The sequence below is a fragment of the Ranitomeya imitator genome, chromosome 1 (genome assembly GCF_032444005.1).
Source record: "Ranitomeya imitator isolate aRanImi1 chromosome 1, aRanImi1.pri, whole genome shotgun sequence".
NCBI lineage: Eukaryota > Metazoa > Chordata > Amphibia > Anura > Dendrobatidae > Ranitomeya > Ranitomeya imitator.
The window spans coordinates 276,749,478-276,821,566 of record NC_091282.1 but is presented as its reverse complement, the minus strand read 5'-3'; positions in this window follow the sequence as shown (position 1 = coordinate 276,821,566).

The window sequence follows — 72,089 nt, the reverse complement described above, 5'->3', positions numbered from 1 at the left end:
ATCTATTTTAATCTTATTTAGCCGGTTTCGCACCTCTTCTTGGGTTAGATTTCTGACCCTTAATATAGGGTTTTCATTGTTTCTTGGGATTTCACCTAGCATTTCATTTTCCACCGTGAATACCGTGGAGAAGAAGGTGTTTAATATGTTAGCTTTTTCCTCGTCATCTACAACCATTCTTTCCTCACTATTTTTTAAGGGGCTTACATTTTCAGTTTTAATTCTTTTACTATTGATATAGTTGAAGAACAGTTTGGGATTAGTTTTACTCTCCTTAGCAATGTGCTTCTCTGTTTCCTTTTTGGCAGCTTTAATTAGTTTTTTAGATAAAGTATTTTTCTCCCTATAGTTTTTTAGAGCTTCAATGGTGCCATCCTGCTTTAGTAGTGCAAATGCTTTCTTTTTACTGTTAATTGCCTGTCTTACTTCTTTGTTTAGCCACATTGGGTTTTTCCTATTTCTAGTCCTTTTATTCCCACAAGGTATAAACCGCTTACACTGCCTATTTAGGATGTTCTTAAACATTTCCCATTTATTATCTGTATTCTTATTTCTGAGGATATTGTCCCAGTCTACCAGATTAAGGGCATCTCTAAGCTGGTCAAACTTTGCCTTCCTAAAGTTCAGTGTTTTTGTGACTCCCTGACAAGTCCCCCTAGTGAAAGACAGGTGAAACTGCACAATATTGTGGTCGCTATTTCCTAGATGCCCAACCACCTGCAGATTTGTTATTCTGTCAGGTCTATTAGATAGTATTAGGTCTAAAAGTGCTGCTCCTCTGGTTGGATTCTGCACCAATTGTGAAAGATAATTTTTCTTGGTTATTAGCAGAAACCTGTTGCCTTTATGGGTTTCACAGGTTTCTGTTTCCCAGTTAATATCCGGGTAGTTAAAGTCCCCCATAACCAGGACCTCATTATGGGTTGCAGCTTCATCTATCTGCTTTAGAAGCAGACTTTCCATGGTTTCTGTTATATTTGGGGGTTTGTAACAGACCCCAATGAGAATTTTGTTACCATTTTTCCCTCCATGAATTTCGACCCATATGGACTCGACATCCTCATTTCCTTCGCTAATATCTTCCCTTAAAGTGGACTTTAGACAAGACTTTACATAGAGACAAACCCCTCCTCCTCTCCGATTTTTACGATCCTTTCTAAACAGACTGTAACCCTGTAAGTTAACTGCCCAGTCATAGCTTTCATCTAACCATGTCTCGGTTATTCCCACTATGTCAAAGTTACCTGTAGATATTTCTGCTTCTAGTTCTTCCATCTTGTTTGTCAGGCTTCTGGCGTTTGCGAGCATGCAGTTTAGAGGATTTTGTTTTGTTCCAATCTCCTCGCTGTGGATTGTTTTAGAAATGTTCTTACCTCCCATCTGAGTATGTTTTCCTGGGTCTTCTTTGTTCAAGTCTAATGTTTTTCTTCCCGTCCCCTCTTCTTCTAGTTTAATGCCCTCCGGCGTCCCCAGCAGCCTTTCCCGCTCCTGGCAATGATACGGTCCCAGTAATGCTTTGTGGCAATGACCCCAGATGACATAGCGGTCTAGCGAGACCGCATGTCATCACAGGTCATTCTCGCAATGCATTACTGGGAACGGGAGCATCGTGAGAAGCGAGAACGCTGCGAGGGACACCGGAAGGTGAGAATATCATGGTTTATTATTTTAATTCTTTTTTTTAACAATTATAAGGTTCCCAGGGCCTGGAGGGGAGTCTCCTCTCCTCCACCATGGGTACCAACCGCACATGATCTGCTTACTTTCCGCATGGTGGGCATAGCCACATATGGAAAGTAAGTGGATCAATGTATTCCTATGTGTGCGGAATCCCCGCGTTTTTTTCTGGAATGTGATTTCGCCACGGAAAAAAACATAGCATGTGCCCAAAAAATGCGGATTGCATTCCAATAAATAGGATGCTTATTGTATGTGTTTTTTTTCGCGGTTTTACAGCGAAAAAATGCGAAAATTGCTGAACGTTGCACATAGCCTTAATTGGAATTTTGTTAATTGATTCCTAATGGCCCTAATGGTCTAAATGACCATAATAGCTTTGTACTTTTTCTTCTCACTTAAAGCTCCGCTTTATGACCACTGTGAGGGGTGGACCTTTCTTTTACGATTCACTGTTGTTTAATGGGCTGTTTTTATCATTCTTTTTAATTTTTATTACTATGTTTCAGATTTTTTTCTTTGCTGGTGTAGTCAAGTACATTTTTTTCTTTGTTATGTAGATGTTTCTTGGTCTAGGATCCAGTCTAATGGATATTCCTTTTGTGACACTGACCTTACTATTTGTGTGTGCCCTTTGACTCTCTCAACGAGCTGTATGTGATCATTTGAACCTTTAACCACCAGTGCACACACACACATATATATATATATATATATATATATATATATATATATATGTATATATATACATATATATATATATATATATATATGTATATATACAGTACAGACCAAAAGTTTGGACACATCTTCTCATTTAAAGATTTTTCTGCATTTTCATGACTATGAAAATTGTACATTCACACTGAAGGCATCAAAACTATGAATTAACTCATGTGGAATTATACACAAAAAAGTGTGAAACAACTGAAAATATATGTCTTATATTCTAGGTTCTTCAAAGTAGCCACCTTTTGCTTTGATGACTGCTTTGCACACTCTTGGCATTCTCTTGATGAGCTTCAAGAGGTAGTCACCGTGAATAGTCTTCCAACAATCTTGAAGGAGTTCCCAGAGATGATTAGCACTTGTTGGCCCTTTTGCCTTCACTCTGCAGTCCAGCTCACCCCAAACCATCTCGATTGGGTTCAGGTCTGGTGACTGTGGAGGCCAGGTCATCTGGTGTAGCACCCCATCACTCTCCTTCTTGGTCAAATAGCCTTTACACAGCCTGGAGGTGTGTTTGGGGTCATTGCCCAGTTGAAAAATAAATGACGGTCCAACTAAATGCAAAATGGATGGAATAGCATGCCGCTTGAAGATGCTGTGGTAGCCATGCTGATTCAGTATGCCTTCAATTTTGGATAAATCCCCAACAGTGTCACAAGCAAAGCATCTCCACAGCATCACACCTCCTCTTCCATGCTTCACGGTGGGAATCAGGCATGTAGAGTCCATCCGTTCACCTTTTCTGCGTCGCACAAAGACACGGTGGTTGGAACCAAAGATCTCAAATTTGGACTCATCAGACCAAACCACAGATTTCCACTGGTCTAATGTCCATTCCTTGTGTTCTTTAGCCCAAACAAGTCTCTTCTGCTTGTTGCCTGTCCTTACCAGTGGTTTCCTAGCAGCTATTTTACCATGAAGGCCTGCTGCACAAAGTCTCCTCTTAACAGTTCTTGTAGAGATGTGTCTGCTGCTAGAACTCTGTGTGGCATTGACCTGGTCTCTAATCTGAGGTGTTGTTAACCTGCGATTTCTGAGGCTGGTTACTCGGATAAACTTATCCTCAGGAGCAGAGGTGACTCTTGGTCTTCCTTTTTTGGGGCAGTCCTCATGTGAGCCAGTTTTTTGTAGCGCTTGATGGTTCTTGCCACTGCACTTGGGGACACTTTCAATGTTTTCCCAATTTTTCGGAATGACTGACCTTCATTTCTGAAAGTAATGATGGCCACTCATTTTTCTTTACTCAGCTGCTTTTTTTCTTGCCATAGTACAAATTCCAACAGTCTATTCAGTAGGACTATCAGCTGTGTATCCACCAGACTTTTGCACAACACAACTGATGGTCCCAACCCCATTTATAAGGCAAGAAATTCCACTTATTAAACCTGACAGGGCACATGTGGGGGGCTGCTATTTCTGTGGGGTGTTTCTCTGGAGGCAAGTGAGGTCTGTGTTTCTTCTTATAGGGGAAGTTAATCCTTTGGCTGGCGCGAGACGTCTAGGAATCATCGTAGGCACGTTCCCCGGCTGCTGCTAGTTGTGTGTTTAGGTTCAGGATCGCGGTCAGCTCAGGTTCCATCACCCTAGAGCTTGTTTTGTTTTTGTGCTTGTCCTTTTGTGATCCCCTGCCATTGGGATCATGACATAGACCCATTCAAGTGAATGGGCCTGTGCACATGTCAGTGTGTTTCCACGGACCATGTATCCATGTGACAAACACGCTGACACATCCGTTTTTTACCTACAGTACGGGCCGCAAAATATGATGTGTCATCAGTGTGACACATCCCAAAGCCTGAGAACCAGTGGTACATTAACACTGTTCCTCGTCACCGGGTGCTGAAGACCGCTCTTATCATTCTCCCTTGCTCACACTGATCACCAGCAGAGCAGGGGAGAATGATGACAGTTATATTCAAGTGATAACAAAGAAACCAGGCAGCATCTGATGAGACTATTATTCCCATCAGCCTACACCTGCTGGCACAAATAAGTGTGTGCAGGTGGTGGCTAATGAGAGTATTAATCACCTGCCGCCTGTGCTATAAATTAATAAAAAATCTGGTACGGGTTCCCCTTGATTTTCTATAACCAGCCAGGCAAAACTGACTGCTGGGGGCTGCAACCCTCAGCTGTCAGCGTTAGCAGGGTTGGTTATGGAGAATAGATTGGTTCCAAGGTTTTTTTTAATTATTGAAATAAATAATTATAAAACCAGCATGGGGTCTCCCCATTTTTGACAACCAGCCTTGCTAAAGCAGATAGCTGGGGGATGGTATTCTCAGATTGGTAAGCCAGCCTAAAAATAGCAGCCATCCAAAAAAAGCACATCTATTAGATGCGCCAATTCTGGTGCTTTACCCGGCTCTTTCCACTTGCCCTGTAGCAGTGGGAAGTTGTGTAGTATTTATGGTGTTAATGTCACCTTTGCATTGTCAGGTGACATCAAGCCCATGGTTTAGTAATGGAGAGGTGTCTATATTACTTACACCGCTACATTACTGATCATATAGTTATATGGTAAATAAAGACAAAGCAAGTATAATACACTTTTCTATTTTTATTTAAAAGTAACAAACACAGTTTTATTTACCATATGCCTAATTCCACTGAATTCCTGATGCCCTGTAATAAAACAAAAATAAAACCACAATATACCTCACCTGCCCATTATTCTGTTCAATGTTGTAATCCGTGTATGAAGGGATAAATAGTTTTCAAACTGGAAGGTGCCATGATGTGACCATCCTGCCTGAGAACCACTGGTAAATGAGCTGCGAGTGCAGTATCACTGACCAGCTGTGACAAAATCAAGGTTAACACCAGTCAATGAGGTTGAACTGTGGTGACCTCAGCATCATGTGAGAAAGTCAGTGATGAGGTCACCGCAGTTCAAGGTTCAAGCTCAGTGACTTCACCGAGATGAGAAATTCTCATGGTAATCTGCTGTGAACACAGTGAGTTGAACTGCAGTGACCTCATCACTGACTTTTTCCCACGGTGCTAAGGTCACTACAGTTCAGCTCAGCTACCGAATTCAACATTCATAAAGTTAAGGGGCAAAAGACAAAAAAAGGGTGTACCATTCCTGTAAACTTTTCACACACTCCTCTAACCTCTCCATTGCATCCATCCACCTCTCGTGTCTCCCCTTTTCCTCATAGTTTGTAAGCTTGCGAGCAGGGCCCTTATTCCTCCTGGTATCTGTTTTGAACTGTATTTCTGTTATGCTATAATGTCTATTGTCTGTACAAGTCCCCTCTATAATTTGTAAAGCGCTGCGGAATATGTTGGCGCTATATAAATAAAAATTATTATATTATTATTATTGCATATTTTACTTCCTACATATCCTATGGAGACACCCATAGCAGGTAATTTAACCCTTTTTATTTGTTTCCTTTTTGCCTTTTCTTCCTTGTCTTTATCCATTTTTTATACTTATTTCTCATTTTTAATTTTAAATTTATTTTTTTATTATTAAGCATTTATTTTTTTTTCCTTTTTTTATTTCATTTTTTATTTTCATTTTGGCATTTACCATTTCCATTTTTATTTTGCTTTCTACATCTTTATTTTTTCATTTTGGATTTCCTCATTGCATGATTTCCTCTTTTTGGTCAGATATTTTTATTTTAATTTTTAGTTCTCATTTTTTCTTTCTCATTTTCCTTGTTAACTTTTATTAATTTTATTATTTACCATCTATATTAGATCTGCATGTATTTATTATTATTATTATTATTTATTGTTATAGCGCCATTTATTACATGGCGCTTTACATGTGAGGAGGGGTATACATAATAAAAACAAGTACAATAATCTTAAACAATACAAGTCATAACTGGTACAGGAGGAGAGAGGACCCTGCCCGCGAAGGCTCACAATCTACAAGGGATGGGTGAGAATACAGTAGGCAAGGATAGAGCTGGTCATGCAGCGGTTTGGTCGATCGGTGGTTACTGCAGGTTGTAGGCTTGTCGGAAGAGGTGGGTCTTCAGGCTCTTTTTGAAGGTTTCGGTGGTAGGTGAGAGTCTGATGTGTTCTGGTAGAGGGTGTATTTGCCCTTCATTTTATAGGGATCTTACCTTAACACCATTATGAGTTAGTCAACTGTATTTTTTTGTCAATGCTTAGGAATTCTTCTAGTATTCTCAAACTCAAGCTTATATTTTCTAATATTTCACCTATACTTGGATTTGACATCCATGCAGTGTGTGTTAGGGGTCGAGTTCCCGCTTCTGCACAGGGGGAATCTCGAGCCATCTCCGCTGCGGTCTCCCATTCTTGTCCAGCCGCAGTGGAGTCTGCTCAGCAAAGACGTCGGTCCCAGCGTCTTGCTCATTCTCACTCTGTTCTGAGAGTTACTGCTGTTTCTCCAGTCTCTGCCATTAAAGCCAGTACTGGTCAGCAGCGAGCGGACTTCTCTGGGACTAAGTCCTTGTCTGCGCATACTGAGCATGCCCAGGGTAAGATCTCCCGTTGGAGATCGAGGGTCATGTGCTCAGGCTCTGCGGCACATTCCATTGGTCCTCTTGACAGGTCTTGGAAGGGCAAAAGTCCTGTGGCCACTTCCTGTGCTGCAACTATATAAACTGCGCATGACCGCACGGCCATGCGCTAGTATTGTCTTGTAAATATGTGTGTGTGTTGTGAGTGAAAGTCGCTCTTTAAAATACCCTCCCTATTGAATGTCTGTTCGCGGAAGGTGTATGTTTGCTATCTAGCGCCCGACTTGTCCAACAGCACGAAACACACATTGCAGCGTCCTCTTGCTGTGTCCGCCTGTACGGCGCCGTGCGCTTGCCTTGCGCTTTCCATACCCAAGCCAGTGTGGTTGGTGGCGTCCGTCAGTGCGGCATTGCTCGCACTCCTGTGCATTTATATATTTATTCTTAGTTTCCTTACACACCCAGTTGTGGTGTAGTGCCAGCGAGGGTCTAATCGGACTTCAATCCCAGTTGGGGTTAAGTACGCTGACTGCTCGCTCGCGCTTTAGGTGCGGTGCCGCGATCCTGTGACGCAGCAGGATTGCTCCCTTCACGCTGGGTGAGGTTGAACCCACGTGTATATACTATAGTGTACCGCCATATAGTCTGCTATTTACTAGCAGCAGGGTTTCTCCTGCACGGTGGACCCCGGACTGCGAACGCATCTTTCTTGGTGCGTTCCGCCAGTCCTAACAGAATACTAGCGCCAGGGTCTGGCTAGTAAATGGCGGACGACCAGCGTTTACAGAGGTACATCCAGCAGCTGGAGGGAAGGTTGGCAGCTCTTGAGCGTACAACCTCAGCTGTGGATGTCACTGCTGTAGCTGTTCAGGCTGCTAGTGTAGCCGCAGCCAGTTTGTCCGCTGCCACCCCTGCTCCGACTTTATCCCGTCTCCCGCTTCCTGACAAGTTTGCTGGCGACAGTAAACAATGTCGCGGATTCGTGAGCCAGTGCTCCATACATCTTGAGCTCCTGGCGTCACGCTTCCCTACGGAACGGGCGAGAGTGGGATTTATTCTATCTCTCTTGTCGGGCAGGGCGTTGGAGTGGGCAACGCCACTTTGGGAGCGAGATGATCGTGTGGTACAGAGTGCTCCTCTCTTCTTGGACACTCTGAAGCAGGTCTTTTTAGGACCTCGTGTTACCCACGATACCGCGCTCCAGTTGTTGACTATTATTCAGGGCACGTCCGTGGTCAGCCAGTTTGCCATCCAGTTCCGGACTCTAGCTTCTGAGTTAGAGTGGCCAGACAAAGTTCTTATTCCGGTGTTCTGGAGGGGACTGGCAGACCATGTGAAGGACGCCTTGGCCACCAGGGAGATACCCGCCACACTGGAAGAACTTATCTCAGTATCTACCCGCATCGACCTCCGTTTTCACGAGCGGAGGTTGGAGCGGACCCAGTGTAGGCAGAGGTTTCGGCTGGCTCCTACCTTCGCCAGACCTCTTGAATCTCCTGTCTTGGCGTCAGACATCTGTCATCAACTTGGACATTACGCCAATAAATGTCCGCGGCGGTCGGGAAGACGATCGCGTCTAGTAACCATTGGGGGAGGTTCACTAGACACAGCAGCATTTTCCTCCAAACTGTCCTTTAAAGGGACAATCCTGTTAGGCTCCTCCACTCTAACAGTCGAGCTTTGTGTGGATTCAGGAGCAGAGGGAAACTTCATGTCCTCTGCTTTTGCTCTACGCCATGCTATACCACTAGTCACGCTCGCCAAACCAGTTACAGTTAGAGTTGTGAATGGGGCGACACTTCCACTGCAGATCACACACCAGACAGTTCCGTTCACGCTGTCCATGTCCCCGTCCCACCAGGAGATTATTTCCCTTCTTGTTCTTCCCGAGGGAATGGATGAGATTTTGCTGGGAATACCCTGGCTCCGTTTCCACTCTCCACATATTGAGTGGTCCTCAGGGAGAATATTGGGTTGGAGTAAGTCTTGTATGGGCAGGTGTGTGAGTGAGTGTCTACAGGTTTCTACTACTGAGGTACCCGCAGACCTTTCATCTCTTCCTAGGTGCTATTGGTGCTATGCAGATGTATTCTCTAAGAAGGCTGCTGAGACCCTACCGCCTCATCGCCCCTACGACTGTCCTATAGACCTCTTGCCTGGAGCTGAACCTCCTCGGGGAAGAGTATATCCCCTCTCCCTCCCAGAGACGGAGGCTATGTCTCAATACATTCAGGAGAATTTGGCAAGAGGGTTTATAAGGAAGTCGGTGTCTCCGGCAGGGGCGGGATTCTTCTTCGTACAGAAGAAGAACGGGGAGTTACGTCCTTGCATCGATTACAGGGGTCTCAATGCTATCACCATTAAAAATAAATACCCGTTGCCCCTGATATCGGAGCTCTTTGACAGGCTAAGGGGAGCTAAGATATTCACCAAATTAGATCTGCGGGGTGCCTATAATCTGATTCGTATCCGTGAGGGGGACGAATGGAAAACGGCTTTCAATACCAGGGATGGGCACTATGAGTACCTGGTGATGCCCTTCGGGCTCTGTAATGCCCCAGCCGTTTTTCAGGACTTTGTCAACGATATCTTCCGGGATATGCTTTCCACCTCGGTTGTAGTCTATCTGGATGATATTCTCATCTTCTCTCCAGATATTGACTCCCACCGGAGAGATGTTGGCAGAGTCTTCGAACTCCTACGGGCGAATTCCTTATATGCAAAGTTGGAGAAGTGTGTGTTTGAGCAGGAGTCCTTACCTTTCCTGGGCTATATCATCTCGGCCCAGGGATTGGCTATGGATCCTGCCAAACTACAGGCAGTGATGGACTGGCAGGAACCCCATTCTCTTAAAGCGGTGCAGCGCTTTATGGGGTTCATAAATTACTATCGCCAGTTCATCCCCCACTTCTCAACTTTGGTAGCTCCCTTGGTATCCCTCACCAAGAAGGGAGCAAATCCCAAATTGTGGTCCGAAGGGGTCTCCAAGGCCTTCGCTTCTATAAAGTCCCATTTTGCTAGCGCTCCCATCTTACATCGTCCCGATGTAGATAAGCCATTCCTTATGGAGGTGGATGCCTCATCCGTTGGTGCTGGAGCAGTCCTCTATCAAAAGGATGCTCAAGGTCGGAAGCACCCATGCTTCTTCTTCTCAAAGACCTTCACACCAGCGGAGAGAAATTACTCCATCGGGGATAGGGAGTTGCTGGCAATGAAGTTGGCCTTTTCGGAGTGGAGACACCTCTTGGAGGGTGCTCGGTTCCCATTCCAAGTCTTCACGGACCACAAGAATTTGGTCTATTTGCAGACAGCCCAGCGGCTGAATTCTCGTCAGGCCAGATGGTCCTTGTTTTTCTCCCGGTTCCACTTTACTCTACATTATCTCGCCGGAGAGAAGAACATTCGTGCTGACGCTCTCTCTCGCTCCCTTGTGTCAACTGAGGAGGAGGAGGACGAGCCTCGGCTCATTGTCCCTTCGGAGAGTCTGAGAACCGTAGCTCCGGTTTCGCTTGAGTCTGTGCCTCCGGGCAAGACTTTTGTTCCCATCAATTTGCGACCGGAGGTTCTCTCCTGGGCTCATTCGTCCAGAGTGGGTGGACACTTTGGGGCAAAGAGGACATCAGAGTTGCTGGCGAGAATGTACTGGTGGCCACATATGGTTCGTGACGTCGGAGACTACGTTCGGGCATGTGTCTCTTGTGCCAAGAATAAGTCTCTCCGTCAACGGCCAGCTGGGTTGTTATACCCTCTGCCGGTGGCAGACAGGCCCTGGGAGATGGTCGGGATGGACTTTGTGGTGGGTCTGCCCAAGTCTCGTGGCTGTACCATTATTTGGGTAATCACCGACCATTTTTCTAAAATGGTGCATTTGGTGCCGCTTCCTCGGCTACCTTCTGCACGGGCCTTGGCAGCGTTGTTTATTAAACACATCTTCCGTCTTCACGGTATGCCAGACAAAATTGTCAGTGATCGGGGTCCCCAGTTTGCGTCTCGGTTCTGGAGAGAGCTTTGTCATCTTCTCACTATTGAGTTAAATCTCTCTTCGGCATATCATCCCGAGACGAATGGGTTGGTGGAGAGAGCCAACCAGACCTTAGTCACATATCTGCGACATTTTGTCTCTGCTAAGCAAGATGACTGGGCATCTTTGCTACCGTGGGCGGAGTTTGCTCTTAACAATGCTGTAGCTGACTCCACTGGACAGACCCCATTCCTCCTTAACTATGGTCAGCATCCGCGGGTACCTGTGCCCATGCCCGTGTCTTCCGCCGATTCCAGGGTGGCAGACTGGGCTGTGGAGGCACGGGACATTTGGGATCGCACTCAGGATGCCATTCGGGCTTCCAAGGAGAGAATGAGGTCCTCCGCCGACGCACATCGGCGCCCCGCTCCAACCTTTGCTCCTGGCGATTTGGTGTGGCTCTCCGCCCGTAACATCAGGCTGCGAGTTGAGTCTACCAAGTTTGCACCTCGCTACTTAGGTCCTTTTAAGGTCCTCGAACAGGTTAATCCTGTGGTTTACCGCCTGGCCCTTCCTCCACGCCTTGGTATCACCGACACCTTTCATGTGTCCCTCCTTAAGCCCGTCTACATGTCCCGGTTTTCTGAGTCTTCTACTGGGACGTCGGGTTCGTCTACGGACGATTACGAGGTGAACGCTATCTTGGGGTTCAAGGTGGTTCGTGGCAAAAAATTTTATTTGGTGGACTGGAGGGGTTACGGTCCTGAGGATAGATCCTGGGAGCCTGCTGAGCACATCCGGGCTCCGCAGCTCATTGCTGCCTTCGAACGTAGCGAGGCCCAAGGAGGGGGGGCCCTAGGAGGGGGGGTAATGTTAGGGGTCGAGTTCCCGCTTCTGCACAGGGGGAATCTCGAGCCATCTCCGCTGCGGTCTCCCATTCTTGTCCAGCCGCAGTGGAGTCTGCTCAGCAAAGACGTCGGTCCCAGCGTCTTGCTCATTCTCACTCTGTTCTGAGAGTTACTGCTGTTTCTCCAGTCTCTGCCATTAAAGCCAGTACTGGTCAGCAGCGAGCGGACTTCTCTGGGACTAAGTCCTTGTCTGCGCATACTGAGCATGCCCAGGGTAAGATCTCCCGTTGGAGATCGAGGGTCATGTGCTCAGGCTCTGCGGCACATTCCATTGGTCCTCTTGACAGGTCTTGGAAGGGCAAAAGTCCTGTGGCCACTTCCTGTGCTGCAACTATATAAACTGCGCATGACCGCACGGCCATGCGCTAGTATTGTCTTGTAAATATGTGTGTGTGTTGTGAGTGAAAGTCGCTCTTTAAAATACCCTCCCTATTGAATGTCTGTTCGCGGAAGGTGTATGTTTGCTATCTAGCGCCCGACTTGTCCAACAGCACGAAACACACATTGCAGCGTCCTCTTGCTGTGTCCGCCTGTACGGCGCCGTGCGCTTGCCTTGCGCTTTCCATACCCAAGCCAGTGTGGTTGGTGGCGTCCGTCAGTGCGGCATTGCTCGCACTCCTGTGCATTTATATATTTATTCTTAGTTTCCTTACACACCCAGTTGTGGTGTAGTGCCAGCGAGGGTCTAATCGGACTTCAATCCCAGTTGGGGTTAAGTACGCTGACTGCTCGCTCGCGCTTTAGGTGCGGTGCCGCGATCCTGTGACGCAGCAGGATTGCTCCCTTCACGCTGGGTGAGGTTGAACCCACGTGTATATACTATAGTGTACCGCCATATAGTCTGCTATTTACTAGCAGCAGGGTTTCTCCTGCACGGTGGACCCCGGACTGCGAACGCATCTTTCTTGGTGCGTTCCGCCAGTCCTAACAGTGTGTGCCTCCAACTTGGAGCCCTCTGATTGAATTTGAGAATTACCCTATGTATCGACCTACGTAGATATGCATCTTTATTATTTACTAGCTGAAGAGCCCGGCGTTGCCTGGGCATAGTAAATATCTGTGGTTAGTTATAGCTCCTCACTTCTCTTATTTTCCCATCACGCCTCTCATTTTCCCCCTCACATCTCTCATTTTCTCCCTCACACCTCTCATTTTCTCCCTCACTCCTCTCATTCCCCCCTAACACTTGTCATTTCAACCTCACATCTGTCATTTTCTGATCACTCCACTATTTTTCCTCACTCCTCTCATTTTGCACTCACACCTTTTCATTTTCATCTCACACCTCTCATTTTCACCTCATCACCTCAGTATATACATGTTTGTCATCTCCCTTATATATAGTATACATCTGTATGTCATCTCCTGTATATAGTATATACCTGTATGTCATCTCCCCTGTATATAGTATATACCTGCTGTGTGTCATCTCCCCTATATATAGTATATACCTGAATGTCATCTCCTTCTATATATAGTATATACCTGTATGTCATCTCCTCCTGTATATAGTATATACCTGTGTGTCATCTCCCCTGTATATAGTAAATATCTGAGTGTCATCTCCTCCTGCATATAGTATATACCTGCATGTCATCTTCTATATATAGCATATACCTGTATGGCATCTCCTCCTGTATATAGTATATACCTGTGTGTCATCTCCCCTGTATATAGTATATATCTGAGTGTCATCTCCTCCTGCATATAGTATATACCTGCATGTCATCTTCTATATATAGCATATACCTGTATGTCATCTCCCCCTGTATATAGTATATACCTGTATGTCATCTCCTCCTGTATATATATGTACCTATATGTCATCTCCTCCTCTATATAGTATATACCTGTGTGTCATCTCTCCTGTATATAGTATATATCTGTGTGTCATCTCCCCTGTATATAGTATATACCTGTGTGTCATCTCCTCCTGTATTAGACCTCGTTCACACGTTATTTGCTCAGTATTTTTACCTCAGTATTTGTAAGCTAAATTGACAGCCTGATAAATCCCCAGCCAACAGGAAGCCCTCCCCCTGGCAGTATATATTAGCTCACACATACACATAATAGACAGGTCATGTGACTGACAGCTGCCGTATTTCCTATATGGTGCAATTGTTGTAGTTTCTTCTTATTAATCAGATTTTTATTTTTGAAGGATAATACCAGACTTGTGTGTGTTTTAGGGCGAGTTTCGTTTGTCAAGTTGTGTGTGTTGAGTTGCGTGTGGTGACATGCATGTAGCGACTTTTGTGAGATGAGTTTTGTGTAGCAACATGCGTGTAGCAAGTTTTTGTGTGTCGAGTTCCATGTGACAGGTTAGTGTAGCAAGTTGTGTGCAGCAAGTTTTGCGCATGGCGAGTTTTGCGCGTTGCGAGTATTATGTGTGGTGCCTTTTGAGTATGTGCAAGTTTTTTGTGAGGCAACTTTTGCATGTGTTGCAACTTTTGTGCATGTGGCAATTTTTCCGCGTGTGCAAGTTTTGCATGTGGCGAGTTTTTCATGAGGAGAATTTTGCACTTGTGGCGAGTTTGGCAAGAGCCTAGTTTTTGCATGTGGCGAGTTCTGCGCGTGGCGAGTTTTGAGTGGCGACTTTTGTGTTTTGACTTTTATGTGGCGAGGTTAGTGTATTTGTGGTGAAATGTGTGCTGAGGGTAATATGTGTTCAAGCACGTGGTAGTGTGTGGCGCATTTTGTGTGTGTTCATATCCCCGTGTGTGGTGAGTATCCCATGTCGAGGCCCCACCTTAGCAACTGTACGGTATATACTCTTTGGCACCATCGCTCTCATTCTTTAAGTCCCCCTTATTCACATCTGGCAGCTGTCAATTTGCCTCCAACACTTTTCCTTTCATTTTTTCCCATTATGTAGATAGGGGCAAAATTGTTTGGTGAATTGGAAAGCGCGGGGTTAAAATTTCACCTCACAACATAGCCTATGACGCTCTCGGGGTCCAGACGTGTGACTGTACAAAATTTTGTTGCTGTAGCTGCGACGCTTCCAACACTTTTCCTTTCACTTTTTTCCCCATTATGTAGATAGGGGCAAAATTGTTTGGTGAATTGGAAAGCGCGGGGTTAATATTTCACCTCACAGCGTAGCCTATGATGCTCTCAGGGTCCAGACGTGTGACTGTGCAAAATTTTGTTGCTGTAGCTGCGACGCTTCCAACACTTTTCCTTTCACTTTTTTCCCCATTATGTAGATAGGGGCAAAATTGTTTGGTGAATTGGAACGCGCGGGGTTAAAATTTCACCTCACAATATAGCCTATGACGCTCTCGGGGTCCAGACGTGTGACTGTGCAAAATTTTGTGGCTGTAGCTGCGACGGTACAGATTCCAATCCCGGACATACACACATACATACACACACACACACACACACACACACACACACACACACACACATACACACACATTCAGCTTTATATAGTAGATTTTTTAGGTTCGAGACACTAAAAGCATAACTATAGTGTTTATGTTTATAATTTTTATTTATCCATATGATCTATTATGTTAATGAGTGTCAAATTTCTGTGTCTATTATGTACATAGATATTTCTTTAAAAAAAAGGCCTTGCAAGGCTGAAACTTCGAATGAATATTATCTGTTTTTCTTTTGGATGAACTTTATTCCATTTTGGGGTCTTTCTGATTAAATTATCCCACACGGATCATATTCTTTGAGTGCCGAAGTTTATTGACCAATAAAACCTGAGAATAGTTATGATCCTGATGCAACACAATACAATATGAAGAGAGTATTCCCTGTTATTTTAAAAAAAAAGTAGTTGTTGCTATTTATTAGATGATAACAGTAAAATTAAAAACATGTTTGCAATATTGCAACAGACCGCACGTGTGCATAATGCTGATGTTTCATGTATCCAGGAAATAGACATTAAAAGAGGGAATTATTTGTAGAGGATTGATGATTGCAATTTTGTCTGTAATTCATTGTCAAAGAGAATGTGTCATCAAAAGATTACCTATTATTTATATCAAGATTTTGTCTGTAAATACATTTTTAGCTTCTGTTCTTGAAACGCTAAAACATTCCTCTGTTTTTGTGTATCTCTGCTGAGGATCTTAATGGATTTCTGAGAAAATACCCATGCACTTCAAGGAAAACTTGTGTAAACTTGGCTCGACCTTCCACCTAGCCAGAGAAGCAACGTCTAAAAGTCCAACGCACAAGAGATAGGTTAAAACTTTATCTTTATACTCACTTCATCAGATTAAATGACAAAAATAGCAGGAAAGCCATTATTGTGATATTTTGGCCATGCAGTTTTTGTAAAGCAAGACAATAATAAAAAGCTATAGTTCCAGACAATCAGTCCAGCACACATGGCAGCTATTTTAACACTGTGGTCTACAAGTTCCACCTCTAGCTACAGTGGGGCAAAAAATTATTTAGTCAGTCAGCAATAGTGCAAGTTCCACCACTTAAAAAGATGAGAGGCGTCTGTAATTTACATCATAGGTAGACCTCAACTATGGGAGACAAACTGAGAAAAAAAAATCCAGAAAATCACATTGTCTGTTTTTTTATCATTTTATTTGCATATTATGGTGGAAAATAAGTATTTGGTCGGAAACAAACAATCAAGATTTCTGGCTCTCACAGACCTGTAACTTCTTCTTTAAGAGTCTCCTCTTTCCTCCACTCATTACCTGTAGTAATGGCACCTGTTTAAACTTGTTATCAGTATAAAAAGACACCTGTGCACACCCTCAAACAGTCTGACTCCAAACTCCACTATGGTGAAGACCAAAGAGCTGTCAAAGGACACCAGAAACAAAATTGTAGCTCTGCACCAGGCTGGGAAGACTGAATCTGCAATAGCCAACCAGCTTGGAGTGAAAAAATCAACAGTGGGAGCAATAATTAGAAAATGGAAGACATACAAGACCACTGATAATCTCCCTCGATCTGGGGCTCCATGCAAAATCCCACCCCGTGGGGTCAGAATGATCACAAGAACGGTGAGCAAAAATCCCAGAACCACGCGGGGGACCTAGTGAATGAACTGCAGAGAGCTGGGACCAATGTAACAAGGCCTACCATAAGTAACACACTACGCCACCATGGACTCAGATCCTGCAGTGCCAGACGTGTCCCACTGCTTAAGCCAGTACATGTCCGGGCCCGTCTGAAGTTTGCTAGAGAGCATTTGGATGATCCAGAGGAGTTTGGGGAGAATGTCCTATGGTCTGATGAAACCAAACTGGAACTGTTTGGTAGAAACACAACTTGTCGTGTTTGGAGGAAAAAGAATACTGAGTTGCATCCATCAAACACCATACCTACTGTAAAGCATGGTGGTGGAAACATCATGCTTTGGGGCTGTTTCTCTGCAAAGGGGCCAGGACGACTGATCCAGGTACATGAAAGAATGAATGGGGCCATGTATCGTGAGATTTTGAGTGCAAACCTCCTTCCATCAGCAAGGGCATTGAAGATGAAACGTGGCTGGGTCTTTCAACATGACAATGATCCAAAGCACACCGCCAGGGCAACGAAGGAGTGGCTTCGTAAGAAGCATTTCAAGGTTCTGGAGTGGCCTAGCCAGTCTCCAGATCTCAACCCTATAGAAAACCTTTGGAGGGAGTTGAAAATCCGTGTTGCCAAGCGAAAAGTCAAAAACATCACTGCTCTAGAGGAGATCTGCATGGAGGAATGGGCCAACATACCAACAACAGTGTGTAGCAACCTTGTGAAGACTTACAGAAAACGTTTGACCTCTGTCATTGCCAACAAAGGATATATTACAAAGTATTGAGATGAAATTTTGTTTCTGACCAAATACTTATTTTCCACCATAATATGCAAATAAAATGATAAAAAAAACAGACAATGTGATTTTCTGGATTTTTTTTTCTCAGTTTGTCTCCCATAGTTGAGGTCTACCTATGATGTAAATTACAGACGCCTCTCATCTTTTTAAGTGGTGGAACTTGCACTATTGCTGACTGACTAAATACTTTTTTGCCCCACTGTACATCTTGCTTGTTCCTCAGTTGTCAAGGCAAATGTCATGAATCCTGGGGGTTGACAACAAGGGTCTTTTAATTTGATGGAATGAATAATTAAAGTTTTAACCAATCTCTTGTACCTAGGACACTTAGACATTCTTATTGGATCACACTCAAACAAATCTTATTCTCTCTGATGAGAGAAAATACGCTGTTCTGGTGTCATTTGGATTTTGTACTAAAATATTCAGTGTGGTCCACTGAGTAGAGGTCAAGCTGGAGGTTTGAGTCTGAGGATGAGAAGAATGTCAAAGATTGTAGCTTTGTGACTTCAATCCATATTTTCAAGCATCATCTTTGCTCAGTTTGTATGGCACACCTTGATTTGTTAACCTTCAAGAAAAAATTACTGTAGCAGAACAACTACCTTTCCTTAGGACAAACCTTACTCTTGGATACACCAAGTGTTATGACAATAGAAAAACAAAAAAAATATATAATTAAACATTCCTGGGTGTTCGAAAGGGTTACATCAATACTTGACTATGGTAATATTTCTTTTTGGGGTTTTAGGGTAAAAATGAGGATTCATATTTTAATTTCTCTAATAGTATTATACATCATATATTTCATTTGCATTTAGAAGAATCCATACCTAATACTGTATGTATTATTGTTTTTTCGATGCTAACATCACATTTTCCTATAATGAAGGCACTGTGTGACATTAGTCTGCAAACAGATCACATAGTTGCAACATTATAAGACAACTTCTTACTTCAGTGTCCTGTGTTATTAAATGTCTGATCAACAAGACAATGGGTCTAGAGATAAACAGATCTTTTGAAATTCAAATTTATCGTCTTGCCAAATACCATATTATTTGATTTGCGGCAAATATATTTGCATGAATCTCAGTACTGGAAAATGTATGTAACATAGAATACACTAAATATTGAAAACTAAAATAAAAAATCAAATTAAAAGAAGATACAAAATAATGAAACCTATGCTTTACAATAATTATCTCTCAATTATCTATAGATGTTGAGACTGCTTTGTCTTTTAAAGATTTTCTTCCTAATTCAGCACAAAGAAAAATTGCAATACAATTTTGCAATAAAGTATACACAAACTAAGAGATATTTGTTAAGGTGGAATTCATGGATTAATAAGTTTACTATTAAGTATAAATTAGTCCATTGATTAAAACTTATTAAACTGGTTTAATGGTAATTATATAATCAGATTGTTTAAAAAATGTTTCTTATGCTGATTGATTCAATTTATGTACAAATACTAAGATAACACTGGCGCTCACCCTGAAGGTCAGACCTCCTCAGCTGCTGGAATGAAACAGGGTAGTGCCCACCCATGTACACAAAGCTCAATAGGATAAAAATAGAAACCGCGCTTGAGGACAGGCAAAGAAACAATACAGGACAAATACAATGTAATAACCCCAGAGATGAATGTCCCTAAAAATAACAATACTACTCCCACTAGTGGAATGGTAGTGAAAAGATCATAGAACTAGACTACAGCAGGCTACCCGCACAACGGTGGGTACAGCTAACACCTAAAAAAGACCGATAGCTGACGGCTTACCTATATATGATGAAATTCTCCAGCAGTACACCGCACGCCACATCTTTCATCATATATAGGTAAGCCGTCACTACCATTCCACTAGTGGGAGTAGTATTGTTATGTACAGTTGTGGCCAAAAGTATTGACACCCCTGCAATTCTGTCAGATAATAATCAGTTTCTTCCTGAAAATGATTGCAATCACAAATTCTTTGTTATTATTATCTTCATTTAATTTGTCTTAAATGAAAAAACACAAAAAGAATTGTCCTAAAGCCAAATTGGATATAATTCCACACCAAACATAAAAAAGGGGGTGGGCAAAAGTATTGGCACTGTTCGAAAAAATCATGTGATGCTTCTCTAATTTGTGTAATTAACAGCACCTGTAACTTACCTGTGGCACCTAACAGGTGTTGGCAATAACTAAATCACACTTGCAGCCAGTTGACATGGATTAAAGTTGACTCAACCTCTGTCCTGTTTCCTTGTGTGTACCACATTGAGCATGGCGAAAAGAAAGAGGACCAAAGAACTGTCTGAGGACTTGAGAAACCAAATTGTGAGGAAGCATGAGCAATCTCAAGGCTGCAAGTCCTTCTCCAAAGACCTAAATGTTTCTGTGTCTACCGTGCCCAGTGTCATCAAGAAGTTTAAAGCCCATGGCACTGTGGCTAACCTCCCTAGATGTGGACAGAAAAGAAAATATGACAGAGATTTCAATGCAAGATTGTGCGGATAGTGGATAAAGAACCTCGACTAACATCCAAACAAGTTCAAGCTGCCCTGCAGTCCGAGGGTACAACAGTGTCAACCCGTACTATCCGTCGGTGTCTGAATGAAAAGGGACTGTATGGTAAGAGACCCAGGAAGACCCCACTTCTTACCCCAAGACATAAAAAAGCCAGGCTGGAGTGTGCCAAAACTTACCTGAAAAAGCCTAAAACGTTTTGGAAGAATGTTCTCTGGTCAGATGAGGCAAAAGTAGAGCTTTTTGGGCAAATACATCAACATAGAGATTACAGGAGAAAAAAAGAGGCATTCAAAGAAAAGAACACGGTCCCTACAGTCAAACATGGCGGAGGTTCCCTGATGTTTTGGGGTTGCTTTGCTGCCTCTGGCACTGGACTGCTTGACCGTGTGCATGGTATTATGAAGTCTGAAGACTACCAACAAATTTTGCAGCATAATGTAGGGCCCAGTGTGAGAAAGCTAGGTCTCCCTCAGAGGTCAAGGGTCTTCCAGCAAGACAATGACCCAAAACACACTTCAAAAAGCACTACAAAATGGTTTGAGGAAAAGCACTGGAGACTTCAAAGGTGGCCAGCAATGAGTCCAGACCTGAATCCCATAGAACAACTGTGGAGAGATCTAAAAATGGCAGTTTGGAGAAGGCACCCTTCAAATATCAGGGACCTGGAGCAGTTTGCCAAAGAAGAATGGTCTAAAATTCCAGCAGAGCATTGTAAGAAACTCATTGATGGTTACCAGAAGCGGTTGGTCGCAGTTATTTTGGCTAAAGGTTGTGCAACCAAGTATTAGGCTGAGGGTGCCAATACTTTTGTCTGGCCCATTTTTGGAGTTTTGTGTGAAATGATCAATGTTTTGCTTTTTGCTTCATTCTCTTTTGTGTTTTTTCATTTGAGACAAATTAAATGAAGATAATAATACCAAAGAATTTGTGATTGCAATCATTTTCAGGAAGAAACTGAGTATTATCTGACAGAATTGCAGGGGTGTCAATTCTTGTGGCCACAACTGTATACTACTTTCTGTACTATTTCCCCATATATCCCCCTCTCTAATTTGCCAGTTTTTTCTCATATGTTTCCTCATTTTCACCTTACCTTTCCTATTATAACATAAATCAATACACATATTTGAAAATAAAGGGAAATTGCTTTGATTTTGACATAAAAGATAATTGTTAAACATTACCTTTACTATAACTAAGCAATGCTACTTCATGCAAGATAATGACTAAGAGCCAACCTTTGTCATTCATTTTCTAACCACCCTTTCAACAATTTTGGCAGTGTATGTTTTCAGTAGTAATGTGCAATGAATATGTTGCATATGTTTTTAGTAAAGAGGTTTATAATGTTTAATATTTTTTTATTTGTGCTACATTTATTATATCACATTATAGTCTTTGTATAGCTAGCATTTCAATGTGTAATTCTCTATTTTGCTATTTACTAGACAACATTCTTTTTTTTTACTTGTTCATTTATGTTCAGTCATTCATTTTCTTTTGTACCTAGCCTTATTTTCAACTTTTGTTCGATGTTTTTTTCTATCATACAGCACCACTGAGAGCACAGAACAGAATGAAAGAAGCAGGAGTTGCTAGAAAATGACAGGGTAACAATCTATACAAAAGCCTTAGAAGAGAATTAGCCAAGTGGAAATGAAAGAGAGGACAGCTCAACAGCGCACTGTTGAAGCTAAGACATGTCATGAATTTCTTTGCAGTTGGGATACCACAACTCACATCCTGCAGTTCCACAAAGAAAGAGGTTATGCAATAGATTTTTATGTCAATCGAAAACAAATGGAGGAACAACCCATTTATATATTTTCATTGCTGTCTTTATAAGGGCAGACTCAATAAATTGCACAGTATACTGTACTCTAAAGAACTGAACTATACTAGAATACTACTCCTTTCGAATCCACTTGTGTCCAAGAATGCATTGAGCCCCATTTAGGAGACTTTGTGTCAGGTATGTCAATAAGATTGGAAGTGAAAGAGAAAGCCCAGCATGCTGCTCCATTTTGGCAAATAAAATGACAGACATCCTGACAAAAACCCAATGAACCTAGTCAATGTGGTACATCTGGCATTCTTTGTTTCCATCAATTCCTGCTTGAAAGCCATTTCTCTCTTTCTGTAGCAAAAACTTTTAGAGGCAACTCCGCATGCACCACCGATGGTGACATTTTCTTGGAGACCTTCTGTTTTATTGGAGACCACTATGCAATATTTGAAATAAGAGGCAGGTTACTGGTGGATCAGTGCACTGTCACTCAAACACAAGAGGCAGAAGGAGGGACCCGATCAGGAAGAAGAGACCCTATCATTGCAAGAAAACTTCAAACGCTGATTAAAGAACACCTACAAAATGGATTTCTTCACAATAGGTATCAATTTAATCAGTACTTAATGTAATCAGAATTACAGCGCCACTAAGGCCATAACTTTACTTAGCAAAACTCTGCTGACAGGTTATTTTTAGTGTTTTCTCACCACCATGCAACAATTATAACTTTGGAAAGTTGCTATCCGCTTCACTGAAACCACAAATGAATGTTGACATAATATGAACACCTTATTAACCCCTTTCCGACATCAGGTGTAATAGTACACCGATGTTGGACTCCCTCCCTTTGATGTGGGCTCCGGCACTGTTTTGAACAGCTGACATGCGCCCGACACAACGGCAAGTGGAATCGCAATCCACTCATGGTGATTAACCTGTTAAATGCCACTGTTAAACACTGACAGAGGCATTTAACAAGCGTTTCCGGCAATCGCGCCGGATATCCACCCACCGGTGACCCCGTCACGTGATTGTGGGTCACTGGTGGGTTGGCATGAAACCAGAGGTCTCCTGGAGACCTCTATCGTTGTCACTGCTGGCTTGCTCATAGCAAGTGAGTAAATCAGTAATACATATAGGTGATCTGATCTTAAAAAAATGAAACATACACATATTTGGTATCGGCACATTTAGAGTCATCTGAGCTATCAAAAAAAAAAAAAGGATTAACCTGACCACTAAACGGCGTAGTGAGAAAAAAAGTAAAAATTACAGAATTACGTTTTTGGTGCATTAAAATGCAATAACCGGCGATCAAAAGATCATATCTGCACCAAAATGGTGTCATTAAAAATGCCAGCTCGGCATGCAAAAAATATCCCCTCACCCAACCTGATATCATGAAAAATGGAGACGCTATGGATATCGGAAAATGGCACTTTTTTTTCAACAAAGATTTGTATTTTTTTTTTTACCACTTAGATAAAAAAGAACCTAGACATGATTGGTGTCTATGAACTCGTAATGACCTGGAGAATCATAATAGAAGGCCAGTTTTAGCATTTAGTGAACCTAGTAAAAATGCCAAACAAAAAACAAGTGTGGGATTGCACGTTTTTTGCAATTTCACCGCTTGTGATATTTTTTTCCTGTTTCCTAGTATAAGACATGGTAAAACCAATGGTATAGTTCAAAAGTGCAACTTGTCCTGCAAAAAAGAAGCACTCATATGGCCATATTGATGGAAAAATAAAAAAGTTATGGCTCTGGGAAGAAGGGGAGCGTAAAAGGAAAACACAAAACAAAAATACCTCCGGGGGTTAAGGGGTTATCAAACAGGAGGAGAGTAACTACACTCAGCTATTTTCTTCAGAGCTCTATTTTCATCCAACCTCTACTATACTAAACCTACTGTAATGCAGGACCACCCTCTGAAACATCTGCCTATTTCACTTCAATGACAATTAGTACAGAGCTATGAAAGAGGTTCATTTGCACAAATAGACTATCTAAAGGTACCTTCACACTCAGCGACGCTGCAGCGATACCGACAACGATGTCAATCGCTGCAGCGTCGCTGTTTGGTCGCTGGAGAGCTGTCACACAGACAGCTCTCCAGCGACCAACGATCTTGAGGGCCCCGGGCGTGTGTGACACCGATCCAGCGATGTCTTCACTGGTAACCAGGGTAAACATCGGGTTACTAAGTGCAGGACCGCGCTTAGTAACCCGATGTTTACCCTTGTTACCAGCGTAAAAGTAAAAAAAACAAACACTACATACTTACCTACCGCTGTCTGTCCCCGGCGCTCTGCTTCTCTGCACTCCTCCTGCACTGACTGTGAGCACAGCGGCCGGAAAGCAGAGCGGTGACGTCACCGCTCTGCTTTCCGGCTGACCGACGCTCACAGCCAGTGCAGGAGGAGTGCAGAGAAGCTGAGCACCGGGGACAGACAGCGGTAGGTAAATATGTAGTGTTTTTTTTTTTTACTTTTATGCTGGTAACCAGGGTAAACATCAGGTTACTAAGCGCGGCAAAAGCCAAGACCTACCAATTATATGAGTAGATCGCAAGTCTTCCAGATAGCACATGAGCATCAACAGCATGGAGCACCAAACCACACACCTTAATCCTGATCTATATATCCCACCTATCAGCATTGAGGCATAGTTTTTCAAAGTCACATTGCACACACCCATGTCAGTTTCAGGTATTTACTGATGTTGACACCTACCCCGTTATCTGACAGCTAATAAACTATCATTTTTTCTGCCAACTATGGTGGCACGGTATATCATGATGACATGTTGAGTCATGAACAGGGCAAACCCCTCTACTATACATATAGACATTTTGAAGGTCGGACTGGCCATCTGCCCATTCTGGCTATTGTCGGTTGGGCCAAGGCTCGCTATACAGGTCAGCATTACACTTTATTTTTACTGTGCTACTTACCTGTAATTTCCCTGTCTAGAAAAGTATAATTACAGAATTTAGCATGTGTGCTTGTAAATGCCAAGGCTGAATTTTGGTCTGGTCCTGGAAGTAGCCGTCAAATGGAACAACATTTTCAAGAAAAACTTTCCACTCCAACCCCTCCCACAATAAAAAAAACACAGAAGTTGCTCCCACTATATAGTTGATGCAGAGTTGAAGACAATAGAATGCAGAGAGCCAGATGAAGAGTAATCCATTCTGATTAATGTTTAAATAATAAGAGATGACTTCCTAACCTGCAGCATAATCAGCACTTTTAATAGTAAACAGACACAACACCTTCAGAACAAAACACATCTCCTTATTCAGTATCCCTCTTAGCCTAAGTGGTAGAGGTGCTAACATAGCATAGGACACTCTCAAAAAGACATTCAATACAAAAGAGTAAAAAAGAGCACAAAAAGTCCTCATAAAATCATAATCATAATTTATCCAAAGATCTCATTAAGCAAGACAAAATAACCATAAAAAGTAAACACAGACAAAAGTGGAATAAATGATCTCACAGGTGTAGCATCAAGGTCCCCCACAACGATAAGTGGATGGAAAGGCAACAATGGACACATGAACAGCAGGGCAATTAAATGGAAAATGTCCCGCATACTGGCAGATAGAATCATATTGCTCATAAATATAAATCCATTGCAGTCATAAAATATAAAATGCAATCAAAATTTTAAGAAAAATGTAAAAAGCCGTAATGAAAAAAAGAAAAGGTATAAGAAAGAGAGCGGTGTGACAATCTAACCAGGCAAAATCAAGCAGGTATAAATATTAGGTGTATATCACTTTAAGAAGCGCTACCCATTGCTGACAGTGCCAACTAGAACTCTTACCCATAATCTCCACTGTGGTGACCTCGAAGTGCAGCCCCAACGCGCGTTTCGTGTGGGCTTCCTCTGGGAGCTTTTAATAGTGTGTATAGACGTGACAAGTATAGATTAATGTGCACACCTCTCATTAATGCTTTACACTTTACTTCGGATACCCTTACTGATTTCTGATTATAAGATCCAAACCTGTTCCAAGTATTGATTAGCTTAGCAATTTTACAGGGTCATGCAGAGAAGCAGCTCTTAAAGTTACGAAATAGATAAATGTGAGCAATTTTAGATAGCATTATTAATCAGACCTCACAGCTGAGCCCTGCAGTTTGGTATCATTTTTCTGTCCATAACATAGTACTCTAAAATCCATAATCAGACAACTAAATGATTTCCACTTTGTGCATTATATTCATTGCTCATCCTAAAATAATTTTAATACATTTGGCCAGTGAAATTGTAATGCTTGATTACGGTTATATATTCATACTAACATTTTAATTGAAAAGTAACCATAAGTTACATTATATTCATTACTCAGTAGTACACATGAAAATTAAAAAATATTGTTATATCCTATTAGAGAAATCTGCTTTTTTCTCCTCCTGGACTGATCATGCTTTCACAAAATTCCCAATTCATTCTTAAAATCTGTCTTCAGTGAATACAGATGTTTCAATTATTGAGATAGTATTTGACAATTAGTGCTCATAAAGTTGTATGGAACTTGCAGTAGAATGTCTGTGTCCATCGCCAGCTCATATGTCCTCCTCCTCCTCTTTCTCCCTTCTCTATAGAATTGTAAAAGCGCCAAATGTCACCTCCTATCTCAGTAATGTGAAAATCTGTATTACATATTTTATCCATGAGTTGAGATAGAAAGTTGATTCCAGGAATTAAAAGATACCCATTTTTCTTATAAGATTTTATAAAAGTTCTTTATTTTCACTAGTTCTATTGATTTATGAAATAAAAATGAAAATGATGGTAACTAACATTTTGGCTGGAGAAAAGCATTATCTGCTAAAAATAACCCTCACACCATGAAAAAGGAAATATATGTAAAATCATCTGTAGTTTTGCATAGAACTGCAAGTAATTCTATTGGAATATTCTTCTTTTGGTGTATAATGACAACTGTGGTTTTAATCCCTATATAATAGAAATACCCGCAGTTCTATGCAAAACTGCTGATTTTAATTTTGTATATATTTCGTTTTGTATAGTGTGATGGTCAAAATGTTTGCAAAACCTCTACTTTTTAGAATCAATCTAGAATCTATCAAAAGTATGGTATACTTTTCATACCAATATTTTTAAGTGATAATATGCTCTAAAGTTATGATCAGGGAAAGTCTTTTTTTCAGAGATATTGTAACATCCCTACCGGCATCACTGCATGGCTTCCCATCTCCCATCTTACTTACCACGTCGGGCCATGCTGTGAGTTCTGTACTCTACCGGCTCCATGCTCTGGGTCTCATGTCCTTGCTGCATACTTCCTGGCTGTATGCTTAGGGCGGTGGCACTTTCCTGTTTCTTATGCAGACTGTGTCCACCTTCCTAAGGTGTCCGATGCCAATTGCCAAGAGGCATCAGGTACTTAAGGAATTTCTACCCCTAGGAGGATGCCTGAGCAATGAACTCTGTCAGTCTGTCTTTGGCTATCGAGTTGCCAGGTCTTGTCTTGCTTTATCTCTTGTGTCAGTCACCCAGGGGGGCTTCGTACTGTGGCCTGTACCTGTGTCCTGTGTCTCTTGATGCAGCCACCCAGGGGGCTTTGTACCCTGGTCTGAGTCCTTGTTTCTGTGCCTTGTCCCATTCCTGACCCTGTCTGAACTTAGTCCTATACCTGTGTCTGTTTGTATCCCTGTCTGTAGCCTTTCCTATTCTGCTTTGTGTTTCCTTGTGTTCATTTCTTCTGCTCTTTCCTCTGCCTCCAGTGGCTCTGCTCTTTGCTCTGCCTCCTGCAGCTCTGCTCTTTTGCTGTGCCTCCTGCGGTTCTGCTCTTTGCTCTGCCTCCTGCGGTTCTGCTCTTTGCTCCGCTTCCTGCGGTTCTGCTCTTTGCTCTGCCTTGTGCAGTTCTGCTTTTTGGCTCCACCCCATGCGGTTCTGCTCTTTGCTCTTCCTCATGTGGTTCTGCTTTTTGCTTCGCCTCCTGTGGTTCTGCTCTTTGCTCCGCCTCCTGCGGTTCTGCTTTTTGCTCCATCTCCGGTGGTTCTGCTCTTTGCCCCGCCTCCTGCAGTTCTGCTCTTTGCTCTGCCTTCTGCAGTTCTGCTCTACTCCTGTTTTGCCTCCTGCAGCTCTGTCCTGCTCTCCGCATCATGCAGCTTTGCTCGGCTCCCGCTCCATGCCCTGTGTGTCCTTGTCCCTCCAGTCTGTACTGGCTCCTACCTGCTCCCTTCTACTACTCATTTCTGCCTGTGTTCCCATGTCTCCTGAAGCAGTTCCTGTCTTTACAGTCTGAGCTGGTTCCTAACAGTTCCTGTCCCTCCAGTCTGAACTGTTTCCTATCTGTTCCCTTCTTGTAGCTGCCTATGTTCCTGTCTTACCCGAACCAGTTCCAGTCTCGCTAGCCTTGCCCGCCCACCTGCCTGTCAAGAGTGCCAGCCATGTCCAGCTGCCTGCTAAGAGTGCCAGCCATGCCTGCCTGCCTGCTAAGAGTGCCAGTCGTGCCCACCTGCCCGCCAAGAGTGCCAGCCGTACCCGCCAGAGTGCCAGTCATTCCCATCTGTACTAGCTCGCACCTGTCACAAGTGTTTTGTCCCTCAGTGGGATCAGCTGCCACAGCCAGACACCACCCTGGAGTGGTACCTGGCAGCTACCTGCTGCACAAGCCTGACCTTACCATCAGAGGCTCCAGTGAACACCAAGGTAGCTGCTTAGGCTAGGTCCACATTACGTAAGGGCAATCCGTTTAATGGATCCGTTAAATGGATGCACTAAAAATGAGTCCAAATTGTCTTGTGTTTTTGCCATCGCATTAACGCATGTGTTAACGTATGTGTCTGTGTGTCTGCCTGCTTTTGCAATAGAGTTCTATGCAGAATGAACACTTCTGTTCACTGTGTGTTCGCCAAACCGGACCCAAAAACATGGTAGTCCGTGGCTCCAGGTTGAGTGTAGACATCCATTGCTCAAACTCGGCATAGACAGCTGTCCACAACTGTTGATCTGTATGACTGTGATCTCCAAGGCATATTAATTTAAAGGGAACCTGCCACCAAGTTTGGCCGATATAAGATACAGCCTTAACCTTTCAGGGTTTATCTACAGCATTCTATAATTCTGTAGTTAAGCCCCTGAAAGAGAAGAAAAATAACTTATCATACTTACCTTGGGGAGGTCCAGTCCGAAGGGTGTCACAGGTCATGGTACAGCGCCTCCCATCTTCTTGGGATGCCGCCCTCCTGCTTGCTTCATGGCTCCCTCGAGGTTGAGGGTGCAGGTGAAGACCCTAGAGGAGGTGGGGGAGACAGAACACTAGAGGAATTGTTACATGCAGAGGTTTGTTCTGCAAGCCCTGGGGATTCCAGGACTTGGTGTCTAGTGACACCTTGATGTCTGCTGCTTTAGTTCTCCATCCCCTGGTGTGTAGTAGTTTAGTTCTTCAACCCAAGCTGTTTAGCAGTTTAGTTCTCCAACCCCTGCTGTCTATTAGTTTAGTTTTCCATGGTTTGGCGGTTTATTTATCCATCCCCAAGTGCCCTGCAAGCCTTGGAGATTGCAAGACTTGTGGAGCAGCCTCTTCTCTGACTGCCACACAGCCAACAGAGTCACCCAGTTCTCAGTCATCGAGAAGTAACTCGCCTGTCCATGCTTGCTCATCCAGGTGTCATTGTTGAAATGCACCCTGGCAGACATAGAATTTTTCAGGGAACGGGTGATGTTGTCTGTTACTTGTTCCTGTAGCGCAGGCACATCTTCTTAGAGAAGTAGTGGTGAGTGGGCAACTGGTACTGGGGAATGCGACTACCAACAACTAACGGAAACCAGCTGTATTGACAAGGCAGAAAGGCTGCAATTCCCTGGCCAACAGATTGGAGTTGCCATACAATAATCTCAGAACATTGATTCATGTAGAAACAAAAGCTGTAATCTTTGTTGCGAATAGCACTCAGCTGGCTCATATTGTCCAGACAATGACACGATTGGGCAAAGAATTATCCATGGACGCTGCAGGCTGTCCACAATATTTAGTTCTCAGAAAAGTAACAGTGAATGTCCAGATAAGAACACATGGAATATGTGCATATACCACCGTATGATCACTGCTAACTCCACGATAACTCTACACACCTCGCTGCCAACAACAATCCTGTTTTTATTCAAATAAACAAATACAGGTTGATTTGGTGCCATTCTTCTTTTGAGGTTCACACTCCACCTGAGTAGCAGTCATACACCGCCACTCAGGCTCACACACCCATTTCCTTGACCACTTTTATGAATCGCTGCCACACTATATGTCCTCAGAAATGACAACCCTTATTCTGGGAGACTTCAACAGCCCCACCTACCCAACTGCATCCAAGCTTCTATCTCTAGCCAATTCTTGTGGCCTCTCACAACATTTAAACTCTGAGACACACAAAGACGGTAACATCCCTGATCTGGACTTTGTCAGTTCAATCTCCTATCTAATCACTCATCTGTTGTTAAGGACTGGCGGAATGCACCAAGTATAGATATGAAACTAGGTGCGTTCGCAGTCCGAGGTCCACCGTGCAGGTAAAAACCCTGCTGCTAGTAAGACAGACTATATGGCGGTACTATAAGTATACACGCACGGGTTAACTTCACCCTGCGTGAAGGAAGCGATCCTGTTGCGTCACAGGACCGCGGTACCGCACATAGAGCGCGAGCAAGAAGTCAGCGAACACAACCCCAACTCAGGATTGAAGTCCGATTAGACCACTTGCTGGCACAACACCGCAACTGGGTGTGTAAGGAAACTATTAAAATAGTATATAAAGGCACGAGAGTGCATGCGGTGCCGCACTGACGGACGCTACTAACCACCCAGGCTTGGGTAAGGAAAGCGCAGAGGAAGCGCACGGCGCCGTACTGGCGGACACAGCAACTGGACGCTGTGATGTGTGTAACGTGCAGATGGCTAGTCGGGCGCTAGATAGCTACCATCATCCGCGAGCAGTCAACAACACTAGGGAGGGATACTTAGGAGCTTTCATCCATCGACATACATCCATTTACACACACACATTATATCAAGACAATACTAGTGCATGGCCGTGCGGTCATGCGCAGTTTATATCGTTGCAGCACAGGAAACAGCTACAGAAGTTTTGCCCTTTCAGGACCTGCCAAAAGGACCAATGGGATGTGCTGCAGTACCTGAGCATGTGACCCTCGATCTCCAACGGGAGATCTTGCCCTGGGCATGCTCAGTGTGTCCAAATAAGGACTTAGTCCCAGAGAAGCCCGCTCGCCGCAGATCAGTGCAGGGTAGTAGTGTATAATCAGGTGGTTTCGTCAAACTCAAATCTGACAGGTGCCCCGCCCCTATCAAAGTGTATCAAAGTGTGTAACACCTCCCCTCCCCTTCTCTGACGGCTGGTATCCAGCTGTCCCTCCTTGTTTGATTTCCCCTTTTGATATAGTTTGATATACTTTAATTTGCTGCAGTTCGATATTATTCTCGTATTTTGTTTTATATTTTTATACGTAGCTCGAGCTTGATTCTGTAAGCTGTATTTTATTCACAGTGTACACATATAGTGCAGAACTTTTGTTTTATAACACACCAAGCTGTTTATTTGTGAGGGGTCCTTTATATATATATATATATATATATATATATATATATATATATATATATATAATATGCTTTACACATATAGTGCAGAACTTTTGCTTTATAACACACCAAGCTGTTTATTTGTGTCTCTACTGACCATTAACTAAATGCTGGTCACCTTATTTACACAAACAGAAAAGTTATTTGTGTCTCTACTGACCATTAACTAAATGCGGGTCACCTTATTTTCACAAACAGAAAAGACAGATTTTCTGTTTGTACCTGTAGGGTGATGTAGGGTTATCTGCGGGTCAGTGGTTTATAACACCTAGGTCATTTGTTTTTTGTATTTGCTTTCTCAGAAAAGTTATTTGTGTCTATACTGACCATTAACTAAATGATGGTCACCTTATTTACACAAACAGAAAAGACAGATTTTCTCTTTGGGCCCTGTAGATGTCATCTGAGGGTCATTTGTTTTTTGTATTCGCTGTCTCAGAAAAGTTATTTGTGTCTCTACTGAGCATTAACTAAACGATGGTCACCTTGATTCTGTAAGCTGTGTTTATTCACAGTGTACCAGATTTTCTCTTTTGTGCCTGTATATATATATATATATATATATAATATGCCCCCAATGTTACAACACCCGCAAGTAAGAAGCGGTGTGTTTTATACGAATATAAAACCAAAGACACGTTATTGTAAAATGTAAAAAGATTTTATTTCTCACAATAAAATAACAGCTCAAAGACATTTCAATACTATAAAAATTCTTACAGAATATAAAAAGTAAAAAACATTAACTAGTACGATGAACATACATCATTACACTTCTTACAAAATAATTAATATAGCGTTACAAGGCGAGTACTGCATTTTAGCCAGTACATTCTTTACATCGTGAGCCACATGGTTTGCAGTATCGGTAGAGACCTTTTTTTAGGTAGCAGAGTTCCACGTGTGGTACCTAATGACGGGGAATGTAAAGATTGAATTGTACGGGGAGCCGCCGCTAACTTCAGCGGTGTAGATACAGAGCGTGTCTCACTGTTGGTAATTTTTAATTAATCTAAAAGCTTCCTAGTAGCGTGGTTACCCACAACTGTAGACGGCATATTTAGCTCGGCCATAGCCTGAATAAATGAATCCCAACCCGGCGGTAAATTTCTACTGTTCAGAGCATGGCTCTGTGTTGTACTACGTACCAAATCCAGTAAGTTAGACCCTGGTATTACGGATCCTTTGAAAATAAATTCAGCATTATTATTCCATGCTGTGACATTTTTATTCTGCAGCAGCCTGTTTAGTAAAAATTCAGCGTTCTTTTTATATCTTTGGTTTATATGGCTGACAATTTCAGTGATCTCATGATTTTTATCAGAGTCGGTATTTGGCAATTGTTGCTGACCAGGATCAGGAGGGCTAACGAGATTTAAAGCCGTTACTTCTTTTGAGCTGTGTCGCGTATGTACCAAGCAGCGTTGTAGCACAAAGCTATACATTTTAATTTTCACATCATCGGTAATGTCACGATGCTGTAAAATGTCGCTAATTTCACCATCAAGGCGTCGAATAACCCTGTCGCGTATGTTATCTGTAGTACCGGGTCTTAGTTTGTCTAGCTCCTGTTTGGGGACTAGATACATTTTCGCTGCATGCTCCATTATCTTCCGGCGATCAGGCTTGTTATTATTGGAATTGCAAAAGCTAAAAGAGGTCCGATAAACCCGCCGTCCTGTTTTAGTAGGCGCTTCTTTTTCTTTATGGGCTGAGATCTGTCGCTCAGGGTTCTTATAGCTTTACGCCACTTCTTTAATATACCTTTTTGGCGCTCTTTCAGCGGAATCCTGCCTTTTAAGATATTTAAAGCAATCTCGCCTATGGCTGTAATTAAATCATCGCTTGCATCGCACAAAATAGACTTTCTGACAGCGGGGGTTGCTTTCACTAGGGTTTTTAAGAGAGCCCAGTTACGCCGGAGCCTCTCAGACATCTTTATAGCACAACGCACACAGTGTAGAATGTCTGATACCGGGTAAAATTCACTTTTTAGAAGTGTTTTTCTTTTGAACATAGACAGCGGGCAACGCGGGTGGAAACAACCCAGTCCTTAAACGCAGATCCTCAGGCGTATTAGCTCTCAAATCTACAAGCAAATACCCGTAAGGCTCCCGCGTGGCATCCTCAAAAGCTTCTAGGAAAAAACGTGTTTTTCCGGGATACATCTGACGAGCTAGAGTTAAAATTTGTAATTTATCTCGGGGGTTATTAAAAAGCACCATGTACTTTGTGTTTAAATTTATCGTACGGCTTTTCTTACCCTGACAAAATATGTTTTGCACCAGGTAGAAAATGCTGAGATTTCTGTGGTGCACATACTTGGTAAAGGCTTTTTCTATCTCACAATTCTCGCTAGCACTCTCCATAAGATCATCAACAATCGCCAAATTCACCTTCTCCGGTGGGAATAATTTGTCATCTACGAATGTATTCGGCAGACCCTCCACAAATCTGGCGTGGGGAAAAGAGAGAGAGATTTCATCATATAGTTTTTGCCAACACAAATAAAACCATACAATATTATCAGGTTTCTGAGAAAAATTAGCTTCAATATTATATAGCAGCTGTTTTACAAAATAGCTCTTTCCAGAATTAGACGGGCCTGCTAGAATGCATGAGAATGGGTGCTGCAGACGCGTATCCATCACAATACTCGACTAATATCCAAAAGGTACTGCTGTGAAATCGTCTAATAGTCGCCGCTTTGTATAAACGCACTTTTGTGTTTTGCGTAATGGCCTTGTTTCAATATCCCAGTACTTTTTATTTCTCACAATGGACGCCTGCTGTACGACAATACGTTTCTGAGTTTCTGCGGCAGAATTGCGCGGGTAGTCCAGAACTAGATCTTTCAGACTGTTGAAATTAATAGATTGAGAGTTACCAACATTTAGTGTTATCCCCTTAACTTTTAAGACAGTTTTACCGGTGTTGAGTTTGTAGCCGTAAGTTTTGGGACCCGCAGATACAAATTCAGTGATGTGTGTACCATCGGGTATTTCACTGGTCAGCTCCCCCAGGTAAGCGCCTAAAGGCGGTTGCCACTCACCATCTCTCTGTACAAAAATAACTGAATCTGTGTCGTGATAAAGGCACCTCTCCTGCAGCCGGTCCAGCAGCGAATAGAGCTCTAACCGAGCATACGCTGTTGTAAAACATGCTATAAAAATGTTTGTGTTTTTGTTGAGTGTGTGGTGGCCTTTTGCATATTTCCAGTTAATGGTTGCAGTGTCATCATCAAGGAAATGTAACATCGAAATGTCATAGTAAGGCAGGAACAAATACTTAAAAAGTTCATCTGGATCCCTAACAATGCTGGTACATGATAGATTAGATCTCTGAGCAAACTTTCCCCATAAAGAATTTAAGAAAAGCTTGGAGATCTGTCGCTTAGCAGGATTGACAGCTATATTTTCAGGCCGTAATTGGACACCTTCTTTTTCAAGAAAAGAGTCAATGTACTGCCGTTTCTTGGCGTCATCAGTGCACCAGCTAGGATAACCAGAGGCTTCCTGCTTATCCCTAAAATGTAATTTAATGTAAGGCGCAAACAGATCATCAGTGGTTTTAGGAAAATGCCATATTTCATAGATGTGGGCGATCCGATACCCTTTTTCTATAGCCATCTCGAGCTCTTTAGTGCACCAGGTGCCTGTCAGCGCCCGTTCTTCATCACTGTGGGCACAAATATCTGCCTGGGAATTTGCAGCGCATGTGTAGCAAAGGGGAAACATTAATTTTTTGTTGAGTTTTACCGGTAGAACTGGAAAAAATAAATCTCTTGGCGGGTAGACCTTGACTCTAGCAATACCAAAGTATTTTTTAATGAATCCAAAATTGTCATAGATGATGTCTGGATGGCCTACAGGGTATGTTTTAGTTTTGTTTACAAAGGGGTACAGACTGGTGAAGTCGTAGTAGTGTAAAGTCTCCCCTTCTTCCAGATGGTGATAGAGCTTAATGGCGTTAGTTCGCCCGCCATAAAGCGCATCACGGGGGTCTAAAGGAACGGGAAATTCCATCTGGCGGAGAAATGCTTGAAGATTAGAATCATTTTCAACCATTTCATTCCACTCATGCTCCCACATCAGTCTTACTGTGTACCCGCAGCACTGTAAGTAACGCTTTTTAGCTAAAAAGGTGTAATATAACTGGCCGTAGGACGTACGTGTGACCTTATTCGTGTCATTTTCATTATAGCACACGGGGCATCCGTGGTAAAAACACCTCTGAAATTCAAAGGCTATGTGCTGGCCGCTAACATAGGCATAACCATCTAGAAAATACTTCCCGACCTGTTTTTCACCGCTTTACAAGCGGTAAATTTTCAGATCATACATTTATTGCCCACAATGGTGGAAGATACGATGCATACTTTATTGTTAAGGAACTGATTTCTGAAAAACTACAAGTACAGTTGATAACCCAAGGTGGCCGTCTCTTGTGTGTGTCGCTACATGATTTGTCAATAAGGTTCATAGACTCTCTAAATTTTATCCCCATGAAACTCAGTAAATTACCACAGGCCATGGGCTTTTCAGGAGGCAAAGGACATTTTCCACACTTTTTCAATACCAGAGAAAACCAAAACTATGTAGGTCCCATACCTGATGTAAAATATTATGGGGTGGAGTACATGTCACCTGGTGAGAAGGTAGAGTTCCTGGAGTGGTATGAGACACAGGTAAATACAACTTTTGACTTCAAGGCCGAGCTAAAATCTTATTGCAAACAAGATGTTGAAATTTTGAGACACGCCTGCGAGATCTATAGAGAGCGTATTAGGCAGATGACGCAGAAAAATGTTAAAAAATACTGTAAGCGTCAAAAGCAAACGATTGTAGTGAGCAGATGTGTTGATCCTTTTCAGCTCATCACCCTGGCCTCGGTGTGTATGACAATGTACCGGTTTAAATTTCTTCCAAAAAAGACAATCGCCATTTTACCTGGTGATAATTATCATAAGGCAAAAAAGCGCTACTCGATACCCGCTATACAGTGGCTCATGTATGTAGCCCAATCTGAGAACATCGACATACAGCACGCTTTGAGAGGCGGTGAAAAACAGGTCGGGAAGTATTTTCTAGATGGTTATGCCTATGTTAGCGGCCAGCACATAGCCTTTGAATTTCAGGGGTGTTTTAACCACGGATGCCCCGTGTGCTATAATGAAAATGACACGTATAAGGTCACACGTACGTCCTACGTCCAGTTATATTACACCTTTTTAGCTAAAAAGCGTTACTTACAGTGCTGCGGGTACACAGTAAGACTGATGTGGGAGCATGAGTGGAATGAAATGGTTGAAAATGATTCTAATCTTCAAGCATTTCTCCGCCAGATGGAATTTCCCGTTCCTTTAGACCCCCGTGATGCGCTTTATAGCGGGCGAACTAACGCCATTAAGCTCTATCACCATCTGGAAGAAGAGGAGACTTTACACTACTACGACTTCACCAGTCTGTACCCCTTTGTAAACAAAACTAAAACATACCCTGTAGGCCATCCAGACATCATCTATGACAATTTTGGATTCATTAAAAAATACTTTGGTATTGCTAGTGTCAAGGTCTACCCGCCGAGAGATTTATTTTTTCCAGTTCTACCGGTAAAACTCAACAAAAAATTAATGTTTCCCCTTTGCTACACATGCGCTGCAAATTCCCAGGCAGATATTTGTGCCCACAGTGATGAAGAACGGGCACTGACAGGCACCTGGTGCACTAAAGAGCTCGAGATGGCTATAGAAAAAGGGTATCGGATCGCCCACATCTATGAAATATGGCATTTTCCTAAAACCACTGATGATCTGTTTGCGCCTTACATTAAATTACATCTTAGGGATAAGCAGGAAGCCTCTGGTTATCCTAGCTGGTGCACTGATGACGCCAAGAAACGGCAGTACATTGACTCTTTTCTTGAAAAAGAAGGTGTCCAATTACGGCCTGAAAATATAGCTGTCAATCCTGCTAAGCGACAGATCTCCAAGCTTTTCTTAAATTCTTTATGGGGAAAGTTTGCTCAGAGATCTAATCTATCATGTACCAGCATTGTTAGGGATCCAGATGAACTTTTTAAGTATTTGTTCCTGCCTTACCATGACATTTCGATGTTACATTTCCTTGATGATGACACTGCAACCATTAACTGGAAATATGCAAAAGGCCACCACACACTCAACAAAAACACAAACATTTTTATAGCGTGTTTTACAACAGCGTATGCTCGGTTAGAGCTCTATTCGCTGCTGGACCGGCTGCAGGAGAGGTGCCTTTATCACGACACAGATTCAGTTATTTTTGTACAGAGAGATGGTGAGTGGCAACCGCCTTTAGGTGCTTACCTGGGGGAGCTGACCAGTGAAATACCCGATGGTACACACATCACAGAATTTGTATCCGCGGTTCCCAAAACTTACGGCTACAAACTCAACACCGGTAAAACTGTCTTAAAAGTTAAGGGGATAACACTAAATGTTGGTAACTCTCAATCTATTAATTTCAACAGTCTGAAAGATCTAGTTCTGGACTACCCGCGCAATTCTGCCGCAGAAACTCAGAAACGTATTGTCGTACAGCAGGCGTCCATTGTGAGAAATAAAAAGTACTGGGATATTGAAACAAGGCCATTACGCAAAACACAAAAGTGCGTTTATACAAAGCGGCGACTATTAGACGATTTCACAACAGTACCTTTTGGATATTAGTCGAGTATTGTGATGGATACGCGTCTGCAGCACCCATTCTCATACATTCTAGCAGGCCCGTCTAATTCTGGAAAGAGCTATTTTGTAAAACAGCTGCTATATAATATTGAAGCTAATTTTTCTCAGAAACCTGATAATATTGTATGGTTTTATTCGTGTTGGCAAAAACTATATGATGAAATCTCTCTCTCTTTTCCCCACGCCAGATTTGTGGAGGGTCTGCCGAATACATTCGTAGATGACGAATTATTCCCACCGGAGAAGGTGAATTTGGCGATTGTTGATGATCTCATGGAGAGTGCTAGTGAGAATTGTGAGATAGAAAAAGCCTTTACCAAGTATGTGCACCACAGAAATCTCAGCATTTTCTACCTGGTGCAAAACACATTTTGTCAGGGTAAGAAAAGCCGTACGATAAATTTAAACACAAAGTACATGGTGCTTTTTAATAACCCCCGAGATAAATTACAAATTTTAACTCTAGCTCGTCAGATGTATCCCGGAAAAACACGTTTTTTCCTAGAAGCTTTTGAGGATGCCACGCGGGAGCCTTACGGGTATTTGCTTGTAGATTTGAGAGCTAATACGCCTGAGGATTTGCGTGTAAGGACTGGGTTGTTTCCACCCGCGTTGCCCGCTGTCTATGTTCAAAAGAAAAACACTTCTAAAAAGTGAATTTTACCCGGTATCAGACATTCTACGCTGTGTGCGTTGTGCTGTAAAGATGTCTGAGAGGCTCCGGCGTAACTGGGCTCTCTTAAAAACCCTAGTGAAAGCAACCACCGCTGTCAGAAAGTCTATTTTGCGCGATGCAAGCGATGATTTAATTACAGCCATAGGCGAGATTGCTTTAAATATCTTAAAAGGCAGGATTCCGCTGAAAGAGCGCCAAAAAGGTATATTAAAGAAGTGGCGTAAAGCTATAAGAACCCTGAGCGACAGATCTCAGCCCATAAAGAAAAAGAAGCGCCTACTAAAACAGGACGGCGGGTTTATCGGACCTCTTTTAGCTTTTGCAATTCCAATAATAACAAGCCTGATCGCCGGAAGATAATGGAGCATGCAGCGAAAATGTATCTAGTCCCCAAACAGGAGCTAGACAAACTAAGACCCGGTACTACAGATAACATACGCGACAGGGTTATTCGACGCCTTGATGGTGAAATTAGCGACATTTTACAGCATCGTGACATTACCGATGATGTGAAAATTAAAATGTATAGCTTTGTGCTACAACGCTACTTGGTACATACGCGACACAGCTCAAAAGAAGTAACGGCTTTAAATCTCGTTAGCCCTCCTGATCCTGGTCAGCAACAATTGCCAAATACCGACTCTGATAAAAATCATGAGATCGCTGAAATTGATGGCATACACCCACGAGTACTAAGAGAACTAAGTAATGTAATAGATAAACCATTATTTCTTATTTTTAGGGACTCTATAGCGACAGGGTCTGTTCCGCAGGATTGGCGCATAGCAAATGTGGTGCCAATATTCAAAAAGGGCTCTAAAAGTGAACCTGGAAATTATAGGCCAGTAAGTCTAACCTCTATTGTTGGTAAAATATTTGAAGGGTTTCTGAGGGATGTTATTCTGGATTATCTCAATGAGAATAACTGTTTAACTCCATATCAGCATGGGTTTATGAGAAATCGCTCCTGTCAAACCAATCTAATCAGTTTTTATGAAGAGGTAAGCTATAGACTGGACCACGGTGAGTCATTGGACGTGGTATATCTCGATTTTTCCAAAGCGTTTGATACCGTGCCGCACAAGAGGTTGGTACACAAAATGAGAATGCTTGGTCTGGGGGAAAATGTGTGTAAATGGGTTAGTAACTGGCTTAGTGATAGAAAGCAGAGGGTGGTTATAAATGGTATAGTCTCTAACTGGGTCGCTGTGACCAGTGGGGTACCGCAGGGGTCAGTATTGGGACCTGTTCTCTTCAACATATTCATTAATGATCTGGTAGAAGGTTTACACAGTAAAATATCGATATTTGCAGATGATACAAAACTATGTAAAGCAGTTAATACAAGAGTAGATAGTATTCTGCTACAGATGGATCTGGATAAGTTGGAAACTTGGGCTGAAAGGTGGCAGATGAGGTTTAACAATGATAAATGTAAGGTTATACACATGGGAAGAGGGAATCAATATCACCATTACACACTGAACGGGAAACCACTGGGTAAATCTGACAGGGAGAAGGACTTGGGGATCCTAGTTAATGATAAACTTACCTGGAGCAGCCAGTGCCAGGCAGCAGCTGCCAAGGCAAACAGGATCATGGGGTGCATTAAAAGAGGTCTGGATACACATGATGAGAGCATTATACTGCCTCTGTACAAATCCCTAGTTAGACCGCACATGGAGTACTGTGTCCAGTTTTGGGCACCGGTGCTCAGGAAGGATATAATGGAACTAGAGAGAGTACAAAGGAGGGCAACAAAATTAATAAAGGGGATGGGAGAACTACAATACCCAGATAGATTAGCGAAATTAGGATTATTTAGTCTAGAAAAAAGACGACTGAGGGGCGATCTAATAACCATGTATAAGTATATAAGGGGACAATACAAATATCTCGCTGAGGATCTGTTTATACCAAGGAAGGTGACGGGCACAAGGGGGCATTCTTTGCGTCTGGAGGAGAGAAGGTTTTTCCACCAACATAGAAGAGGATTCTTTACTGTTAGGGCAGTGAGAATCTGGAATTGCTTGCCTGAGGAGGTGGTGATGGCGAACTCAGTCGAGGGGTTCAAGAGAGGCCTGGATGTCTTCCTGGAGCAGAACAATATTGTATCATACAATTATTAGGTTCTGTAGAAGGACGTAGATCTGGGTATTTATTATGATGGAATATAGGCTGAACTGGATGGACAAATGTCTTTTTTCAGCCTTACTAACTATGTTACTATGTTACTATGTAAGCCATATAAACCAAAGATATAAAAAGAATGCTGAATTTTTACTAAACAGGCTGCTGCAGAATAAAAATGTCACAGCATGGAATAATAATGCTGAATTTATTTTCAAAGGATCCGTAATACCAGGGTCTAACTTACTGGATTTGGTACGTAGTACAACGCAGAGCCATGCTCTGAACAGTAGAAATTTACCGCCGGGTTGGGATTCATTTATGCAGGCTATGGCCGAGCTAAATATGCCGTCTACAGTTGTGGGTAACCACGCTACTAGGAAGCTTTTAGATGAATTAAAAATTACCAACAGTGAGACACGCTCTGTATCTACACCGCTGAAGTTAGCGGCGGCTCCCCGTACAATTCAATCTTTACATTCCCCGTCTTTAGGTACCACACGTGGAACTCTGCTACCTAAAAAAAGGTCTCTACCGATACTGCAAACCATGTGGCTCACGATGTAAAGAATGTACTTGCTAAAGTGCTGTACTCGCCTTGTAACGCTATATTAATTATTTTGTAAGAAGTGTAATGATGTATGTTCATTGTACTATTTAATGTTTTTTACTTTTTATATTCTGTAAGAATTTTTATAGTATTGAAATGTCTTTGAGCTGTTGTTTTATTGTGAGAAATAAAATCTTTTTAAATTTTACAATAACGTGTCTTTGGTTTTATATTCGTATAAAACACACCGCTTCTTACTTGCGGGTGTTGTAACATTGGGGGCATATTATATATATATATACAGGCACAAAAGAGAAAATCTGGTACACTGTGAATAAACACAGCTTACAGAATCAAGGTGACCATCGTTTAGTTAATGCTCAGTAGAGACACAAATAACTTTTCTGAGAAAGCGAATACAAAAAACAAATGACCCTCAGATGACATCTACAGGGGCATAAAGAGAAAATCTGTCTTTTCTGTTTGTGAAAATAAGGTGACCCGCATTTAGTTAATGGTCAGTAGAGACACAAATAACTTTTCTGTTTGTGTAAATAAGGTGACCAGCATTTAGTTAATGGTCAGTAGAGACACAAATAACTTTTCTGAGAAAGCGAATACAAAAACAAATGACCTAGGTGTTATAAACCACTGACCCGCAGATAACCCTACATCACCCTACAGGTACAAACAGAAAATCTGTCTTTTCTGTTTGTGAAAATAAGGTGACCCGCATTTAGTTAATGGTCAGTAGAGACACAAATAACTTTTCTGTTTGTGTAAATAAGGTGACCAGCATTTAGTTAATGGTCAGTAGAGACACAAATAAACAGCTTGGTGTGTTATAAAGCAAAAGTTCTGCACTATATGTGTAAAGCATATTATATATATATATATATATATATATATATATATAATGGACCCCTCACAAATAAACAGCTTGGTGTGTTATAAAACAAAAGTTCTGCACTATATGTGTACACTGTGAATAAAATACAGCTTACAGAATCAAGCTCGAGCTACGTATAAAAATATAAAACAAAATACGAGAATAATATCGAACTGCAGCAAATTAAAGTATATCAAACTATATCAAAAGGGGAAATCAAACAAGGAGGGACAGCTGGATACCAGCCGTCAGACAAGGGGAGGGGAGGGGTTACACACTTTGATACACTTTGATAGGGGCGGGGCACCTGTCAGATTTGAGTTTGACGAAACCACCCGATTATACACTACTCAGGGTACAACAGGAGAGCCAGAAAAGGCAGCAGTAACCCTTTGCACAGAATCAGTCCCAGCAAGACGCTGGGAGCGACGCCTCCGCTGAGCAGAGCCCACTGCGGCCGAAGCAGAATAGGAGACCGCAGCAGACACGGATCGAGATTCCCCCTGTGCAGCAGAGGAAACTCGACTCCTAACATCTGTTACCCTTTGTTCCCCATGAAATTAGGAGTATAACCATAACTTAGACATTTTTAGGTGCTCCATAAAAACAAATTTGTTTAGGGCAGCCTATCACATTCTGTGTGAGAACACTTGCCACAGTGAGGGAGGAGAAGGAATCAGAAGATACGGTTGATGAGATGGACGGTGGTTGGCGAGGCCCGCTAGTTTCTATTTTAGCACAGAGACATTCCCAGATTAACGCATGTTGATCACCCATGTGCCAGTTCATGCATGTAGTACTGAAATTATTCCTCTTTTTTTGTAAACTCTACTAGGTCATTTTTAAAAAGTTGACAAAGTAATTTTTTAGATTTTTGCCGATTGGAAAAAAAAACAAGATAGGCAATTGCAGAACCGCGAACACTACTGTCCACTGCCAGAGTTTTGATTGAGGATGCATTGGTTGTTATGGTTGCATAACTCTGTCAAGGTAACCTCCTCATCTTCCTCCTCATCCTCCTCTACTGAGCTACTCAGCTACATGCCTCTGGGTTTACACCAAGTGTGAACTACTACCTCTTCATCATCCTCTCTGTTGTTTCACTCCTTTGCCCTGAGAGTCACCCTCCTCCTCTTCCTGCCTTGACAGCACAGTACAGTCTTGGGCCCCTCAAATATCTCAGTCTCATCATGAATGGCTCACATTCACCCTGTTGATGAGGGTTTGCATTATGCTCGGACCCAACTTCGTCCGCCCATGTATCAAATTGAGAAGAAATTTGGCCATCACTGCAGATGATGTCCTTCTCTTGACTGTGAATCTTTAGAGTACGCTTCTTATGCCAATGGCATACAATGTATGAAGAGATCTGCAGACTCAGCCATCTGTGGTTCCTAACAGTCAGTTGGTGCCACCACTGAGGACTGTTCTGTGTGTGATGTTAAAGTGGAAGAAGGAGCAGAGGCCACTTGATGCAGCGCTTGCCACCTACTGGAGCACATGTTCTTTCTGGCCCTCATTTACTACAAAATGTACTGTTCTATGTATGCCAAAAAAAGGGAGTGGAGTAATCCATCCAGTAACATAAGTTGTAAAAATGCTGCACCATTGCTCACTGTATCAAAACAAACCGGCTTCTCATCCCTCATATCATACCAGTTTCTGAACCCTAAACAGCTATTCAGTACTTTCATTTCTCTCCTGCATTCAACAGCTCCCCCTCCTTCTCCTCTCATCTCAGCTGAAGACTTTGCCTCACCACCTGTGAACTTGACACAATAAAGTCCCTCCTCATTTAAAACTTTACCACAGTCTTCATCACAAGCATAACTAACCTCTTCAACCTGTCACTAACAACTGATGTCTTTACTCCTGATTGAAACATACTTTGATCACACCCATCCTCAAAAAGCCCACCCTTGACCAATCCTCTGTGTCAATCTGTCTCCCCATATCATTTCTCCCATATGCCTCCAAACTACTGGATCAACATATCTATTTTGAACTGTCCTCCCACTTCTCCTTTTGCTCCCTCTTTGACCACTTACAAACTGGCTTCAGACTGCACCATTCCACTGAAACTGGCCTGACTAAATTCACCAATGACCAACTAACCGCCAAATGAAATTGACACAAGCTTGTCCTCCTCCATCTCCTGGACCTAGCATCTGCCTTTGACACAGTGGACCACTGCTTTAACTATAGACTTTCTGATCTGTTGACATTGCAGACTTGGCACTTTGTTGGATCTCCTCATACCTAGCAGACAGGACATTCAATGTCTCCCACTCAGACACCACCTCCTCATCTCGCCACCTATGTGTCAGTCTCCACAAAGGTTCGGTTGTAGGACCAGGCACTATGCTTAGGGCGTGTAATCTTTCCATCTTAAAAGGGACCGTCCGCATCAATCTAAGGTATTTCCAGCCTATATCTTGGTGACACCTTCTATTTTTAAGGCTTCTCCTTCAATATGGGGGTGCCTGAGCTATGTTGTTAGCTTGCCTTGCATGCTTGCTAGTTGTCAGGTTCCCTAGGTCTGCCCGTCTGCTTGTCTACCCTGTACCTGTCTGTTCTTACCTGTCTGTGTCCAACTGCTCATACTTCTCTGTGCTCTTCTGTCTTTCAGCCCATCCAGATCGCACCTGCCAGTGCCCATCTGTCTAACACCCAGTCCAGCGCGCATCTGCCAGTGCTTTTCTGTTCCTCAGCCAGTCCCATCTGCACACGTGGTTCCAGAGTCCCTACAGTGCCTTCCTGCATTTTTCATCCTTCCTTCGGGCCATAGCAGTTTACCCGCTGTAGGGGTTCAGCTACCACCTTCTGTAGGTCAGCCATGGAGTAGCACCTGGTGCCACCTCTTTGACCCTCCTTGGGTCCCAATTTTTGCCTGCTGCCACTTGTCCAAGTAAGGATTTGGTAGGTGACCCAGTTACGCCCCTCCTGGCTTTCAGAGTGATATGGCACAGTTGATCCACCACCTTGCCCATTATAGTCTCCATCTGGTGGGTTGGATGTAATGGAAGAGGTGCCATTCCCCTCTATACTAGTTCTCCTCTATTGCAATTGATGCCACTTTGTTGGTATCTGCCACTAATTTTTGTAAATTTGTAGACTCCTTGTTGGGTCTCCTTCATGAGTGTTGCCTGTAGCAGTAGGCCTCCAAGACAGTCAGGCCATCACTTCCTTGGAGTCGACTACCTGTGTTACTATCTTTAGATTTTTCTGTCAATAGTAGTCTATGAAATTTATATGATATTTGAGCCACCTGAGTGTGGCTGAGCATAAAAGCAGGTTGAGCTGTTGCATGTGGTATCAAGGCTCCCAGCACAGGAGTCCTACACTGAGCCATCACCCACATCATCTTACTGTGACGTTTAATTAAAAGCTGTAAATGCTGGCCCAGAATTCAATGCCTCATGCATGGCTGATTGCTGCAGTGTCATGCTAGAATTTTTTTACTGTGGGTAAATTGAAGTCAGTTTCCTGTTTTCTCCCCATAATTTGATGTTCTGACAGCTTTTGGGGCCATTAGAAGGTGTTGTGCATGCATTTGTTTGTGCCTCCCATTGCCTGAATGGCATTCGGTTATGTTCAGCGAATATTCGACTAATAAATTGATGAATATTGCAAATTCAGCGATCGTAATCCGAACTGAACATTGAAATATTTGATCATCTCTAGCCATAATGCCATATCTATTTAGCTTTTCATTTAAAAAAACAAATATTAAATGGCATCTGTATACTGTTGTTGATATGACCTACAGTAGCTGTAGACTTATCTTTTCTCTTATGTGTTTTGTAAACTGGAATAAAAGTATGGGATTCAAATTGAAAAAATTCAAAATAAAAAAAAGTGTCATAAGATAATTTGTGAAATAGCTATAAAGCTATAAAGGCAATACTAATTTAACTGTATAATGCTCTACTGTGCACAAATAGTTACTTTTACTTGTATAATATCTAATATTATTCACTTTTTTTATTAGTTAGCTGGCATCTAGCTGAAAAAACAACTGTGAGGAGTTTTATCAGTTTTATCTGTGAGCTACTCCAGGCATAATAACTGTACTTTTCACATTGACACTGATAGGCTAAGAGCATATGGTCAAAAGGATTCTTCTGAAAATGAAGTTAGAAGATATATTTTCAGGTAGATGCATGTTTTAACATACAGCCTAAACTAGTTAAATTGATTTAATTTTAATCATGCTAAACAGATATATTGTTCACAAAGATCCACTCTGCTATTTTATTTATACTTTCACGTTTCTTTCCTTGACTAGTAAACAAGGGCAAACAATTTGACCTTCATATATTGAAGACATCAAAAGTAAATTTACTTCCTCTTATACCCTAATGAATCATCTCATACTGTCATTTTTAGATTGAGTCCAAAGAGATCTTATTTCAATACCTTGGACAAGTTTCAGGGTCAAGATGCCCATCCTTCTCTACTTAAGCAGTCTCCTCACACAGCAGATTCTAGTAAATGAGAGCAATGAAAATGACAATGTACTGTACTGCCGATTCAATATCATTGTTTAAAGTAAAGAATGTTTTTACTTCATGTCAGAAAAAGTTATCTCAATTAGCTATGAAAGCTTTTGTGAAATATTCTTCTATTTCTTCTTTCAGAATAAAGATGTATATGAAATGCATACAAATCTAAAATTACAATGGAAAAAGCAATTCTCTGGTTCCATGCAGTAATCTTAACGAAAATGTAAGCTGTTGTTTAACTTTGCAATATCAAATACAAAACATTATCTTCTTGCCCTAGGCCAGAGAAACCAAAGAAAGAACTGCCCACAGGATATCCAAAGCACAAACATGGTCCTCATCATAGAGACAGACTGCTTGTGCTTCGGGGCGGCCTGTGGTTTCTCTTGCCTAGTGCAGGAAGATAAAATCCTGCCTACAGTCCCGCCTCAAAGCATGACAATCTCATTAATAGAAAAATTCTAAAGCTGATTACACAAGAACCACAAGACAAATTTCTTCACACCAGGTATTATTTTAATCAGTATAACAGCGCCATCCTGATAGTGTCTGTTGTTAACTTAGTAAAATCCTTGTGAAAGGTTTGCTCTAAATGTTTTTTTTTTAATATTATGAGAAATTAGAAAATGTCTAAGAACTGTTATGACCTGGTGGTTAGGACAATAATGGACCTGGTGGTTAAGAGCACACGGAATGACCTGATAGTTACTAATAATACAGAACAAGCTCTGAGACGTGGGAACTCTGCTGACCGCAATCCCTAATCCTATCACACACACTAGAAATAGCCGTGGATTGATCCTAACGCTCCCTATGCAACTCGTCACAGCCTAAGGAACTAGCTAGCCCTAAAGATAGAAAAATAAAGCCTACCTTGCCTCAGAGAAATTCCCCAAAGGAAAAGGCAGCCCCCCACATATAATGACTGTGAGTTAAGATGAAAATTACAAACACAGAGATGAAATAGATTTAGCAAAGTGAGGCCCGACTTACTGAACAGACAGAGGATAGGAAAGGTAACTTTGCGGTCAGCACAAAAACTACAAAAAGCCATGCACATGGTCAATTGGGTCCAATACTGAGGCTTATTCTTGGCCAAAGACGTAGCATCAATTCCTCTCAATGGAATAGGATACTGCAAGGGCTCCAAGATAAAACCACAGCGCCTAGCAAACTCCAAGTCCATCAAATTCAGGGCAGCGCCTGAATCCACAAATGCCATAACAGAATAGGATGACAAAGAGCAAATCAGAGTAACGGACAAAAGAAATTTCGACTGTACCGTACCAATGGTAGCAGACCTAGCGAAACGCTTAGTGCGCTTAGGACAATCGGAGATAGCATGAGTGGAATCACCACAGTAAAAACACAGCCCATTCCGACGTCTGACGCAATCCCTAATCCTATCACACACACTAGAAATAGCCGTGGATTGCTCCTAACGCTCCCTATGCAACTCGTCACAGCCTAAGGAACTAGCTAGCCCTAAAGATAGAAAAATAAAGCCTACCTTGCCTCAGAGAAATTCCCCAAAGGAAAAGGCAGCCCCCCACATATAATGACTGTGAGTTAAGATGAAAATTACAAACACAGAGATGAAATAGATTTAGCAAAGTGAGGCCCGACTTACTGAACAGACAGAGGATAGGAAAGGTAACTTTGCGGTCAGCACAAAAACTACAAAAAGGCCACGCAGAGGGCACAAAAAGACCCTCCGCACCGACTCACGGTGCGGAGGCGCTCCCTCTGCGTCCCAGAGCTTCCAGCAAGCAAGACAAAAATCAAAATAGCAAGCTGGACAGAAAAATAGCAAACAAGAGAAAAACAAGCAGGAACTTAGCTTCTGCTGGGAAGACAGGTCACAAGAACGATCCAGGAGCGAACTAGACCAATACTGGAACATTGACAGGTGGCATGGAGCAATGATCTAAGTGGAGTTAAATAGAGCAGCAAGCTAACGAATTAACCTCGTCCCCTGTGGAAGGAAACTCAGAAGCCGCAGCCCCACTCACAACCACCAGAGGAAGCCCATGGACAGAACCAGCCGAAGTACCATTCATGACCACAGGAGGGAGCTTGACAACAGAATTCACAACAAAGCACATAAACAAGGTGTAAACTGTAAATTATTTTTTATTTAAGTTATTCATTAAAAATTCATTCTTCCCATTTCATGTCCAACTAGCATATTTCTATGTGTGTGCATATATATATATATATATATATATATATATATAGTAGGGGTTGTACTCGCTCAGGTGCGACGGCTGACACTCAGGAGGCACGGTCCTTTAAAAGATCACAGGGTTTATTGCTCAATAAACCACATAGTAAATAACAAAAAACAAATAGCCTTTAGCTCAGGAAAATACAAGTGTCCAGTCCTTCAGGCTCAGTCCTGGAGCCTTAACACACTCTGGAAGCTTTCACCTCCACACACACACACCCTGTGTTAAACAATAGCCTGTCTTTTATGGGACTAACCACACCCAGGAACCCATCACATGATTAGACACTTGATTAGACATGTGGTTATGACATCACCACAGGTCCTGTAACACATATAGATAGGCATGGTTATGTGCATCAAAGAAAACACTCCGGGTTACATCACAGCGACAACCCACCTATGTGATACATACCTCCCGTCGACTACACAACCTTTAGCCACGCTACATACTTACGCCTCTGGGGCTTGGCACTTTCCCCCACTAGACAAGGAATTCTTGATAGGGCATCAGCGTTACCGTGCAGCTTCCTGGCCCTATGTTCCACATGGAAACTGAAGTCGTGCAGGGCTAAGAACCAACGGGTGACCCTAGCATTTCTACCCTTCGTTTCCCTCATCCATCTAAGTGGGGCATGGTCAGATATCAGTCTAAATTTATGTCCCAGCAGATAGTACTGTAACGTGTCCACCGCCCACTTTATGGCCAAACACTCCTTCTCTACGACTGAGTAATTCCTTTCAGACGAGGACAGCTTCCTACTCAGATAGAGAACAGGATGCTCCTCCCCATGTACCTCTTGGGAAAGGACTACTCCTACCCCAACATCTGAGGCATCTGTCTGAAGAATGAACTCTTTCTTAAAGTCTGGGGCCATCAGAAAGGGTTGCTTACATAGACCCCCTTTCATTTCTTGGAAGGCTGACTCTGTCTCTTTGGACCATTTAACCATTACTGATTTTGTCCCCTTTAGCAGATCAGTCAGAGGCGCAGCTACCGTGGCGAAGTTTGGGATGAACCTCCTGTAATATCCCACGATCCCCAGAAAGGATTTAACTTGCTTTTTGGAGAGTGGTTTTGGCAATGTTTGAATTGTCTCCACTTTACTGATTTGGGGCTTTATTTCTCCACAGCCCACTACATATCCTAGGTACTTAGCTTCTTCCTTACCCAAGGCACACTTGTTCGGGTTTATTGTAAACCCCGCCTCCCTTAGAGCATCAAACACCGCTTGGACTTTTTCCAGATGACTCTCCCAGTCTGGGCTAAAGATGACAATATCATCCAGGTACGCAGCAGCGTATGGCTTATGGGGTGCAAGGATTCTATCCATAGCCCTCTGGAAGGTCGCCGGAGCTCCCTGTAGGCCAATTGGCATCCGGACATACTGGAAGCATCCATCTGGTGTAGAGAATGCCGTCTTCTCCTTGGCTTCCTGTGCCATGGGGATCTGCCAATACCCCTTTGTCAAATCAAAGGTGGTTACATACCTGGCGGGCCCAAGTCTGTCAATGAGCTCATCAACGTGGGGCATGGGATATGCGTCAAACTTGGAGACCTCATTTAACTTCCAATAATCATTGCAAAACCTCCACTCCCCATCAGGTTTTGGGACCAGGACAATTGGGCTCGACCAACCCCTCTTGGATTCCTCAATGACTCCAAGCTTCAACATACGCTCCACCTCCTTGGAGATTACTTCTCCATGGGCCTCAGGAATTCGATAGGGCTTCAGGTTCACCCGCACATGTGGCTCTGTTAGGACCTCATGCTCTATGACCTTCGTGTACCCTGGCATCTCTGAAAACAGGTCCCTGTTCTTCTGGAGTAACTCCCGGCATTGCTGTTTCTGGGCCTTCGATAGCATCTCCGCTATAGTAACCGCTCCAACCTCACCTTCTGGGTGGCTTAGCAAAGATGGAGTTACTGCCGGCTCTCTATCTTGCCATGGCTTGATGAGGTTGACATGGTAAACTTGGATTGGTTTCCGTCTTCCTGGTTGGTGAATTTTATAGTTTACCTCACTAAGCTTCTTGACTACCTCATATGGCCCTTGCCATTTGGCCAAGAACTTACTCTCCACCGTTGGAATTAACACAAGAACTCTGTCTCCCGGATTGAACTGCTTAACTCTTGCAGACCGGTTGTAGACCGTGGCCTGAGCTTCTTGTGCCTGGTGGAGGTGTTCTTTCACGATAGGCATCACCTTTGCAATCCTCTGCTGCATCAGGGCCACATGCTCAATGGCGCTTCTGTGGGGCGTGACTTCGGCTTCCCAGGTTTCCTTGGCTATATCCAGGAGACCTCGCGGATGTCGGCCATATAGAAGCTCAAGTGGTGAGAACCCTGTGGAGGCCTGTGAAACTTCACGAATGGAAAACATCAGATATAGTAAGAGACAGTCCCAGTCTCTACCGTCTATCTCTATGGCTTTTCTCAGCATGCTCTTCAGAGTCTTGTTAAATCTCTCAAGAAGGCCATCCGACTGAGGATGGTACACCGAAGTCCTCAACTGAGAGATTTTCAGGACTTTGCATAACTCCCTCATCACCTTGCTCATGAAAGGTGTCCCCTGGTCAGTCAGGGGGCACCTTTCCTTCGGCAAACCTGTCCGGGAAGACACATGGCTCAACTCACAAGCTATACTCTTTGAGGAAGAATTTCTCAGGGGAATTGCCTCAGGGTAGCATAGTCCAGGATGACTAGTATATACTGATGGCCCCGGGCTGATTTAACCAATGGACCTGACCAAGTTCATGGCAATTCTCTCGAATGGCACCTCAATAATGGGCAATGGCACAAGGGGGCTCCGGAAATGAGGAGTGGGGGCAATTAGCTGACATGTAGGGCAGGACCTGCAATAGTTCAGTATTTCCTGATGACACTCAGGCCAATAGAACCTCTGTACAACCTGTTCCTGCATTTTTTCCACCCCTAGGTGTCCACCCAGGATGTGTGAATGGGCCATGACCAACACCTTCCATCTATATGGACCCGGCACTACCAACTGCTCTACCAACTCCTCCCTTATTTTCGTGTCCCGGTACAACAATTCCCCACTCATCAGAAAATAGGGAAATCTGGTGTCTGCCCCTGGCTCCTGTACAACCCATTAATAACTGTGACTTTATTAAAGGCTTCCCTCAGAGTGGGGTCCCTATGTTGGGGAGACGCGAAATTTTCACCGGTCACCCCTAACTCCAGAATGTCAGATGCAGGAAACACTTCCCCCTCATCCCCTACCAGGACACAAAAAGGAAACCTGTCTGTCTCTGGGTGTGGCGATACCTTTTTAGGGTTCATTGGTTCCCTACTCTTGCTAGCGACCTCAGAAACCTTTCCTCACAAATCCCAAAACAAACAGAAATCCCAGCCAATAATTATAGGGTGCAACGACGCCGACTACATGGGACTCAGTTCCACTTGCCGTTTCAATATCCACCCTGGCCATAGGGTAGTCCTTTGCATCTCCATGTATGCATCGCACACCGACTTTCTTTCCCGGGAGCAGGTGGAGAGGAAAAGTGGCCCTCACCAGGGTCACTAAGCTCCCCGAGTCTAACAGCGCCATTACTGCTCGACCGTTCACCTTCACAGGACACGCTTGAGGCCCCTCGTTGGGCGGAGAGTTCACACTGCAGGCTGGATATGCATAGTATGAACTACGGCGTCCCATGCTGCAGTCCATCTGCTCAGTGGTCTGGGAACAACGGGCAGCTATATGTCCTGGCCCTTGGAACCTCCAACAAATATCACCTATAGGGACCTTGGGTACCACCTCCCCCGCCCTTTGTGACCTTGGATGCCCCACCCCTTTTTGGGACTCAGCCCCCTTCTGAGACCCCCAGTACAGCATGGGCTGCTTCCCGAAGGAGCCTTACACCCCTTGGTATCTCTAAACCAGTCCGACCAGCTCGTCGGCATTCTGGGGATCACCCTGGGCAACCCAAGTCTTTATGGGCCTTGAGAGGGAATGCACAAACCGATCCATCACCACTCGTTCTACCATCTGTACAGGTGTAGAGGACTCTGGCTGCAGCCATTTCTGGACCAGGTTGCATATAATGGAAAGGGGGCACCACGGATCATGGGATACCACTAGGACCTGAGACATATGAGCATACACAAAAAGAGAAACAGACAAGGTCCTAAGAAAGGGGATCACCACAACAAGGATATAGCAAAAAAATATATACACAGCTTTATTGAAATATATATACAAACAAGGGTAACAAACACATAGACATATAAAAACACTTAAAAAGCATACAAATGCTATACACAACAGCCCCTAATACGGCCGTACCCCACATAGGACTCGAGTCATATACACATAATGTAATAACCTAGAACCAAATTGCTCATAGAATGAAAGAAATAGGCCAAGCTACCTAGGCACTCCCCTGGGTACTACAAATGGAAACAGACCACTTATAGTGTGAATGCAAAATAGCAAAAGTATAAAGCCCACATAGACATACAAATCCCTGCACTACAAGTGCTAGATAAGGGACACACATACACAAACCTGCCTAGCATGTAGAGACGACAGGTGTGTACAAAACGGTACATACGTAAATGTCAAGCAGCAAAAAGTATCAGCATAGTGCCTCAATAGCATGTGACCAACAATCTAACATGCCACTATACAGAAAAATAGCACCAAGATAGTATAAGCTGTAGAGATAGCATATTACCCAGGGCACATAATGCCCAAGCCTATAGCGCCTGGAAAAAGAGTCCTAATGTGGGCTACAAGGAGACCCAACGCATATCGCCACCACAGCGGGCAGCTTCGTCAGGGTGTGGTGGCGATACGCGGTGGCAAAACTATGAATGTGGAATTATATGCTTAACAAAAAAGTGTGAAACAACTGAAATTATGTGTTATATTCCAGGTTCTTCAAAGTAGCCACCTTTTGCTTTGATGACTGCTTTGCACACTCTTGGCATTCTCTTGATGAGCTTCAAGAGGTAGTCAGCGGGATTGGTTTTCACTTCACAGGTGTGCCCTGTCAGGTTTAATAAGTAGGATTTCTTGCCTTTTAAATGGTGTTGGGACCTTCAGTTGTGTTGTGCAGAAGTCTGGTGGATACACAGCTGATAGTCCTACTGAATAGACTGTTAGAATTTGTATTATGACAAGAAAAAAGCAGCTAAGTAAAGAAAAATGAAAAAAGTGTCCCCAAGTTCAGTGGCAAAAAACATCAAGTGCTACAAAGAAACTGGCTCACATGAGGACCGCCCCACGAAAAAAAGACGAAGAGTCACCTCTGCTTCTGAGGATAAGTTTATCTGAGTCACCAGCCTCAGAAATCGCAGGTTAGCAGCTCAGATTAGAGACCAGGTCAATGCCACACAGAGTTCTAGCAGCAGACACATCTCTACAACAATTGTTAAGAGGAGACTTTGTGCAGCAGGCCTTCATGGTAAAATAACTGCTAGGAAACCACTGCTAAGGACAGGCAACAAGCAGAAGTGACTTGTTTGGGCTAAAGAACACAAGGAGAGTGATGGGGTGCTACGCCAGATGACCTGGCCTCCACAGTCACCAGACCTGAACCCAATCGAGATGGTTTGGGGTGAGCTGGACCGCAGAGTGAAGGCAAAAGGGCCAACAAGTGCTCTGGGAACTCCTTCAAGATTGTTGGAAGACCATTCCAACCTCATACCTCTTGAAGCTCATCAAGAGAATGCCAAGAGTGTGCAAAGCAGTCTTCAAAGCAAAAGGTGGCTACTTTGAAGAACCTAGAATATAAGACATAATTTCAGTTGTTTCACACTTTTTTGTTAAGTGTATAATTCTACATGTGTTAATTCATAGTTTTGATGCCTTCAGTGGGAATGTACAATTTTCATAGTCATGAAAATACAGAACAATCTTTAAATGAGAAAGGGTGTACAAGCTTTTGGTCTGTGCTGTATATATATATATATATATATATATATATATATATATATATATACAGCTGATTAATGAGAGAGTTTTAAGGCTTTTTTATTACTTACTGCAAAGTCAAAAGTTTACATACTTCTCATTAGTATTTGGCACCATTGCCCTCAAACTGAATGCATCGGATCAAATGTTTGAGATACCCTTCCACAAGCTTTTCACGATAGTTGGTCAGAATTTGGATCCATTCCTCCTGACAAAGCTGCCTATGGGTTTGTAGGTCGCCTTGCTCACGCTTGCCTTTTCAGCTTTGCCTATCAATTTTTAATAGTATTGAGATCAGGGCTTTGTGATGGCCTCTCCAAAACATTAACTTTATTATCTCTAAGCCACTTTGTTACCATTGTGGCAGTATGCTTCTGGTCATCGTCCATTTAGAAGACCCATTTCAGCCCAAGCTTTAATGGGAACCTGTCACCTGAATTTGGCGGGACCGGATTTCTGTCATATGGGCGGAGTTTTCGGGTGTTTGATTCACCCTTTCCTTACCCGCTGGCTGCATGCTTGCCGCAATATTGGATTGAAGTTCATTCTGTCCTCTGTAGTACATGCCTGCGCAAGGCAAGATTGCCAGGCGTGTACTACTGAGGACACAGCATGAACTTCAATCCAATATTGCGGCCAGCATGCAGCCAGCGGGTAAGGAAAGGGTGAATCAAACACCCGAAAACTACAATTACAGTGTGTTCGGTTTTTGCAATTTTCATTACTGAGCTTTTATTTCTATAATTTAAGTTTGGCTTACTTAACGCCTTGTTTAAAGGGACTCTGTCACCTGAATTTGGCGAGACTGGTTTTTGGTCATATGGGCGGAGTTTTCAGGTGTTTGATTCACCCTTTCCTTACCCGCTGGCTGCATGCTGGCTGCAATATTGGATTGAAGTTCATTCTCTGTCCTCCATAGTACACGCCTGCGCAAAGCAATCTTGCCTTGTGCAGTCGTGTACTATGGAGGACAGAGAATGAACTTCAATCCAATATTGCAGCCTGCATGCAGCCAGCAGGTAAGGAAAGGGTGAATCAAACACCTGAAAACTCCGCCCATATGACCCAAAACCAGTCCCGCCAAATTCAGGTGACAGGTTCCCTTTAAGTCATATGCCATGCTTTTATGACATTTTATTATATAGTAGCATAAAAGCATAGTGTTTCAACTGTAGATCAGATGCACAGTGGTCATTATCAGAAAAGAAACATTTATAAATAACAGAAAAGCTAATTTAACATTTTAGAACTTTCTTCTATGTAATAAAAAAGGCAAGACAGCACTTTATATTGCAAATCTAGTAGATATAAACAAATCCATCTTTCTCTAAATATTATTCACTTAATACCCCCTCCCATCATGTCTCTTACTGTTATCTTTCACTCTTGAAAAATGCTACATACCAGATATGAACAAATATTTTGGATTTCAAATTTGCAAGTTTTTCCTTAATAATTTCCAAGTTACTTCAATATACTGTACAATACTATGCAAAAATTTTGAGCAGGTGTGAAAAAAAACTGCAAAGTAAGAATGCGTTGAATTTTTTTTATCAATTAACAAGATGCAAAGTGAATGAACATAAGAGAAATCTAAATCAAATCATTATTTTGTGTGACCACCCTTTGACTTCAAAACTATTAGTTGTACACTTTCACACAGTTTTTGAAGGAAATCGGAATGGAAGTTCATACCATCATCTTGAAGACCCAATCATAGATCTTTTATAGATAAAGGCTTCCACAAATCCTCTCTCTTCATGTAAATCAAGACAGACTCAATGATGTTGAGATCAGGGTTCGGTTAGAACTAGAGTTTAGCAAATTTGTTCTGATTCGGTTGCGAATACGATCGTCAGCGAATATTGTTTATGTAATATTTGTTGAACACAGCCAAACATCATTAGAATCAATGGAAGTAGAAATTACCGAATATACTCGGAACCGATCAACAAATACACATTCAGCACAAATAGTGTACAAATATGACACGTTTATGGTAGATTCAGATTCGGAGACCGAATCTGAACAAATTCACTCAACTCTACTTAGAACATTACAAGTCATACACTTAACAATGCTGAGCGCATCAATAAATTATAGAGAAGCTATACTGCATTACTACTGAACTATTAAGTCAAAATTAGAACTATTTGGCTGTAACAGAAGGCAGTTTGCTTGCCAAAGGCTAGAGAGAAATGATAATGAGTGTCTGCAGGCAATGGGTATGCATTGTGGAGGTTCCCTGCAAGTTTGGTGTTGCATTTCAGCAATTTGATTGAGAATTTAGAGTTTAGATTAATGCTATCCTCTAGCTTGGGAAATTCAGGCAGATACTTCTCAATCATGCAACACCATCAGAAAGGCATTTGATTGGCTCCAAATTTTATTCTGCAGCAGGACAATGATCCCAAAGATAACATCATTAACCCTGCTGTTCTGTTGGTCAAAAATGACCGACTTTGAACTTCAATATTCTTTAAAATATTCAAGATGCGGCTCTGAAACCCGTGGCCGACCGACCCATCCTCATTTAAGTCAATCAACCACAAGTTTCAGAACCGCATCTTGAACACCCCAAAAAATACCAAAGTTCAAAATAGGTCTCCCCAGACCGAACAGAACAGCAGGGTTAAGAACTATCTTCAGCTTAATGAACAAAAAACTCAAAAAGTGACGATGTGGCACCGACAGAGCCCTGGCCTCAAATTCATTAAAGAAAACCTGTCAGGAAGATTTTGCTAAGTAAACCCCAGAGCACGAGAATCTCATTAAAAACTTATATCACTGATTACACAAGAATCACAAGATGGATTTCTTCACAGCAGATATCATTTAATCAGTTTAACAATGCCAACCTGACAGTGTCTGTAGTTTACTTACAGTAGCAAAATCCTGCTGACAGGTTCGCTTTAATGAATTTGAGACCAGTGTTCTGTGGATGCCATTTCATCACTATTAGGGTTCTTTTTTCTTTAAGCTGAAGATAGTTCTTAATGAAGTTGCCTGTATCTTTGGGGTCATTGTCTTCTTTCTTAATCCCATGCTACATCTGTATGTGTGTTTTTACCAAGATAAATATGCAGTGTACAACATTGTTGATGCTACCATTGTGCCTCCTGACAAATGTAGTTGGCTTTTCAAGAGCTTCATTAGGCAACATGTGTCCATCACCAGTAAAGTAACTATTGAGGAGGATGAAGAAGGTGAAGGATGAGGCTAACAACTGTGCCTAATTTTAGAAGTGTTACCACCTTTCCGTATTATAGTGTTGCATCACTGGCGCTTAAACATTTACCCAATGGGCCATGAAAGTCAGATACTGTCTCTGTCCACAGTTGCTGCTCCTCTTCTCTATGGTGCAGTGCATGTTCAAGCTCAATGCTAAGTCAAGAGAGTGGCTCATGTTCTGCTACATGTAAGAGCACAGATCGATCACCCCATACTGTAAAAAAATAATTGCATTGAGAAGAAATTATATAACCGATTCTTTTTGAATAAACTTTGAATTGAATTTCATAAAATTTGCAGGACAATTTGATTTGCTATTCGATTTGTGCAAATTACTATAATCTGCCACATGCTACACATTTTGAAAGATTTAATCAGCCTTCTGTGATACGCACCTCACTGTCTATAGCTATGTACATAGCAAGCCTGGTGTTGGTCCGTAGCTTTTTTTAGCTCAGCTGTATTGACACATTTAAACGCTCTAATTGTGTCAGAGTAGCTGTACTCAGTAAACTAAGTGATACATCCCTGGATTCAGGGTCTCTTTGCCTACATCATGCTGCTGTCAAGTGTGGTAGCAAATCCTGTTGATAGATTCCCTTTAAGTCATAGGGAAAGAGTGATAGAGAGGTGCTGGAGCTGCAGAGTCTGTGTGACTGTAAATTGATTGATATGTGATATGATCTAGCTCAAAACTTTTTCCAGCTGCTGTTTATTTAATTACACAATGTTTTTTCATTGTTGAAGCCCTAAAGACCAGGAATGCAGACTAAGATGGAGGCAAACAAAGATGGAGAAGGCCAAAAAATAGCAATCTGTTTTCAAGTTGCCTCTTCCTCAGTTCGAAATGTAATTAAGAAATGGCAGTTAACAGGAACAGCAGATTGAAGATAAGGTCAGGAAGACCAAGCAAAATTTCGGTGCGAACTGATTGTAGGATTGCTAGAGAGGCAAATGAGAACCCCCTAGGACTGATTAGGTTAACATAGAACTCTTTGGCCACAATGATAAAAGGTACAGTATATGTACAGGAAAAAGGGGGCATCATTTCAGGAAAAGAGCATCTCACCAACCATTAAGAATGGAGGTGGATCAATCATGCTTTGGGGTTGTGTTGCAGCCAATAGCACAAGGAACATTTGACAGGTAGAGGAAGAATGAATTCAATGAAATTTCAACAAATTCTTAATTCAAACATCATTGAAAATCTGCGGCTAAACCTCAAAGTAGCAGTGCATGCAAGACGATCCAGGAATCTCACAGAACTGGAAGAATTTTCCAAGGAAGAGTGAAAATCCCTCAAATAAGAAATGAAAGACTATGGGCTGGCTACAAAAAGCTTTTACAAGCTGTGATACTTTCAAAAAGGGATGCTACTAGGTATTAACCATGTAGTGTGCCCAAACTTTTGCATTTGCTCTTTTTTTTGTAATTTTTAAAATGTAAAAGATGAAAATATATATTTTCCCCTTACTTAACTGTTTGCAATAACAGTAATTTTGACCAGTGGTGCCCATACTTTTACATGCCACTGTATCTCTTTTACAACACTGTGACCTGTTACTATCCATATTCACTACAAGATATCTCCTGCATTATGTTCCTCTTTTTCTACAGGCCGTGATAGTACCTCCTGATTAGCTGTGCTACACAATGTGATGTGTTAGATACAAAGTGTTATAGAGAAAAGCGTGGACTCCACCAGAAACCATGTAAGTCATCTTTGGCTCATATCATTTTGTGTTTTGTGTAAAATGGTGGCAGAAGATTGCAAAACTGTTTCAAAATTCCAATTTGTCAACCCTACACCCCACAACTATACTGTGGGCTGTTGCAGCATTTTTTATCCATGCTCGTGCCTCCTGGCATTTGTTATTATTAGGATCTTTGTGAACAGGGTGAATTAATCTGCTTGAAGAAAAAAATCTGCGAACAAATTGCTACAATAAATTGTGAACTTGTCACCATTAAAATGCAAGTTAATGTGGCAAGCATCAAGTTATAAAGCAGGGAAGCTGAGTAGAATGATATATAGTTTTCTGAGAAAATAATCAGTATAAACTAGGTTTTAATCATTTAAATCTCTGATCTTTCTGAGATTTTTATTTAAATTGGAGGTCCAATCAGTGACTGACAGCTTTGCTTCAATAAGGGTATGTGTCCACGTGCAGTAAACGCTGCGTGTTTGGCGCTGCATAGGGATGCAGCGTCAGACACGCAGCGTCCAGATGTTACAGCATAGTGGAGGGGATTTAATGAAATCCCGTCTCCACTATGCGTGGTAACACGCACGCGGCGGCCCTGCGACTCCGGACATGCTGCGCGTCTTTTCAGATCGCAGCATGTCCGTATATCTTGCGGCGATGCTGCGTCGCCGCAAGATATAGTACAGGGCCCTATGGTGGGGAGCGATGATCCCGGATGTGTGCTATGAACACATCCGGCATCATCGCGTCCCAGAAAGGGGGCGGGGCTTACCGCAGAGCGGCTAAGCCACTCCGACGATACTGCCGGCCATCCTGAAAGTGGACACATACCCAAAGCGTGCATACAGAGATAACTCTGAATCACTAATAGGACCACCCACTGAACAAAAAATCCCAGAAGAGCAGAGGATTTAATGATTAAAACCTGGGTTATGCTGAATATTTTCTCACAAAATTATATATAAATCTGTTCAGCTCCCCCTGCTCTATGCCATGATTCCTGCATATTGGACTGCATATTGATGGTGGTAGGTTCCCTTCAAGTGTGCAGATGTAAACAGGTACGCATATGCAACAGCAAAGAAGATGTAGACTCAGTGTCAACTTGAAACAACAGGAATGTATTTGATTACAGAAACGGATGTTGCGACTAGTGCACAATGCAAAAAGGGGAAGGCAAACAATGGGAAGTAAGTTATTTTACAATGGAAATATGACAATTTGGCAATATAGGATATTGACAAAATTCTTATCATGCACTTCTACTCTCCTACAACAAAAAAACAACTACTGTATTATAGATAATGATGTCTTGATCCTACTGTCCTAAGTAAAAGTATGTCTCAGCTAATCTCATGCTCATCAATTTCCTCACCCTGCCATTCTCTCACTGTTTCCACAATACTTTACATCGTACAGGCCCTAACAGGAGTTCAGGGTGCCACCCTGCTAGGCTGCAAGTCCTTAACAGGTGAGTTGCTCCGATCACCTGTTGTGTTGACAGCTTCTGTTCCCTGGGGGTTGGTCTGGTCCCCACTGTACCCTAAGTTCACATCTTGCATTGTAGCTGACACGAATGTCCCTGTCCTTTTATCCGTTCATAGAGTTCTAGCTCTGCACATTCGTCTCTGGTTCTATCCGCTCATCTCTGGCTCAGTTTCCTCAATCCTGAACACTCAGTTTTGGTTACTTTATTCTAGTCACTTGGCTCTGATTACTCGGTGCTGGTTACTCGGTTCAGGTACTGGTCACTCTGCTCTGGTTTGCTTGTCTCTGACATGGCATTAACAATAGTGGCCATAAACAAGCTCAGCTGCTTCCACACATTTGTCCTATTACAGGTTCATATCTCGACTTCTCTCTTTTGCCATCCTAAGCCTTTTATAATTGCCGACTGTGTTAAAAATATATACTGGTTTCTCTTCTAATCCCTTCCTACCAGGACAAGACGCTGGGCTCTACCATTCCTGTTACATTTTAACATAGTAACATAGTTAGCAAGGCCGGAAAAAAAATACATTTGTCCATCCAGTTCAGCCTATATTCCCTCAGAATAAATCCCCAGATCTACGTCCTTCTAAAGAACGTAATAACAGTTAGAAACAATATTGTTCTGCTCCAGGAAGACATCCAGGCCTCTCTTGAACCCCTCGACTGAGTTCGCCATCACCACCTAATCAGGAAAGGAATTCCAGGTTCTCACTGCCCTAACAGTAAAGAATCCTCTTCTATGTTGGTGGAAAAACCTTCTCTCCTCCAGATGCAGAGAATGCCCCCTTGTGACCGTCACCTTCCTTGGTATTAACAGATCCTTGGAGAGATATTTGTATTGTCCCCTTATATACTTATACATGGTTACTAGATCGCTGTTGACACAATTCTCTCTATTGTCTTACTCTTAAAGTCTTTAGACAGAAAATCTCGGTGTTTTCTTACAGATGTCCGTTCATGCATTATCTTCACCTCCTTACACAGACCTGTTTGGGCATATTTGTTTAACTTGTCAAACTATAGACACATAAATGCCATGGTAACCCCTTTATGCCTTTTAATAATGGTTATTAAATGGATTTATTAAGCAGAGCTGCATTTTTAATGCTCTGAGGATTATCGCATTTTTCGGACTATAAAGCACACTTTTTTACCCCAAAATTCTGGGGGAAAATGGGTGTGTCTTAAAGTCAGAATATACCTTCAAATGCTCTGGCAGCGGCGGCGATCTGTGCTGGGGCGGTGGCGCTCTGTGCTGGGGGGGCACCACCGGCATTTTGTCAAAGCTCGGAGGCCCCCGCAGCTCTATTGCTGCGATGCGGTGGCCTCTGGGAAAATGGCTGCTGGCATGGCGCATGCTCAGATTCAGATCTTGACACCGAGATCTCATTGCTGAGATCTGAATCTGATGTTACAAAGTCCGGTCAGCGCTGAGGAAGATGAGTTCTGAGGACAATTTGGAGGCTTTCCTCACAATGTTTGAATGCACAGTTGAGTGGGAGAGCTTGCCGATGACCCAGTGGGCTGAAGTTGTGGTTCCTTTCCTGACGGGGGATGCCCAGAAGGCCTACCTCGACCTCTGTCAGGACGATGCACTGAACTATGAGAAGCTGAGAGGTGAGATCCTTGACTGATTGGGGGTCAATACCTATGTGCGGACTCAGCAAGTGTACCAATGGTCCTTTGCAGAGTGTCGTCCCACCAGGTCTCAGGCATATGACTTGCTGCTGGTAGTAAAAGAAATGGCTTCAACCTGAGACCTTAACCCCTCTCCTGATGGTAGAAGGGTTTGTGGTTGAGGGCTCTCCGAGCAGCCATATATATACACACACACATATATATATATACTAGATTGTGGCCCGATTCTAACGCATCGGGTATTCTAGAATATGCATGTCCCCGTAGTATATGGACAATGATGATTCCAGAATTCGCGGCAGACTGTGCCCGTCGCTGATTGGTCGAGGCCTGGTGGCCTCGACCACCTTTATGACATCATCGTCGCCATGGCAACCATTATGACATCTACGTCGATACTGTGCCCGTCGCTGAATCAGAAACGTGAGATGTCTACGTCCTTTATGACATCATCGTCGCTGTGCCCGTTGCTGATTGGTCGAGGCCTGGCGGCCTCGACCAATCAGACGCGGGATTTCTACGTCCTTTATGACATCATCGTCGCTGTGCCCGTTGCTGATTGGTCGAGGCCTGGCGGCCTCGACCAATCAGAGACGCGGGATTTCTACGTCAATGCTGTGCCGGTCTCTGATTGGTCGAGGCCTGGCGGCCTCGACCAATCAGAGAGCCGGGATTTCCAGGACAGACAGACAGACAGACAGACAGACAGACGGAAAAACCCTTAGACAATTATATATATATATAGATATTTATATATACACACACACACATATATAATACTAGTTAGTTTTAGGAACAGACTGTGGGATTTGGGTGAAATAGGGAGGGTTTCATCAGTACCAAAATTTAAAAATCAGCCATTTGTAGAGGGACATAATATTAGGTAATACCAGTATATACAAAATCATTTTTTGGGAGCTACATAATATTCTTGTGTAGCATCATACAATTTTTTTTAAATGCAAAATAATATTCCTCAGTGGCAGCATATACATAGTAATACCAATTTTAAAATCTAATTGCTAAGTAATATTCCTCGTCTATTGCTTAAAATACTACATCTTTATCTAGAAGTTGTGCAACTGGCGCAATCCGGGTACAGATAATCTTACATGACAATTTAGCAGGGACAATATTCTTCATTACTCCGCATTTGGAGTGTGTCAGCAAGATAATTGAAAAAAAATAATCATAATTTCCTTTTGGTTTAAAAAATACAGTATATTTATCTAGCAGTTGTGTGACTGGCACAATCCAGGTACAGATAATCTAATGTGACAATTTAGCAGTGCAATAATAATAAGCCCTTGCTGATGTGATGGTCTCATGAAAATGGCCCTGTTGGTGGATATTCCCCTTCCAGAATTGCACCTGGTGTGCGTGGCCCTCCCTTATAGCCCATGTGGGTAAAAGGAGCCGATACCTCTGCCAGCAGCGTTTTCTGAGGGTAATCTTTCTATCAAATATTTGACAACGGCCCTCTGGCATGCATGCAATGAAAGTGGCACATCTGCCTCTGACATGAGAGAAGACAATTTCTCCTTGTGCCATGGGTCAAGAAAGGCGCACAGCCAGTATTTAATGTTGGACAAAATGTATTTTGCACAAGGGTCTTGGGAAAGGCATCTGGACTAGTGTTGAGCCACCCCCCTACTGTTTGAGTTCGGTTCATCAAATTGGGGCGTGTTCAACGAATGTTCGTCGAACGTTCGACGAACACCGTCAAACCCCATTGAAACCAATGGCAGGCAAACACATAGAAAACACCTGGAAAACACCTTAAAGGTGTCCAAAAGCTGACAACCTGCTCAGATATAACAACAAACACATGGAAAAGTCACAACTACATATAGTCATGCGAAAAGAAAAGAGGTGGAGGAGTAAAAGGAGGAGGAGACACAGATATAGGCATGTCATGCCCTTCTAAAATCAAGAAAGGCTGGAGTCAAAATCTAAAAATCACCCTACCAACACCCAGACGTAGTGACAAAAAAATTAAAAAAGAAATATCTTTAGGTAGAATGGCGGCGGGTCCATTCAGAACACTTTCCTTAGAAGACGTAGTGGTATCCCCCTTGGGAGGCATGCCAAAAAAGGAACCCAATACATTTAGACTAATCCACCATGTGTCATATCCAAGGGGCAGGTCAGAAAATGACAACATTGACGCAGAACCAAGTACAGCACTATGTACTGTACCTCCTTTGACGAGGCAATCAGGCGGGTCAAGAAGTTGGTAAGGGGCACCCTAATGGCCAAAACAGACATTGAGGGGGCGTTCCGGTTACTACCTGTGCCTCCGAGCAGTGTCCTCCCATTGGGCTGCTTCTGTGAAGGAGCATACTACATAGATCGCCGTTTGCCCATGGAGTGCTCCATACTCTGCTCACTTTTTGAGGTGTGTAGTTGCTTCCTCGAATGGGTCGTCATGGACGTTTCTAAGGGGGCACATATTATCCATTACCTCGATGACTTCTTATGCCGGAGCCCAAAGATTCGCCACAGTGTGAATACACGCGGTAGTCCCCCTGTGAGAAGGAGAGTGCTGGAGGGAGAGTGTACACCCTAGAGCCGAGGGGTTAGATTAAGAAACAAAGAAGGCGGTGTAGCTTGCTTCATGGGTGGGGTACTCTGCTGAGAAGCACAAAATTCTACTAGGCCCAAAAGGATTTCCCGGGCTAGATGCAGTTAAAAATTAGCAATTAGATTAGGAGGCGGTGTAGCTTGCATCATGGGTGGGGTACTCTGCTGAGTAGCATAAAATGCTACTAGGCCCAAAAGGATTTCCTGGGCCAGATGCAGTTAAAAATTATTACTTAGATAAACAGGCAGTGTAGCTTGCTTCATGGATGGTGTACTCTGCTGAGTAGCCCAAAATGCTACTAGGCCCAAAAGGATTTCCTGGGCTAGATGCAATTAAAATTAATATTTAGGTAATCAGGTGGTGTAGCTTGCTTCATGGGTGGGGTACTCTGCTGAGTAGCACAAAATTCTACTAGGCCAAAAAGGATTTCCTGGGCTAGATGCAGTTTAACCCCTTAGCGACCGCCAATACGCCTTTTAACGGCGGCCGCTAAGGGTACTTAAACCACAGCGCCGTTAATTAACGGCGCTGTGGAAAAAGTAAATAGCGCCCCCTAGAGGCCGATTTTCTCCGGGGTCTCGGCTGCCGGGGGTAGCCGAGACCCCAGAGAACATGATTCGGGGGGTTTTTAACCCACCCCGCATTTGCGATCGCCGGTAATTAACCGTTTACCGGCGATCGCAAAAAAAAAACGCGATCTCTTTTTAATTTCTCTGTCCTCCGATGTGATCGCACATCGGAGGACAGAGAAAAGGGGTCCCAGGTGGCCCCCCCAATACTCACCTAGCTCCCCCGATGCTCCTCGTGTCTCCCGGTGGGCACCGCCATCTTCAAAATGGCGGGCGCATGCGCAGTGCGCCCGCCGGCCGGCACCGGGAGAATCTTTGGGGTCTCGGCTGCTGGGGGTAGCCGAGACCCCAAAGAGCATGATCGGGGTCGGTTTCACCGACCCCTGTTTTGCGATCGCCGGTAATTAACTGTTTACCGGCGACCGCAAAAAAAAAAAAAGTAAAGTGTAATTCTCTGTCCTCTGATGTGATCGCACATCAGAGGACAGAGAAATAGGGGCATTCGGGGACCCTACAATACTCACCTGTGTCCCTGGATCCTCTTGCTGCTCCTCCTGGCCGCCGGCAGAAGAAAATGGCGCATGCCCAGTGTGCCCGCCATCTGTCTCCATCTGCCGGCCGGCAGGAGAACAGCAGTTGGGGCTAAAATTAGGGTTAGGGGTAGGGTTAGGGTTAGGGGTAGGGTTAGGGTTAGGGTTAGGGGTAGGGATAGGGGTAGGGTTAGGGGTAGGGTTAGGGGTAGGGTTAGGGGTAGGGTTAGGTGTAGGGTTAGGGATAGGGGTAGGGTTAGGGGTAGGGGTAGGGTTAGGGGTAGGGTTAGGTTAGGGGTAGGGGTAGGAGTAGGGTTATGGGTAGGGTTAGGGCTAGGGTTAGGGCTAGGGTTGGGGCTAAATTTAGGGTTAGGGTTGGGGCTAAATTTAGGGTTAGGCTTCTTTCACACTTACGTCGGTACGGGGCCGTCGCAATGCGTCGGCCCGACATACCGACGCACGTTGTGAAAATTGTGCCCAACGTGGGCAGCAGCTGTAGTTTTTCAACGCATCCGCTGCCCAATCTATGTCCTGGGGAGGAGGGGGCGGAGTTACGGCCACGCATGCGCAGTCAGAAATGGAGGATGCGACGTACAAAAAAACGTTTCATTGAACGTTTTTTTGTGCCGACGCTCCGCCAAAACACAACTGATCCAGTGCACGATGGACGCGACGTGTGGCCATCCATCACGATCCGTCAGCAATACAAGTCTATGGGCAAAAAACGCATCCTGTGGGCACATTTGCAGGATCCGTTTCTTGTCCAAAACGACGGATTGCGACGGAATGCCAAACGACGCAAGTGTGAAAGTAGCCTTAGGGCTAGGGTTAGGGTTGGGGCTAAAGTTAGGGCTAGGGTTGGGGCTAAAGTTAGGGTTAGAGTTGGGATTAGGGTTAGGGTTTGGATTAGGGTTGGTATTAGGGTTAGGGTTGGCATTAGGGTTACGCTTGGGATTAGGGTTAGGTTTGGGATTAGGGTTAAGGTTAGGGTTGTGATTAGGGGTGTATTGGGATTAGGGTTAGGTTTGAGGTTAGGGTTGAGATTAGGATTAGGGGTGTGTTGGATTTAGGGTTTTGATTAGGGTTATGGTTAGGGTTGACATTAGGGTTGTTTTGGGGTAAGGGTTGTGATTATGGTTAGGGTTAGTGATTAGGATTATGGATCAGGTTGGGATTAGGGTTAGGGGTGTGTTGGGGTTAGGGTTGGAGCTAGAATTGGGGGGTTTCCACTGTTTAGGTACATCAGGGGGTCTCCAAACACGACAGCCAATTTTGCGCTCAAAAAGTCAAATGGTGCTCCCTCCCTTCTGAGCTCTGCCGTGCGCCCAAACAGTGGGTTACCCCCACATATGGGGCATCAGCATACTCGGGATAAATTGGACAACAACTTCTGGGGTCCAATTTCTCTTGTTACCCTTGTGAAAATAAAAACTTGGGGGCTACAATATCTTTTTTGTGAAAAAAAAATATTTTTTATTTTCACGACTCTGCATTCTAAACTTCTGTGAAGCACTTGGGCATTCAAAGTTCTCACCACACATCTAGATAAGTTCCATGGGGGGTCTAGTTTCCAAAATGGGGTCACTTGTGGGGGGTTACTACAGTTTAGGTATATCAGGGGCTCTGCAATCGCAACATAATGCCCACAGACCATTCTATCAAAGTCTGCATTCCAAAAAGGCGCTCCTTCCCTTCCGAGCTCTGCCGTGCGCCCAAACAGTAGTTTACCCCCACATATGGTGCATCAGCGTACTCGGGATAAATTGGACAACAACTTTTGCAGTCCAATTTCTCCTGTTACCCTTGAGAAAATAAAAACTTGGGGGCTACAATATCTTTTTTGTGGAAAAAAAAAATATTTTTTATTTTCACGACTCTGCATTCTAAACTTCTGTGAAGCACTTGGGCATTCAAAGTTCTCACCACACATCTAGATAAGTTCCTTGGGGGGTCTAGTTTCCAAAATGGGGTCACTTGTGGGGGTCTACTACAGTTTAGGTACATCAGGGGCTCTGCAATCGCAACATAATGCCCACAGACCATTCTATCAAAGTCTGCATTCCAAAAAGGCGCTCCTTCCCTTCCGAGCTCTGCCGTGCGCCCAAACAGTGGTTTACCCCCACATATGGCGCATCAGCGTACTCGGGATAAATTGGACAACAACTATTGCAGTCCAATTTCTCCTGTTACCCTTGTGAAAATAAAAACTTGGGGGCTACAATATCTTTTTTGTGGAAAAAAAAAATATTTTTTATTTTCACGACTCTGCATTCTAAACTTCTGTGAAGCACTTGGGCATTCAAAGTTCTCACCACACATCTAGATAAGTTCCTTGGGGGGTCTAGTTTCCAAAATGGGGTCACTTGTGGAGGGTTTCTACTGGTTAGGTACATCAGGGGCTCTGCAAACGCAACATAATACCCGCAGACCATTCTATCAAAGTCTGCATTCCAAAACGGCGCTCCTTCCTTCCGAGCTCTGCCGTGCGCCCAAACAGTGGTTTACCCCCACATATGGGGTACCAGCATACTCAGGACAAATTGAACAACAACTTTTGGGGTCCAATTTCTCTTGTTACCCTTGTGAAAATAAAAACTTGGGGGCTAAAAAATCTTTTTTGTGGAAAAAAAAATATTTTTTATTTTCACGGCTCTGCATTATAAACTTCTGTGAAGCACTTGGGCATTCAAGGTTCTCACCACACATCTAGATAAGTTCCATGGGGGGTCTAGTTTCCAAAATTGGGTCACTTGTGGGGGATTTCTACTGTTTAGGCACATCAGGGGCTCTCCAAACGCGACATGGCGTCCGATCTCAATTCCAGCCAATTCTACATTGAAAAAGTAAAACGGCACTCCTTCTCTTCCAAGCTCTGCGGTGCGCCCTAACAGTGGTTTACCCCCACATATTGGGTATCAGCGTACTCAGGAGAAATTGCACAACAACTTTTGTGGTCTAATTTCTCATGTTACCCTTGTGAAAATAAAAATTTGTGGGCAAAAAGATCAATTTTGTAGAAAAAATGCAATTATTTTTTTCACGGCTCTACATTATAAACTTCTGTGAAGCACATGGGGGTTCAAAGTGCTCACCACACATCTAGATATGTTCCTTAAGGGGTCTAGTTTCCAAAATGGGGTCACTTGTGGGGGGTTTCCACTGTTTAGGCACATCAGAGGCTCTGGAAACGCGACATGGCGTCCAATCTCAATTCCAGCCAATTCTACATTGAAAAAGTAAAACGGCGCTCCTTCACTTCCAAGCTCTGCGGTGCGCCCAAACAGTGGTTTACCCTCACATATGGGGTATCGACGTATTCAGGAGAAATCGCACAACAACTTTTGTGGTCTAATTTCTCCTGTTACCCTTGTGAAAATAAGAATTTGTGGGTGAAAATATCATTTTTGTGTAAACAAAAGCGATTTTTTATTTTCACGGCTCTACGTTATAAACTTCTGTGAAGCACTTGGGGGTTCAAAGTGCTCACCACACATCTAGATAAGTTCCTTAAGGGGTCTAGTTTCCAAAATGGTGTCACTTGTGAGGAGTTTCCACTGTTTAGGCACATCAGGGGCTCTCTAAACGTGACATGGTATCCGATCTCAATTCCAGCCAATTCTGCATTGAAAAAGTCAAACGGCGCTCCTTCACTGCGGTGCGCCCAAAAAGTGGTTTACCCCCACATATGGGGTATTGGCGTATTCAGGAGAAATTGCATAACAAAATTTATGGTTACATTTCTGTTTTTACACTTGTGAAAATAAAAAAAATGGTTCTGAATTAAGATGTTTGCAAAAAAAAGTTAAATGTTCATTTTTTCCTTCCACATTGTTTCAGTTCCTGTGAAGCACGTAAAGGGTTAATAAACTTCTTGAATGTGGTTTTGAGAACCTTGAGGGGTGTAGTTTTTAGAATGGTGTCACACTTCATTATTTTCTATCATATAGACCCCTCAAAATGACTTCAAATGTGATGTGGTCCCTAAAAAAAAATGGTGTTGTAAAAATGAGAAATTGCTGGTCAACTTTTAACCCTTATAACTCCCTAACAAAAAAAAATTTTGTTTCCAAAATTGTGCTGATGTAAAGTAGACATGTGGGAAATGTTATTTATTAACTATTTTTCGTGACATATCTCTCTGATTTAAGGGCATAAAAATAAAAATTTTGAAAATTGCAACATTTTAAAAATTTTCGCCATATTTCCGTTTTTTTCATAAATAATCGCAAGTAATATCGAAGAAATGTTACCACTAACATGAAGTACAATATGTCACAAAAAAAAATTCTCAGAATCAGCGGGATCCGTTGAAGCGTTCCAGAGTTATAACCTCATAAAATGACAGTGGTCAGAATTGCAAAAATTGGCCTGGTCATTAAGTACCAAATTGGCTCTGTCACTAAGGGGTTAAAATTAGTAATTAGGTAAACAGGCGGTGTAGCTTGCTTCATGGGTGGTGTACTCTGCTGAGTAGCACAAAATGTTACTAGGCCCAAAAGGATTTCCTGGGCTAGATTCAGTTAAAAATTAGTAACTAGATAAACAGGCGGTGTAGCTTGCTTCATGGGTGGGGTACACTGCTGAGTAGCACAAAATGCTACTAGTCCCAAAATGATTTCCTGGGCTAGATGCAGTGAAAAATTAGTACTTAGATAATCAGGCTTGCTTCATGGGTGGGCTACTTTGCTGACTAGCAGACACTGAAGCTTTGGAAATAAATAACTAAAAAGGTGACATGAGGCAGTACAGAAAATAACATCATCTGGGCAAAAATAAAGAAATAAAAAAACAAGTGTTAACAATTATTTACCCAGATAAAATTCTGCCATGGATACCAGAACAGAGAGACCGGTTATCAAAACATAAACTGAGCAGGGGGGGAGGGGAAACCTCCAAAAGATAACCAAAAGTCCATTAAGGTGCAAATGCTTTATTGTACAAGGTATAGAGGTGGTGACAACAGGGTCATCACCAAACATGAAACAAAAAAGGGGCACAGGAGAACCCACAAATGCCTTACAAATACAAGTAATATATCCTTTTTTTTTTTGTTTAGCCTTGTAACCCTGTAGTCTTGATATGTCCGGATCTTTTCCGGTGTTACTGGTGTACCTAGTGACATATGAATTTATTGTATACATATGATATATTACTTTTGATACTCTGTACCCGAATGTATTTATTTATTTCGGATATATTACTTGTATTTGTA